The sequence below is a fragment of the Corvus kubaryi genome, unplaced genomic scaffold (genome assembly GCF_017639235.1).
Source record: "Corvus kubaryi isolate FWS band 111438036 unplaced genomic scaffold, C.kubaryi_AGA036_p1.0 78, whole genome shotgun sequence".
NCBI classification, from domain to species: Eukaryota; Metazoa; Chordata; class Aves; order Passeriformes; family Corvidae; genus Corvus; species Corvus kubaryi.
The window spans coordinates 3,628,009-3,700,097 of record NW_024582065.1 but is presented as its reverse complement, the minus strand read 5'-3'; the positions used below and the strand labels follow the sequence as shown (position 1 = coordinate 3,700,097).

Genomic DNA, 72,089 nt, shown 5'->3' with positions numbered 1-72,089 from the left:
ACTCCAGCTTCCCTAGCTGCTCCCCACAGGACTTACAAGCTGGTGTAGTCCTCTGGAATCCCAGAATTTCCCAATAGGTTGTTTGCTGTAGGAGCGGAGAACTATTATCCCTACTCTTTTATCTCTGAGACAAAAATAACATCTCTTGCAGAAAAAAAAGGTGATAATTTTTGCAAAAGCAAGAAGACCTGAGCAGGTTTCAGAGTGTTTTTGTGTCTAGGTTTAGAAATAAATCAAGGCAGCTGAAGTGCACAGAGTGTGAGGAGGAAGTGAGGCACAGGAACAGTTGTGTCCATCACAGTTGAGATCAGGAAGATGAGGCATCAAAATTCTATCAAAAAGCTCCTCTCAAGCAGCTCTGTGTATGAGCATCCCCTCTGACTGCAGGGGTAGGACCTCTTCCAGATGGATGAATCCACAAGTGCTAAATTCAGTCCTGGAAATACATGAGCTGTTGCTCCTCCCTACCCCATCCAGTTCTCCAGGAATGTAGAACAGGGCTGTGGATGGTCACAGCCCTGGTCCCCTGGCCAGGAGCTGATAGCAAGGTTGATAAAGAGAAGTTTTAAAAAAAAAAGTGCACTAACTGAAAAAGAAGGTCTTTTAAGGAAGTGCAGAATGAAAAAGGAGGAGAAGGAAGAGAAGACCAGGCTTACAAGGCATGGAGATCTCCACAGAGAGAAGATAAATCGGCTGAAAGCCTTTGGCAAACAGCTGAGAAGTTGATTTTGCTGGGACACAACCTTTGAACTGAAAATTGCTGATGGCAAGGAAGGTGAAGAGGTCATTTCAGTTCACCAGTAGATGAACAACAACTGTTATAGACCAGTCTGGGTACTTTAAATCAAAATCAAGAGAGTTTGGAAGAGATCTAACCCATAAATACAAACAAAAGTCATAAATAATGTGGGAGTTACAGGTAACAGGATGGTCTGATAAAAATGTGACATTAAAAATAAAACTCACTATATGGGATTACAAATTACTTTGGATTGCTAATTTATCCTGACATAAATGCAGTGAAAATAATGGAAGAGCTAATAGAGATACCAATTAATAAAGAATTAAGGGATAGGAATAGAATTAATGACTGTCAACATGATTTTATGGAAAATAGGTTTTATCAAATAAGCCTTATTTAATTATTTGGGGAGATTCCAAGTTGGACTGATAATCACGTTGATGGGCTTGGCTTCAGCAAAGCCTCTGACTCAATATCATAAAATGTTTTGATTCTAAAAGTTAGAGCTACACTAATAGAAAATAGACTAAACAGATTAAAAACAGACTAAACTTGGTGAGTTCAGCAAGAACTAATTAATGGGGCTTTATCACAAGCATTTTCTCCTTGGGAAATTTCGATGTATAAACATATTTGCAGTGGGCACTATGAAATACCTCTAGCAAAGACACTCAAATTAATAACATTATACACTTACTCCTGCCAAAACATGTCAAAGCAGCAAAGTTTGAGGAAGTGGCACGAGAGGATACTTCTTGGTACTTCCAGACTGTGTTGGATTTGTCTGACAGGTCCATTTAATAAAATATCCAGCCATGGTGGGGGCTGTTCTGGTGTCCACGTGCAGAGCTGAGCTGGGATGACCAGTGAGGAGATATGAAATGGGTTGGGACACAAAATCCTGACACTCCAGATCCCCTTTTCCTCTTTTTCCTGGATCCCACTGCAATGTCCTGTGTGCTGCTGGAGGCAACTGCCGGAATTCTGAATTGGCTGATGCCTGCTCTTATTTTCCAGTGCCATTTTCTACTGCCCTTAGATCCCCATGCCCCGGTTAAACCCCTGGAACCTGCAGACAGCCACATCTTTGCCAATCCTACCAAAGGCTGTGTTTAACTCAGAGCCTTATAACTTTGGTATAGGTTATTATAACTCAAAGCCTTCTCCCTGATGTTCTTCCAGATCACATCCCAAATAACTCTCCACACTCAAACAGCAGAAGCAGACCACTAACTTCTAGAATCCATACAACCAGAGACCTCACTGGGGGTGTTTTTCTACCCCTCCCTTTTGCCCTCCTGGTAGATCTCTGTCAGATTCTGTAATAAATGAACTCCCAAAGAAAAAACAAGCACTTATATTTTTCCCCTCCTCTCCAGATCCCCACCCACAAATAAGTGGAATGCTTTTAGTGCACTTAGTGTTCTCAGATTATGTTAATATATACCAAACATACACTGTTCTAGTCTTTCATGAAAACTTTAAATTGCTATTTCTGGGCTCAATTCAACCCTTGCCTCATTCTGTGATAAAAGGACTTAAAAGCACTGTTCTAGAATAGAATAGGCTTTGGGTTTTTTATAGCATTTTTCACATTCCCAGTATCCCAAAGGGCTTTACAAAGCACTGATGTAGAGACTGGAAGTACAGTAAGCGTAGGCAAATGCAGCATCCATTATGTGCTCAGGGATGGCTCATGCACCCAGCACCCAGCCTTACGTAACAGCAACAGGCTTGGAAAGGGAGTGGAGCATCACTTGGACACCAAAATCCCTTTAATGGGCCCCAGGCAGAGCGGGGAGGCTGCAGGAGTGAGTGGAGTGAAGCAGGAGAGGCAGGAAAGTGTGGCTGGGGGGTTGCAGGTGCTGTGTTTGAAGCAGTCAGTGGCACTGATGCGCTTGGGGAGATTTTGGGAGGTGCAGGATATGGAAGGTTTTCTGGGATGGAGGAGGCAATCAGCACCTGGTGTGTGTCAACATCCTTGCTGGATAAAGGGCTAGCAGGCAAAGTGTGTCCAGGATGGAATGGTGAAGGTGGGAACAGCTTGTCTATGGTTGGGGCTGGGAATCAGGTGTGGGGAAGCCACAGTGAGATGGAAATACTGATTTGCTGCGTGCTTGTGGAAGGACTCAGTGCAAAATCAGCAGGAAGGGGATGCACATCCCCTGTGGCTGAATTGTGTGCAGGTTATTTGTGCATCTGAGCAAAGGATGGGGTGAGAAATAATTCCCTCAGCATGGCAGGGAAAGGATTGCTCTGCAGACACTCATTGTCACCGAGGCACACAGAAACAGCTTCACACAGATAAACTAATTCACAACAAACCAATGGCCTGAGCTAACGAACAGTGGGGTGACCACGGTGACAGCCAGTGACATGGAAGAGTTACAGGTCTGGGGAACGTGTTGGGAATGTTGTTACCACAGGAACAAGAACCGTGTCCCAAAGCTGCACTGACCACACAGGGGAGGCCTCTCTACCCAGGGCACCCAGAAGGCCACAGCTCTTCACCCAAAGGGTAACTCAGGGATACCCAGTAGGAAAATAATCACTCACCCAGGGGTGTGAAGGCTCCCAGGTCTGGGATCCCAGGTCATAGGATCTATCCCAGTCCCCAAGTGTGGTTCCCTCACACAGAACTGCTGGTCTGAGGAAAAGCACAGAGGATAAAAAGGGGCTTCCAGCAGGGCCTGTGGACCACCAGGTCAGACTGATGGCCACCCACACTCACAGCCCAGGAAATACAAGATTCTGCTTCCCAGGGAGCACATGGCACGGAACAGTACAGGTCTGTTTGGAACTGGCTGTGGGATTTCTTGATGTTTGCATCAGACTGATTCAGAAAGAACACATATCATTTTACTTCCACTCAGTCCTTTGTTCCTTTCAAAGTCTGGCTTTTTAGGGACTTGGTATTAAAAATAAATGAGAATTTCCCGCCAAAGACTTTTTTTCAGTGCATCACAAGGCATTCATTTAAACATAGAATATTTTTAAAGATGTAAACACCTAATGGATGTTACTTACTCTGATAGAAATGGACCTTTGTTTTAATGTCACAGTTTTCACTAGAAAAGGAGTTTAAATCAAACTGGGAAAAAACAAGACCACAAAGCACTTTGTAACCTCTCCTTAAACCCAACAAAAGAATAAATTTTAAACACTCCCTCTTCTGTCTCTTTTCTGAAGAGCTGTGGACCAAGTCATGCTATGAGGTGGTGAGGACTGAGAAGTCTTGAGTCAGAAATAATAAATGATACACCCTGCAATGACATGGAGGTTTGTGCATAAGTAAGGAGAAACTGCTGCAGGAGGCAGAGACACCATCATGGCTTTTCAGGGGGGATAACAATCTTATTTCAGATGGAAGGGTAGAGGGGCTTTATATTTTAGCTCACTATAACTGAGATAGGTGGTAAAACTTTCCCATGTGGATCCAGAGGTCAGCAATGCCTCTTACATAAATGCTGTGGAAAATACCACACCATGCTTCCACGACACATCCTTGTGTTGCTCCCTCCCCACCCCCCCAAAAGAACTGGTTTTTGAGCAGAACTCTGCAATAGAAATTTGGGGTTATGAGATTTTTAAAACCTGTGCTTGTTCTTGCATGTAAAACCATCCAGATGTTCAGCTGCAGCTCCTCCATGGGGCTCCACACGGCATTTGCTTCACTCCCAGCTATCCCATGAATTATAGAGAAGTGTTTGCTGCAGGCCAGAGAGAACAAGTGTCTGTAATGCTGCAGGAGCCCTGGCTTCCCATGGAGGCTTGGGAGAGGAGCAACTCAGTCCCTGTGAGAGAGAGAGAGGACAGACAGGGAGGGTGACACAGTTCCCAGAGGGCAACTTCTGCCAGACATCCTTTCAGAGCCAGAATGTTACAACGCTCAGTCAAAGGAGATCTCAGCAACCCAGTGACACTTCAGCAGAAATATTCAGCAGACCATCCTACTGTGCTGTGATGCTACAGGCATCATTGAATGGCCTGGTTGGAAGGGACCTTAAAGCCCATCCCATTTCAACCCCTGCCATGGGCAGGGACTTCCACTATCCCAGGTTGCTCCAAGCCCCATCTAACCTGGCCTCGGACACTTCCAGGGATCCAGGGGCAGCCACAGCTTCTCTGGGTACCCTGTGCCAGGGCCTCACCACCCTCACAGGGAACAATTTTTTCTTAATCTCTAATCCAAACTTACTCTCAGTTTGAAGCAAGCCCTGCCCATCCTGCCTTTCCCAGCACAATTTTCCTTCCTTCCCGGGTTGCATCCCAGCCTTTGCTCCAACCAGCAACTCCAGAGCAGGTGGGTTGCTCGTGCTTTGCCTGTGCTTGGGGTGGGTGACAGCAAAGGCAACTTCTAAGTAGAGAAAAAGATTAAAGAGTAGGAAAACAGCAACATTCCTATCTAAAAGGCTTGGTGGACAGCAAGCAGATAAGCCATAAAAGCAAGAAAATGTCTCCAGACTAAAGTAAATAGTAAGCTCTAAAAATCTACTTCTAAGAGATTATGTAGGTGGAACTTTACAAAAGAAATCTCTGGGTTTACCCCAGTGTGAGCCATTGCTTTGAATCATTCGCCAGGCACTTGAGAGTTTAATATCAGCTTTTGATACAGTATTTTTCTAAAGTGATTTTGAAGATTATATAGAGGGAAAAGGTAAAAATAAACCTGAATGGGAGGGTTTTGTTGCAAAACCAGTTTTATAGCTTGACAGAAAAGTCATGAATGCCTTGGTTAAGAATGAAGCCCTGGAAGGATTGGATATCATTTCTTACCTTGCAAAGTTTTTAGTGAACTGTCTAAAATACCAATGTGCTGCTGCCGAGATAGGCAGATGGAAAGGAGCTGATAAGCCAGAGACAAAGGAAATATCTTCAAATAACCTTTCAGAGAGACATCATTTAATGAACAAAGCAAAGAGATGGGCTTGGAGCAAAGTACTGAACCAAATACTTGTTGGAGAACAACACAAAGGGGCTTTTTCACAAACAATTTGGAGATGTTGGAATTTGCTCAAATTTCCTTAAAAATTATCCATGACAGATTGGACAGGGCAGGAAAAAAGCATGACAAAATGAAGTTCTAACAGTGTTAGTAGCTGATGGAGATCTCATAACCGGCTTTTCTGGATGAGTGGCTCAAAAGGATCTCACCTTTTCTTCACTTCTAGAACCAAAAAGAACACTTTATAACTGACAGTTTTCAAAGCATTCTTGAAAATTTAAAGACCTTCGTTAAACAGAGATCTCACTGTGGAGATACTTTTTCCTTTTTGAGCGGTTGAAATCAGTCCCCCCTCATATTTGTGCAAACCAAGTCCTGTAGACTCTGTGTGCAGCAAGAGGGAACTAATCCAGCTCCATTCCAATGATTTTAGTGCCACTGAATTACACTGGCTAAAAATCTGCCTTTATTTCTCCACTGTCCTAAATTCATACATTTTTTCACTCTGCCCATTAAATTTTTCCTACAGTAACAACTGAAAGATGAAACTTAGGCAGAGTCGGGCTGAGACGTGGGTAAAGCATAAAATTTGTGGGATTTGCAAAGGACATAAAAGCCCTTTTACCTCCAGGTTATGCCACTGAAATGGGCTGCAATCTCTGGAAAGAGACATTTTTCTTGCAAATACTTTAGTTTGACTGCTCCAGCTAAGGAATACACTTAAATCTGAAGTAAACTCTGGTGGAATAAGCTATACCAGAACCTGTAATATACGTACAGAGGAGATCTCCATCCCCAAAACCCTCCTGTGCCCTCCCTGCCCCTTCTGTGCTTCACCAGCTGCCCCTCAAAATAAAGTAATAAAAATTCAAATGAGTATTCAGGAGAATATACCTGTGGAGGGGAGACACCTCCTGTCACTTTAATAACACACCAAGTTAATAATATTAAATCACTGGAGGCCAAGGAAACATCACTGGAAATATTTAAGGCTTCCCACTCAGGAGCGATGAGACTTTAAAGCAGCTGGGAAAGAAGCAGAACTGGGTAGGAAGGACTGGTGAGGCTGATCCTGGCCCTTAGGGAAAAGCAATTTTGCAGGGCTTGGCTTCTCATTCAAGGGCTATATAATATATTAAGAAAATAAAAGCTTATATAATGCTGGAAGTGAAATACGTGCAGATGAAAAGGGGCGGGGAGGTCTGCATCAGTCAGACTGCAGGCAGCAGTCCCCAGTTTATCCACCAAACCAGTGAAAGATGGACAAGAGTGGGGCCAAGTTTTAACCTTTTGCTGGGCCAAGAGACTTGTAAATAGTAATGAGTGTTTTGGACCAAACCACTACATCAACTAATGTCAGAAGTGAGAATTTTACTGACATGAAAATCATCATGCCCACTTGAACTGGCCATACTCTGGCTTGGGTTTGTACCATACCTTGATCCACCGGGGAATTTTATTGAGGAAATCAGTCTTAAAACAAACCCAGCAAACAAAAATACACAAATCTCTCCTAAAGACAGATGGACAGAACAAGTTTAAGGCTGGCTGGGATTGCTAGAATGACACAAAGCTTTTTGACAGAGCTGTGGGATTTGTGTCACTTAAAAAAAAAATACCATTTCAATTTTTTTTTATTGATCCACAGATATAACTGGACTGTGTGAAAGTGGCCAGATCCTTAGCTCAGGAAAAAAAACCCCTTCCCTGAAGTTGTTCTGATTTATGCCAGCTAAGGGTAAAATCCTCTTCAACTGGAGGATAATCCACATTTGTTTAGTTCTTGAGTTTGCTGGACAAATGATTCAGAAAGAAGAGGGACTGAAGCAGGTCTGTGATTTGAAGGACCCTTATATCTCCTGCTGCTCACAGTTCTGCTTCTCTTCCCATCAGAAGGAAGCCTTGAGCACAAGTATCGCTTGTTCAGACTCCAGGTTGTCAGGAAAACCTTATCCTTAAAAAGCTTCACATGATCCCAACGTGCTCAGACTCCATAAACACAACTTTTCCCTGGAGTAGTTACAAAGCTCCATATAGGGATAGGAAGGGTTGTCCCCAAAACCTAAAAATGGGGATGAAAAGAAAGATTGTGACAAATGGGAGATTTCAAAGCCTAAAATAAAGACGTTCTAGTCCATATTGATCCTTCCTTTGCTGGCATCACACAGAGTCATGTCGGCCACCTCCTGACCTCAGTGGAAAGAAATCTCCACAGCAGAAGGAAAACTGGCAAATGTAACTCCAGCCTTAAAAATCCCCCGTTCTCTGGAGCCCAAATCACCAGGTCTGATTGCTGCACCAGGCCAAATTACTGAAACTAACCCAAACAGAATTAGTGAACACATGGGCAGCACATCATTCTTTGGGAAGAGTCAAAACAGCAGTTGTAGAGTGAAATCATCTCTCACAAATCATTCCAGGCTCTTCTAAGTGATTAAGGAATATATCAATAAGGATGATTTAGTCAATGCAGTGCTCAGAAATTAAAAAACAAAACAAACCTCTCATGGTAACATCTCAAAGCTCTTAAAGCAGCCCTGAGCTCATGGGATGAGAGAAGTTTTCTTGTTAAATCACCAAAAAAGCCAGGAATAAACATATTCAATATATTCATAATTGGGCTGGAAAAGAGGGTTCATAGAAAGAAGATGAAGTTTGTGGAAGACACAAAATAACTGAGCATAGCCAAATCTGAATCTGACTGTAGAGAATCACAGAACACTCCTGAGATAAGGATTCAGTGATGACAAATTAAATTCAGTGTTTGGTAAGTGCTAAGTAATGTATACAGGGAAAATAAGCCAAACTCCACATTTCCAGTCAGGAATGGGATCTTGGAGCCATTGTGATTACTTTTATAAAATGCTAGTTTGGTGCTCAGAAATGCTCAGAAAAGGCAAATAAAATGCAGGAACTGCTGGAATATCAGAGAAAAAGACACGAGACACAGTGGTTACACATCCCCCTCTCTGGGGGTACAGCACAGGCCGTACCAGGAGAGAGGGACTACAGTCCACTGAGTTCTCCACCATACACTGCTTCCCATGAAATACAGCATCTTGCCATGATCCCAGCAATAAAGCAACTTTTGTTTATGCAACCTAAACATTAAAATAGGTTTTGTACCCACTGTACATGAGCCACAGGGTGCCACCAGCACCAACATCTCTTTTTATCATAATGGGCCAGATTCTCTGCAGGCAAAATCAAAGTCATTCCCTCTGGATCAATAGTGAGGGGCCAGTTTGCACCAGATCAGGAGGTTGCTAAATAAAAGTGATGCTGGACATTTCTTGAAATGAGGAGTTTTCCATTGCATCTGAGGACTGAAGAACAGGATCAGGTGGGTTTCATGTTCATCAAAACAGGGCAAATAAGGTTTTATTCAGTGTAATATAGACATTTCTTTCAGTGAAAGAAAAAACCTGTACTTGCTTTTGTTTATTTGATGTTTCCCCTCCCTACTCAGCCCCAGAAGAGAAAATAAGCTGATAAATTCTATAATAGCACTAACATATGTATCAACAATACTGACATGTTTTCAGTTGAATTTTCAGTTCATTCTGCTTTCCATCTCACAATGAATTCAGTTCAATTGAAAGATTCAATAGTAATTGAAAATAAGCCCTGGAAATTGCATAATCTACTTCTCAAAGACCCAGAAATTAACAAACAAACATACAGAACACACACAAACCTAAAGGACCCACATTCTGTAAAGATGTAATAAGTCAATTAAATTCATGTACAATGTGATTCTTGGCTGACGGGAGAATACAAAGAGAGAGGTCAGATCCTGTTTTCAAAAAGAAGCCTCATGAAAAGGAAAGCAAATGGAAATGTCATTATTGAACATTATGATGAGAGATGAAAGGAGTCTCATCCAAAAAAAAAAAAGCTCCAAGGGGGTGAAATGTAAATTGTTCAGAGAGGAAGCAAATGAAAGGAGATCTGATAAGGTCAGTGATGAGTAAACATGGGGGAGAGCTGCAACTCAGGTTCAGATGATAACAGTAATAAACACGAAAGGGCCTGAGTTCATAGGAGGTAGAAATCAGCACAGTTTCATCCCTTTCAGTGGGGCTGCACAGACTCACACCCACTGAGTCCTGCTCACAACAGCACTCAGTGTTCAGGCAGCTCTTTCATCTATTGATATTGTGCACAAATTATCTTCACCCACGGAGGGAGAAAGGGAGGGGGTACAAAGGCCGTGGGGATTTTCATTTTTTCTTCTAATTGTAGATGTGCATTTTGGTTCTAACAGGATTTGGGGATGTTGCTGAAAGCCAGAGCCAAGCCATATCCAAACAAAACTGAATACCTGAAACTTCTATAGCTAAGATTTGCCCCAAAACAGGTGTTTCCCAGATGCCTAAAGGAGTCAGAAGAGTTGTCCATACAGCACAAGTCAGGGCCAGAGAACACCAGTTAAGATCCCTCATTGAAATGGCTGAAATATGGATAAAAAAGTCCAGCATTAGCTCAGTCATCCCTTGGGAATGCCTAAGAGCTTTCAAGGACAGGCATTGAAAGGACACTCTTTCATAAGAAAACACACGTTTGGAAATGTTTATTACCCAGGAAAGGGTTAGATTAGATCAAAATGGCGAATTTTGAGGTATGATTGCCTAATTATAAGTTGACACACACACCTGTGATACCTGCAGGAATTCTAGACATGGGCACTGCTGAGAGGGGATTCCTAAACTGTATTTCCTGCTCTGTTACAGGGCTCCTGGTGGCAGCTACGTGTGAAATAAAATCCCTGCAGAGACATAATTTTCCTAGACAAGTTAATCATTCCATAAGGGCACTCCTTCCCCTTGCCATGAACTGGAGCACAGCTCCTCTGCCTGCTCCTAAACTGCCGAGTGACTCGGCTCCAAACTGGTTGCCACTCATTTGTGAGGAGGAAACCCCTGGGCTTGGCACAGGCAGGTTTGTTTAATATGTGGAGCTCCAAGAGATCCACTGGGATGGAAGGTTCTCAGCGGATGCTCGTCATCGTCAAATGTAGGATGATAGTTAATTAGCTGGGATGTCTCTCAGTGCCCAGGAGAGCAGCCATTCAAGCCTGACAGAGATAACTTGTCTGAGGAGCGAGTAATCCTGATAAATGGAACTCCAGAAAAGGACAGGAGAAGCTAGAGAGGCAGGAGCAGTATCTCTCCGTGTGAGATTAGGAATTTTGATCCCACTTCTACCGCTGACACTCCAGCTGGGCTGAAGAGATATTTGGTGCTCTCATCCTCACTGACTACACCATCACTGACCCTCACATCCACAGCTAACCCTGCTGGAACAAGGGACATCAAAAAAGTGCTTCTGCCCACTATGTTGCAACACACATATAAAAAATGAGACATTTTGAAAAAATACAGTTTTTAATATAAATTAGCTACAAATGGTCAATATCTGCAACAGTCTGATCCTTTCTGGGGTCCCCAGCACAGGAAGGACATGGACATGTTGGAGCGAGTCCAGAGGAGGACACAAAGTTTATCAGAGGGATGGACCAGCTCTGCTCTGAGGAAAGGCTGAGGGAACTGGGGTTGTTCAGTCTGGAGAAGAGAAGGCTCTGGGGTGACCTGACTGTGGTCTCCCAGTACCTGAAGAGAGCCTAAAGAAAGGTGGAGACTATTTACAGGGCCTGGAGTGACAGGACAAGGGCAAATGGCTTCAAAGTGACAAAGAGCAGGTTTGGATGAGATAACAGGAAAATTCTTTGCTGTGAGGGTGGGGAGACCCTGGCACAGGGTGCCCAGAGAAGCTGTGGCTGCCCCATCCCTGGAAACGTCCAAGGCCAGGGTGGATGGAGCTCTGAGCAATCTGGTCCAGCAGAAGATGTCCCTGTCCATGACAGGGGTTGGAACTTGAGGAGCTGTAAGCTCCCTTCACACCCAACTTATTCCACGATTCCCTTAGAGGTCTCTGAGTGAGTGCAAACCCTACTACAGGCACCAGCAATTAAAAATTACATCCTCTGGCTGCTACACAGCAAACCCAGAAACAACAGCCCTTTAATTGTACCAGTAATGCAACATTCAGATATCCTACAGGGATTTGTTTACCACTGATGATGAAACTCCACAAAAAACTCCTTAAAAGCCGACATGTGTGTCCCAGTCCAGCCGTGAATAAAGATGCTTTTCAAATCTAGACTGCAATTTGTGAAACCTGCTGAGCAGAAAGGTGTTCTGTAAGATATTATTATTAGGAATTTTATAAAACTTTGAAGGTTATTATTGCTCCAGATTAGGTTGAAATGTTTAATTATGAAGAGAGAGAAGGTTTCTGGCCTTTTCAAAGGATAGGAGCCTTTATTGATTTTATTAGTCAAAGAAGGTGATAATTTTTACATTAATAACCGGAGAGCAATTTCTCCCTTAAACAGTGATTATAAAATACTAACAGAAATACCATTGGAAAAGTCTGAGTAAGGTCACTCTTTTTTCTTATTTCTTGTAATCAATCTTAGTCTGTCAAAGGCTGCAGAAATACAGCAATAATCTAAGTGGAATTGTGGACACTTTTGAACTTGTGGGCAGATGTGGCAATGCCTTCCCTGCTAATTGAGGCTGGATCAAATGAAAGCCTTTGGTTGGATGAGCTATAATTGCTCAGGAGCCACAAACATGGTCAGCTACCTGAGGTGTTTGTTAAATGGCTGCAGGACTCCTGTGAAGGTGTCTGTGGAAGGCCCTGGATAAGGAGGCAGGCGGAGACTGGACAGGAATGACTTCAAACCAACTGAGCAAGCAGGTGTGATTCACCTTTGAGGGTTTTAGTTGTGGGGTTTTTGTGGGGTTACACAGTGGGAAGATGGGATAGAGTGCTAGAACTTGTCCCAAGGTGCCTGTGACAACCCCCTGCACTGGGAGCTTGTGGTGCCCCTGAGACCTCTCCACACAGCTGGAAAGTCAGGAACAGTTGGAAGCAATGCCAAGAATCTCAGTTCCACTGTGCCATGGGCTACCAGACCATGACGGCTCATCCATAGCTGGGTTTTATTTCTATTGTTACCTTTAGGCAGGAGCTGCCTCACTGGAGGAGGGCAGAGGTTCAGGCAGCCCAGCAACCACTTCAGCAGCCCAGCAACCACTTCAGCAGCCCAGCTTTGCTGTCCTGCCCAAGAAACCCTGTGGAAAACCATCCCAGGGTGTCCCGTGCACGTCTCTGTCCTCAATTAACAGCTGCTTTATAACCCCAAAGCATGACGTCCTCCATCCTTCATACATTTTTTATTTTCTCTAATAGAATTTCCCATTATTCATATGAATCTCTAATCCTTTTGTGAATCCTCCAAGGCTCTCGGCTTCAATAATGTCTGTGGCATTGAGTGCCACGTGTTAATTATGTGCTGTGTAGGAAAAGTATTTCTTACTATCAGTTTTAAATCATTTGCTTTAAAAAAATAATTTAATGGGTATACCAAGCATAATGGAATATAGAACTGCATAGATAGGGCATATCTTACCTTAAAAATTAATTACGGTTTTCTGAACACTGGGAAACTGAGGCATGAAAGGACACAACTTAAAATTGGTCTTTTGCTGCTAAAGATAGAGCCTAGGAGTTCTGCTTCTTATATCCTTTCTACAAATAAATAATAAATATGTTTTGCCATATAAAGCTGATTTAGACATCTCAAGTTTTCTTGTTCATTTTAAGGAACAATCCCCTTACTTTGCACTCATAAGGAGAAAAAGATGGGATTCCTAGCTGATAGAGAGACTGTGTTAGAAGAAATGTCAGGGATCAGATTCCACCAAATCAAGTTTGCTGTGATCCACAGGGAACCCAAGGTAAACTTCTGGAAAACAAAAGACTAACATTGAAACTACTGGGAATTCTCTGTTCTGGACAGGATTAAAGTCGTTCTGCCTCTTCTATTGCCAATAATTCCTGAGAGAAGATTTGATTCTCACTCACCACAAATAACTTTATATATTTTACTTGCTAATATTACTGGGGTGGCGTGAGGAACAAACTTGTGCAAAATGTACCCTATTTACCAACGTGTAGAGAAAAGGCTCAGGGATAAAATAACCATTCCCCTCCAAAAATAGACCTCATCCACATGTAGAAAATAGCTGAGGACAGGGAATTACTCTCCTGCTGCTCCTCGTTCATGGGTTGTATATAATGGTTTCTGGAAACATTTTTATCATGCAGGGATAAAGGAGATGGAAAATAATCATCCTTACTTACCTAAGTGTGGTATTTAGATGACCCTCATTACCCCTGCACTGACTGCCTCCACACTTTTGGAGTATTTATACTCTGAAAATCCCATTACGCAAGAGAGTGTTGACAGACCCCAGTTACAGGAAAAAAACAGGAGAGAAGAGGTGACTTATTCAAGATTAGAGAGATCTGTAGCAGTGCAGAATCCTGAACCCAGGTCACCCAAGATTTAACTCACTGCTCTGTGTACTTCTGTAGCTTCCCTTATTGACCCAGGCTTATAACCTGTCTCATCTATCTATAAAGCAGGGATTTATTAGGACAGGGAAATGTCTCAGCAAATGCCACACTCTACCCAAGAAACCTTTTGTATTGGAAGTGATATAAGGTAAGATCATGAAAACAGGCAGTTGTATTTTTTTTTCAGCCCCAAATGGTTTGATTTTAATCACAGTAAGAATTACATAGGGTGGAAGTGCCATCACATCCCAGCTCGGGTGGTCAAATGTCCCAGGCAGATGAGATGTTTGATGGAGAAAATTGTTGACAGAGGTTTCTGAAGATTCAGTTACCACTGATTATCGTCTCCTCTTAGTAGAGAAGAAAGACTTCAAGAAGAGCTAGAAAATAGGGCCTGACATGGTTGTGACTCTCCTGATTTAGAAATGCACACATCCCATATGGATATAGGCACAATATCACTCCAGTCAAATGTTCTCTGCAGGGCCTTCTCAATCCTTACTCACACAACATCTTTCCCTTGTTTACAGTTTAATTTAAATTAATGTTTTAATTTTTCAAACGAGCAGTGACATTGTTTATGAATGCATTACCATTGAATAATAACTCTTGAATATCAATTAACTTCAGCAATTTTAAACTACAAAGCCCTTGCAGTCAAAAGCCTGTGCTTGCAGAATCAGATTTGTTTAAAACCACCAAATTCCATCAAGTTTTCAGCTGTCAACAGCAATCAGCATTTGCAAGGAGCTATATTCCAGAGGAGGATCCTGATGGGATAGGGAGTCTGCAGAGCAGTAGGTCAGTAAAGAAATAGGAAACTTACACCCACTCCAAACGTGACCCCAATGACAATCAGATGCCTCTAGTGTCATATTGCCCTGTGGTGAGGTGGGACAGGCTGTGGAGGCAGTTACAAGGTGGGGAAGGAGAAATTGGAATTAATTCTAATTTCCAATTAGAAATTGGAAGTAGAATTACAGGAAAACAGCAAGAAATAGGGTCTGACTTGGCACCACACAGGATCTGCCTGGTAGAAACCAAAATGAGTGTACCATCTTCCCTGTGCGAGGAGAAATGATCAGGGGTGACAGCTCAAAAATCATGAGTCCCAGGCTGGGGGTGCAACAGTGCAGCTGAACTTTAACTTATCCTGAGAAAAGGGAGCTGTGGAATTCAACGAAGCTCTCGGCTGAGGGATCTTGGTAGGCCTGACCCAGCCTCAGGGAAGAAGTATGACCTCTGATGAAGCTCTCTGGTGGTTTGGGATTTTCGGGGTTTTTTGGTGGTTGTTGTTGGCTTTGGTTTTTTTTTTTTTTTTCCCCACCTAGATGGAAGGAAGACTTGATTTCCACAGAGTTCCTACTGAATGGATCGTGCTCTACGTGGAGCTGAGCAGGGACACAGCTGGGGTGGCTCTGGGGACACATGTGCCACACAGCTCCTGCCCTTAAGGTTTCTTCTTGCTCTCAGCTTCACCGGCAGCTGTGGCAGCAGGAACTGGGACAGGCCCTGGAGAGGGTTTTGCCTCTGGTCTGAGGAAAGTCTGAGGGGGCCTTTCCTTTGTACTTCTCAGCATGCAAACACAATAGAACAATTTCAGCTGCCAGGCAGCTCGCCAGAGCACCAAGAACTCAGCCACAGAAGAGCCTAAGCCAAGGAGATCACAAGTTGCATTCTGTGGCCACCATTTCCACAATCCCAAATTAGTTCAGTTCCTCACATCCTGCTCCTGAGGAAGACATGAGCTGTGAGTGCCTCAGCCTGCCTCGCAGGGGCCCAGCTAACAAATGGAGGCTGCAATATTTCAATCAATAGGGAAAAAGAAAAAGAAGAAATGAAGTAGTCAGGGAAGACAGGGACATTATTGATGCTTCTATTACTGCCTGAAATTGGTCACTGTGGAGAAAAACAAGTAGCCACAAAGTGGACTTGGCCTGACCTTTTGCTCCTCATCAGGCAGCAGATTGGTCATTCTGGTCACTGCCAGTGAAAAACGAGGCTGAAATCTTATTTTAGTGGATGAGGGACCAGTGCTCAGTCCCCACAGCAGGAGCGAATTCGCAGGTCAAGGGGGAAGCTGTAACCCTCACTGTGGGCTCCAGAGAGATTCCCACATGACACATTAGGACAGGGAATGCAGGACTGATTTGCTGCTTAACGTGAGTGGTGTGTGTTCAAATGCAAGCAGGCAGACTCCTCTGACAGGGAGAGGAGTTTCAGAGTGATGGACAAACCAGAGCAGGGAAAGCTGAGGGACCAGCAGTGCAGCGAGGCAGGGAAGCTTCGAGCCAGGCAGGAAAATGGTGAAGAACAGGATGGAAGAAAGCACAGAGAGGAACTTTGACTACACAGTACTGAGATGTGACAAAGTGAACTGAGGCAACTCAGACCAAGGCAGGAACCTGTACAAATTCAAAAGGAAGGACAAATTTAGGACTGAGCCACAGAGTACCAATTCTGTACAAACTCTTCTACCAACTTCCATATGGCCTTTCTCAATTCCACAGTAGCCACAAAAATGCTTTCCTTGCCCCCTGGGATGCTACAGTCCCTGAGGCATATCCAGAGGAAGGACTTAATACCTTCTGGACACAAGTCAGAAAGGGGAAAGAGAAGATTTTCCAGCAGCACAGCAAAATCTGTAAGGCCAGATGGAATTGGGCAGGCAGCTGCAGGAGGTCCCACCCTGGTGTGGAGGAGAGCTGTGGGGAATAAAAATAAACTACTGTGGTGTACAAGAAGCTTCACCAAGTGGGGAGCTGCTGGCCTGGAGAAAGGGACACCTCTTCTGGCAGACCAGAGTGGTCCAAGGAGAAAGAGGATGATTTGTGTATCCCAAGGAATCCACTGGCATATGACAAACTGGCAGAGAATAAATAAACAAACAAATAGCAACACTTTGCCCTAAAAGAGGGCAAAAGCTCATGAAGTAGCACATACAATTTCTTGGTACAGAGACAGAAATTCCACATGGAGAAATTTTTTTTCCAATGTATTTTGTTTTTATCATACATGCAATCTTCTACAGCCTCAATGCACACCTGGATGGCTTAGCTCCCACGATAAACTCAAGAAACAGCACTTACCTTCCTATTAGCACTGTGAACTGACTTGGGTGGTGAACTCTGATGAAGAACAGACATCAGAGAAGTGCTTTAAAAGAACAGGTCACAAACACTCATAATAAACCTGTTTGGATGCACTTTGGGGAATGTAAATCACTTAAATTATTCAAGTGTCAAGCTGTTGGGACTTGGGCAGGTTGAGAGCTGGTGCACTGAAAGCCAAGGCAGCCCAAAGTGAGCAGGGCAAGGAAGGAAACACACATTTTAAATTCAAGCTGCTTCACGCGTGCTGAAGCTTGTAACCATCAACTGCAGCTGTTTGCCTTTACTTAATGAAGGACAGGGCTGCAAGGGTTTGGGCTGCAAGGTGAAGGAAGAGGATGAAATAAGGATTGGGCTGTGATAGAAGTGAGAGAAGGCAGCAAACTCTGAGCATAGAGCAAAGAGTGGGACAGAAGGAAGATATCTATGACACAGTGGTGATGTGTTGCTACCTCCTCTATTTAAATCTGCTATGATATGTGTAGGAAGGTACTTTGAAGAAAGGAGATTATCTTCTGCATTTTCCAGGAAATGTAGCAAACTGAAGGAAAAACTGTGAAATACTTAAAGCAATTTACTTGCTTGAGCATCAGAAAGGGATGGGGTTGGTTTCAGGTCCACTCCCCTGCCCAGCTTATAGCTGGTGGGCTCCTTACCTGCCCATGCCTGCTGGCTAAAATCCAGCTCTTCTGATATTTAAATGCATTCTCCTAATTAATGTGTGAATTTATTAAAGGCCTGTTTATTTTACCCATTTGTTCTTTCAGCATTGTCCTTTGGATTTAATAGCTCTTTTCCTTCCCTGCTGCTACACCCTGATCTACTTATATACAACAATCCCTCCTCTCTTTCACCCTTCGGTTTTGCTAAGCTCCTTAGTCAGCTCTTATAAGAAAAGATCTTCCTTCCCAGACCATGATTTAGTATTCCATTGTTTGAAAAACACCCGTCAAACGTTCGTAATTTCCTCCTCCTTTTTCCTTGGCAAAAATTCAGAATTCTGAGCAAAACCCACTGTAGCACTTTTTTTTCTGTCTCCTGCTACCAGCAGCAGCACAAAGACTGACTCAAGTTACTGTGAGGAGCAGCACAGGTAAACTGTGCAAGCAATTCAATCATCAGGGGAGTTTAATTCTCCCAGCCCACCTGAAACCTTTTTAATTTGCTTTTCAACCACATTCTTAAGCAGCAAATCCTGCCCGTGACAAAAACATGCAGGTAGTATTTGCAAGAAATAGTGTTTATTCATCAAAGTCAATGGGAATTTTTGGGGTTTATACAGCTCAGGTTCTATTCCTTTACAGCTGGTGCAGTTCAGGGAATATCCAGGCACAGATAAACGCTGGACTTTGTTGATATGATATCTTGTGTCTCTCTGTACTTAAGGGCTTTAGAAATTGATTAACTGAAACCCTTATCAGGAAGGTAACTATTATAATACTCATTTTACTGATGAGGAAAATAGAGCACAGAAAAGCTCAGCGCCAGCACAAGGTTACACAGTGAATTAGTGGCAGGAATACTGATTCCATCTCCCTGGCCTGACCATTAGACACACTCCCTTAATCAGAATCTTCCCCCAAGCCCTCTGCCTAATTTTATGTGCTTTTTAAAAAAAAAAAAAAAACAAAACATTTTGCCCTGCCTTTCTACATTTCCTAGTCTGGCTGGGAGCTATGGGAGAAACATTGCCTAGAACAAAAAGTTGGGCTCAGCAATATTTTAAGTATGACAAGGAAAAAAAAACCTCCCTGAATGAACACATTCTCCTAAGATTTTCAGCCTGAATTTGCAGCTTCAGAGAATTGAGCTAAGCCACCGAATAGCTGGGTGCTTTATATGAAGCAAACTTCTTTAGGCTTTGCATTCATGCATTATTAGTAGCTTCATTTTATATCTAAGTTACTTATATGGCTCCTAATTACCACAGAACCTTAATGCCTCGCCTTAATGTGTTTATCCTTGATGCAGCTCAGTGGTGCAAGAGTGTTGAGCCTCCTGCTCCATGGGCTAATTTTGTGGTGCAGAAGACTCCAGAAAATTCAGTCTTCAGAGGGATTTATAAGACGAGTCTTCCTCTACTTCCTCTGCCAAAAGCAGACTTCAGGTCCCACTTGGGAATGCCTCCATGAGCTTGGCCTTGTGGGACCTGCAGGCTCTGGGCACAGGGAGATCAGCCAGCCTAGTGTGGAGAGCTCCTTAGATAAAATAGAAAATTAGATATTTCAAGATGTCTGCTTATTTTTTTGAGAGGCTTTAATGAGTTGCCTGATTTCACTCAAGAAGGGTGTGGCAGAGGGAATTTCAGTTGGAATCATTAAGGTTAGGAAAGACCTCCAAGATCATCGAGTCCAGCCTGTGGCTGATCCCCACGTTGTCACCCGGCCCAGAGCACTGAGTGCCACCTCCAGGGATGGGGACTCCACCACCTCCCTGGACAGCCCCTTCCAGTATTTCACAACCCCTTACGTGAAGAAATTTCACCTTCCTTGTTTAGCAACAAATCCTGACTGAAATTAGAATGAAATATGCAAGAAGAGGTGAAAACACCAGCAACAGGACTCCTTTTCCTGAAATGCAGGAAAACTTAAAAACAAAAGTTGTAAGACAACAACCTGTGATTTTTCATGAGTCTGAGAAAAGTTTCTTCTTGCTCTCATCTCCTAGCTCCAGTTTAATCACTAAAACGGATTTATGAGCAGTAGTTGCTCTGGATTGATGACCTGTACAAGGAGCCCATTTCATTGTAAGTTTAGAGATTGCAGCCCTGTGCCAAGAAGTGTCCTGCAGGGCTTTTGGATACCTAAAACATTGCTAAAATCCTAATCTAGTCCTTTTGCCCAGGAGCAAATTCCACCTGTAATTATTAGGAATGCTCACCTAGTCCAGGAGTCTGACTACTTGAACATTTGTCTCCATAAGCTTTACACTTTAATAAATAATTTACCCCCAAAATGCACTTAAATTAGATCTATAATTCTACCATGAGGCTCTGGTGGTGTGAGGAGACCTCCTGACTTTGCTCTGATCATTTATAATGCCACCATAAGTCATCAGTGGAATTGCAGCATTCTTATTTATAGCAGTGCTTATATTGTTCCTTATATCATTTATTATCCTCATTTGGAATGGCCCCAGCTCATCAGGAGGAAAAGATGCTGCACAGCCACCAGTTTAGGCTATTTCTTAGCACAGAAATGGTGCCTTCCTGAGGAAGCAGAGATGTTATCAGGGAGAGGATGGATATAAATTGCCTGGACATCCTGTCCTCATTTCTGCCGGTCCTTCCATTCAATTTGGGGAGGATTAAGGGGATGGCACAGAGCCTGAAGCTTTTGGTGATCTTTTTGCTTCTACTTTCCATCTTGGGGAGGGCATACTACATCCCTGTCACTGCTCTGACCTGTGAGAAACCTGCACAGGAAAGGGGACCAGAACTGATCACATGAAACCACACCCTCCTCTCCCACTCTCCCATGCTATTGAGGTTAGAGCCAAACCTCTGCAAATACAAATCATACAAATCACGTCCTCTTTCCTGCTAGAAGCAGGTTACAATTAATAAATCAGGGATTTAAAAAAAAAAAAAAAAGTTAGATTTAAGATCACCCAGGTATCCCCAATGGTTTTTCTTTCCAGATGCATTATGATAATTTTTAATGACATCATCTCACACTATTTTTACCAGAGCTCTTTCTTTTAATGGGTAGAAGATGAGCATGATCTCCAAGGTGGAGGTGGGGGGGAGCTGAACCCTGCTTCACTTTATCTCAAACTGTTCATGCAGAATCTAACTCGCAGCAGCTGTTCAGCACGACACACCAAAGTCCAGATAACTAAAAGCACTTAAAAGCAGAGTATTTCAATGGGAAAAGTTGCAAGCACGGCCCCTAAAGAAGCCATTGCACTGCCACTGTCCTGCCTTGCCAAGGGCAGTCCTTAATAGGGGGGTAGGACTGGGTGACCAGTAACAGTCCCAACCCAAATTTTTCTATGCTTCTAAATATGTAGGATAAATTCTCTTAAAAGCTTAGGAAAATTCTGCCTTTCTGGTTATTTCCCCATTGTAACCTTGCCTGAACTTGTTCTTGTGACTCATTGGTTTCTCTACATCTCTAGCTTGGTGCTGGCAGGTTTCTCACTCCCCAGTTCAGCCATTAACCATAGGATTTGGCCTGGACAATTTATTCCCATAAAATACAGGATTGACAGCGATGAGGGCACGGAGCTGCCTCTGCAGACACCCTGGACACATGCCTGGCTCTCAGGATGTGGATTTTGGAGGCTGCTGTGCTGCAGCCCCCAGAGACAACCTGCCAGAGGGAGCAACCTCACTGCCCTGGGGTTCTAAATGGACCTGTCCCACCCCTGGTGCTCTCTGACTCTGTGTGACAGGCACCCACCCACTGCTCTCCCATCTTTTCAATCAAAAACAACCCAGAAAGGAGCAGAGAGTGAAGGTGGAAAACAATCAGAGCAGCTAAAAATGGAAAAAAAGAAAATGAAAAGGAAGATTTCATGTTCCTGTATTTACACTCCTGCACAGCCCAGCAAGGCAATGATAATGCAGCACAGAGTTAGTGAATATGTCATGAACATTAGTCTGGATTTTGGGACATAGCAGAATCCCACCAGGAGAGAGGGTTTAAATCTTGCAGCAGGAACACAGAAAATATAGTCCTTTTATAACCCTCTCTCTTCAGAAAATGTATCCACACTTGGAATCAGAAGGCCTTTCCAGGTTAATTTAATTACACTTTTTCTCTGGAGTTTGAGAACATCAGAGTTGAATTCAGCAGAGCAGCCACCCACTCCCTGAAAGCGGCAGCAGTCAGGCAGACTTTGGAGATTTCATTCTCCTTGCAGAAAAGAAAAAGCCCAGGAAGCAGGGGGATATGTCTGTGTTGCCATGTGGAATCATTCATTTTCACTGATCCCCATCAGCCAGATGAAGCTTTGCTTAAATAAACAGAGACTGAGGCTTCCAGAGGCAGTTCCCACTCGTCTTCCCATGTGGGCAGACCCCACAGCAGGACACAGCAGGACACAGGGAGTGTAGGACAGGCTTGGAACAGGAGAATTATCCCCCTTGTTTCTCAGGTTCTCTTGTTAATTGGCTCTTTCGGGTTTTTCCTGTGTATTTTTTGAAAATTAGAAGTCAAACAAGGAAGTGAGGTAATGAACCAGCTCTCACAGAGGGGCTCTGCATTTGGCTGTGGGGACAACAGGGTGTGAATAGCTGAAAAAATCAGTGCAGAGAGAGCTACAAATGTTGGGGGCTTAGGGAGAAGGCTTTTTTTTTTACATCTTGCTGAATATTGCAAATTTGGTGAACTGAGCAAGTGACCATCTGGGATTTTCATGTAAAGACATACGTCAGTGAAGAGCTATTCAAATCAGCCCCAAAGCTGGCTGTGTCACACTTTTGATGTCTTTTCTTCTATCACTAAAAAGTAGTTATACTAAGGACAAACTATCTTGAAAATGTTAAAAAAAAGGTAATTGAAATAGTAAAAAAATGATCCCTTTCAGCCTCCTGTATATCAAAGGGTTTGTTTTGGCCACTTAGCTTGGCTTTCTGTCGCTGTCATTAGCTGTGTCTGGGCTGGAGCACGGCAGACAGAGAGGGACGTGTGAGTTCCACTCTAAGCCATTAAAGCCTGTGAAATTGGACAATTGGCTATGCAGACAGCCCTTAGAAGTACTTCGAGCACTTTTGGTTCTTGGCTGAGGACTGAAAATGGGGATGGAAGCAAGAAAATATCTCTATAAATGTATTGGAGCTTTGAAAAAAAAAAGGAAAAAAAAAAAGCACTGAATGTAGGGCATGGAAACATGAAACTTCCAGACTCTGCTAAGTCTTTATCCCTTCAGAAGTATTTTTCCAGGTATGTCTCACACCACACCCCTCAACACTTAATCAAATTCCTGATGAAATTTCACATTATGCGGGCATCAGGTATAAGAACTTTCTTTACACAGAATTGCAAACCCAGTGTTTCCATCCATCCGTCCATCCATCCATCCATCCTTCCTCCAAACTGAGAAAGCTGATTCTAAAAAGTCCCTTTTTAGAAAGACAAGCAAGGAAGAACAGTTATTACTTTGCTCTGTTGCTGTCACTGAACCTTCCATGGATTTCAGTCTTTCTCTCCTGTGATCCATTGCTCCTCTCATGGTTTCAGCCCAGCCTGGGAAGGGACTGCTTGTGCCATCTGTATCCTCAATATATTAAAGGAATGGACTAAATTCATCAGCACTTTATGCTTTTACCCCATAGCCCTGCTCACTTCAGTGTTTTTTGGATTATACTGTGGGTGTTTAGACTCTGCCCTCGCTTTGCAGGTGAACTTTGCTGTCGGGTACATAGAAATGATTGAAAAGCTCTGGTTTTTCTCCAGAATTGCAGGAACTTTTTGTCTATTCATCTGTCAATAGGTGCATTTTCTCTCTTGCTAACATGGAATATCCAGACAGGATGACATTTTCTTTCTCTGAAACATTACCCAGCCAAATCCTGCAATAAATAGCTGTATCTTCAGAAGATTTTGAGATACTGATTGTAGGACTCTTGAAAAATCTCTCTGCAAGGAGCAAAGGGTTTGAAATCACGACTGTGATTAAGCAACTGACATCCTGTTCTCTGGTTTGGGGCACAAAAGTGCATGGGAAAAGTGCCATACCTTGTTATAAGAGCTGTTCAGTGATCAGACCTCCACAGTCTTTTTAAAATGACCTAAATTTATATTTAAAACCATTAAATTTCCCTTACAAGATCAGACAGTACAGGGGTGTGTGAAGCACAGGGAGGGCTACAATGGGTATAGACTCAAATACAGCTGCAGGATGTGCCCATCAAGCCACCAGGAGGAATTTGGGGCAGAAGCCTACAGCCCAGAGCGTGTGATTTCTGGTGGAATCATGATCAAAGGGCTTGGAAGGTTTCCCTGTGAGTGTTGAGCCATCTCATCCTGCCCAGCAACAGAAGCCTGACAGCAAACTTCTCTGGATGAGAAAGGTACTTCCAGCCTCACTTTCTCATTCTCTAAACCTTGAAAATAGCATTCACCACCTCCTCTCTCCCCAAGTTTTTGTTTTACAAATCTCCCTGGGTTGAAGTGGGGTCTGATTTCACTCAAACTCTTGCTTGTTCTGGAGTGAAATTTGAGGTGACAAGAGGGTACGTTTTCCTTAGAACATCTGTGTTACCCTCTAGTCAGCAGGAATGAAATTGTCTGACGATGCCCTCCCCTTGGGGACCTCTCTGAAAATGAGATGTATCTCTCATGAGGACCTCTCAGCAAGCACAATTGAAATAGCTTTGTGACTGCAGTAGCTCTGTAATGAATGAATTAATTGATTTCACCCTCAGCTGCTTCCTCATCGACCCCGCTGGCCCCACAGTGGGGAAGGAACTTTGTTCCAGTTCCAGTTTCCCTCAAAGCCCCGTTCTATTTAAAGGTAGAAGAAAAGGCTTCAGGGCTCAGAATGGGAATCCCAAAACCTCCATTCTGGATGGCAGCCAGATGGGTCATCAAGCTGCACACTGAGTTTGGATAGAGGGATGGGAACTCCATCTTTCGGCCACTCTCAGGGGCTCTGTTACAGGTGGAAAGTGGGTCTAAGAAATTTGATGTCTTGACAGTGCATCTACCTCAGTCTGTGACTGTCTGCATTGTTCAAGGTGCTTGTGTGGACATCTCTGGGTCTCTAGGCAGCCCCAGTTCTTCCCTTCCTTCTTAATCCAAATTCTCTTCAGGGAAACCTGTCAAGGACTCATGGATCTATTAGACTCCTTTCCATCTTTGAAATCTTGGTGTGTCCAGCTCTTCCAATCTCCATGAACAGCAGAATGATCATAGGATGGGGCAGAACTCAGCGTCTAACCTGGTAAATGGCAGACTGGGCACAACAATTTGAAAAATTCAGGTGAAATGAGCGGCCAGGGCCTGACAAGGGTGGGTCCCGTTCCCATTCCCAGGCAAACAGCTCCCCCTCCCCGAGTCAGCGCCTGAGGGTCTCATCCCAGCGCACTGGTACAAGCTGCTGGGGCTGGGGGAACGGAGCTAGATGGGACAGACAAACCTGTGGGACTCGGGTCACTGCAGAGCTGCTAAAATCCAGAGGTTATTCCCACAGCCTGGAACACAAGTCACGCCCTGCATCAGATGCAACAGCTTCTCCTTGGCATGTTCCAGTCAACAGAGAGCAGCTCCAGGAGTTATGTCCTCATGAATTTGAGCTGTGGCTCTAAAGTGACTCCTCTGGTTTTTTGACAAATTGTGTGGCTTCTGCTGTGCCTCAGTTTCCCTGTTGTGTTCACTTCTACTCTCTTGGTCCACTGCAAAGTGCATGACCACAAATATTGCCCTTCTTCTGGAAAGCATTGCTCCTATTATGTCTGTTTTAAAATTTAACAGTGGAATACTTTAATTAGTTTTTCAAAGGAATATTTGAATGTTCAAAATGCTGTTGTTCCACCTTATTTAAATAAAAATAAAATAATTTTAATAAATTAAATAAAATTTAATTTATTTAATAATAAATAAAAATAAAATAAAATAAAATAAAATTTAAATAAAAATAAAGATTTTAAAGTAAAAGTTTTAAAATTAAATTCTTTAACAAAAGTACTGAGTTTCTTGATTTTGTCAAGTGGACATGGACATTTTGCAGTTTCATCTTTGGTAGAAGTGAAAATATTTCTTCTCAGTTCTGGACACAGAAGAGGAAACAAGTCCAAACTCCTTTGCTGAGGGAGGAATGGAAGAATCTTGGGGAGAACATTGTAAAGAAGCTTCAGATATCTTTGGACAGCTGCTTTCCATGTCTCAGGCCTGTCTTAACTCCTGGTTTTCCCTTGTCCTATTCCTTTCCTAAGCCACCTGGACACTGCAAGCCTTGTCACTAGAGCTGCTGTAGAGGACGGACTTTGTACCAGTGTCACACAGGAACTGTGCAAACAGTAAATGGGATGTCCTGGTAAGGAGGGAGGGGGAATGCCAGAACTATCAGCAGCCTAGCTACATCCATTCTGAACTCTGGCTCCTGATCCTTTTCCAGTTATGCCATCGCCAGTGGGGGCTCAGATTCAGCATCCAGAGCTGAGCAGCCGGGCCCAGCTCAGCTTCCAGAGCTGCCCCAAGCAGATATCGGCTCAAAATAGCAAAAAGCTGCAACTCAGCCTCACTGAAAAACTGCCCAGCCTCTGCTCACTCCTTCTCCTCACTTCTTTTTCTGCTGTGTTTCACTTTGGAGGAAGAGAATTGTTTTGACTGTATCTTCCTTGTAGACATTAAATACCTTTCAAAGCAAGGTCATAGTCCCTGGAGCTCTGACAGCACATGAAGATAACAGTTCCAGCTGGGTTTGCTGCCCTTGGTGCAGGCAGGGAGCTGCTACTCCCTGGCACAGGGAGTCTCTCAGCTCAGCATTCTCAGCTTCCACAGCAAGAACAGAGCTTGGAGCCCCCTTTCCCTTCCATGTGCACACCTGTGGTGCTGGATGGGCCAGATCTCACATGAGCTGGACATCTGCATGGCTCTTTGGGTTTCAAATGCACCCACAGGTTATTGTTTCTAAGCAGAAATAAGGCATCCATAGCATGGAGAGGCACAGCCTGGGAACAGGAAGAGCCAAGGATCTGTGGCAGACAGGCATGGCCCGGACAAACCACTGCAGAGTACCTCACGTAGCAAGAGGGTTCCTGGCAGCTGGTTCATCTCCCCACATCACACTGGATGTTGGAAAAGAGGAAGAATAACGCAGTTCTGTGCTTGAGGCAGGAGCTCTGGTGTGCCCTCGGTCAGAGAGAGTCCAGCTGCGTTCTTCTGTGCGTTGCAGAAGTGACTTCGGCATCAGGAAAGGTGCTGCTGGCTGAGCTCACTGGCTTCTTTGCAGAGGGAAACACGGCAGGAGCCGATGGTATCGGCTCACGTTAGCTTGGAGATAAAGGAAGAGAGAGGCTGTTCTGGTCTGGCTTCTAACAGGTTTATTGTCAGAAGTTCAGCAACCAGAACATGGCAATGATCTTAATCTGGGATCCCACCAAGAGGCTTTTCCCTCAGTTTTATGGGGGTTTGAAAACCCGGGCAAAGGGGGAAACAACCAATGAGTTACAAGCCAGGGGAGGATACAATTCAACAAGAACCACCGGGGAAACCGAGAGGTGGGCGTTATAACAGAGAACCAGCGAACAACCAAGGAACAGAGAATTTTCCTGAACAGGAGGAGGAAGCTTGGACCCGGACACCGCCCAGGGGGTGCAGCTTAGGCTTCTGAGCCGCCCCTCGACCCACCCTCCAATTTTGTCTCTTCGGGAAACTCAAGCCAGGGGATGGGCTGGGGTTGATTGGCATCACGCTGCCCCAGCCCCGCAGTGGGCTGGGCCATAGCAACAGAAGAGTGCTTGAGTTTATTTCCAGCGCCTCTCCCTGTTAAACAGGTGACCTTTTCCGAGCTCTGGAACTCCAGGGAGAGGCAGCCTGGGAAGTGTTCAGGTGGTGCCTGACAAATGAAGGTGGTAAATGAGGGGAGGGATGGCAGTTCTGGAGAGCCAGGAATGCTCCAGCCATGGGAAGTCTGTCTCACTAGCAAGGTTTGCTTTGGCTCCCATGCTGAGGAGTGGTAGGGGGGCTAATAGTGGGGCTGGCTGGTGCAGGGGTTCAGATGGAGCACTGGGAATGGTTTATCCCAGCTGGGAAAGGAGGCCAGGCTGGCAGCTCTCCCTGTCACTGCTCATAGCTCTGTTTACAAAGCACTCAGGAGAGCACAGAGGGATTTATGTTGCTTCATGCCTCCCCTCTGCCAAGTAGGGAACAGATTTCCCCCACCAGCACCATCCTGCACACTGCAAATTCCAACCTCTGATCACCCACAGGCGACACCCACTGCAGGAACACGTGAGAGCCAGGTGCCAGAGCTAGCTCACACTGACATCGGGTGTGGAGCTCAAACAGAGACTGTGGTGATCACCAGAGCCTGCTTTGGAGTCTTCTGTCCCTTTCAGTCACTTAGAAAAGGCCACTAGCCCTGGAAGGGTGGAACAGTTCCCCTTCTGTTAATAAACCTCAGTTTTGTGCCAGAGCACACAACTCACATGTGCACCTTAAGCCATCTCCACCTCTCTCTGCACCTCCCTTGCCCAGGGCCAGCAGGAGATCCCAGCTGGCCCTTCCAGACCTTCCCCATTGGCTTCTCCCAGGCCCCAGCCCTGGCAGCCAGCTCCTGCATTGTCCCCAGTGCACCTTGTGTCTGCTGATATGGGAATCCGGGCTAGGAAAGGGCTTCCTGGAGCCATGGATAACTGTGTAACCCCTGACTAACTCCACAGGGGAACCATCTAGCTCCAGAGTCCGTCTCACCTGATCTGTCAGAAAGAGTTTGCAACCTGACTGATGCGGACTCTGCCCCCTCAGCAAGGCCTGAATGTGGTGGATGCAAACATGGCTTTCCGCTGGGTGAGCTGAAAGGGCTGGGAGCGATGCCTGCTTGGATTACACCCCACAACAGCTCTGTGATTTGTACACAATGACAAAATTGGACTGGCTTTGGATTTGCAGCTCTAGGTGGCTCAGCTCCTTCTGCATCACTCGCTTCTGGGAATGGTCAAACAAAATGAGTTTTGGTCGAGCAGCTCATGTTTTTGAAAAGTCCTCACAATGGAAAATGCGATTCATGGGTTGTGGATTTTCTGATGAGATAAAAAGTTTGCAAACAGATCTGTTCGGCTCAAAATCTCTTCCTGGATTGCAGTTGTTCTAAAATAAAATCAGTCTATAAAATGTTCAACTCAAACTTCAAGGCACTTTTTCAGCAGAACCCCCTCTGCCCCCTCCCCTCAAGAGTTCTCGATGACATATCTGGGAATTTTTTTTTCTTTAAACTAGAAAAAGCCACCACCAGTTTCTATGTTGCTTTTCCATTGAAGATGGGAAACCAACGAGTTTTTCTCGCTGGCTCTAAATAAGATTCCCCCCAGTTTCCACAAGTGACCGAGGTGTGTAGGTATCATCCCTTTCCCACATGCCCCATACTGGATCCCAGCTTGAGGGCCCACAGATCCTTTTCTGAGCACTGAGAAGATGCAGCTGATTCCTTCCTCCTTTCCCTTTCATTGTCTCTGCCTTTTGGGGTGTAGCCAGCACCAGAAGAAGAATGAAATAGAGTGAAAAAAGCTATTTTGTCCCTTGCCAGCTCAGTTGGAATCAGGAAGCACTGGAAGTCTCCCAACTAAGCCCAGCTTTGGAAGCCCTCCAGCCCACTTTGTTGGGGCCTGAGGCTCCAGAGGTTCTACAGAGTGGCTGAACTTCTGGGAAATGCCACATACAACTCAAAGACTTCAGCTGTGTGAGCAAAGCAGGGTTGATGGGAACTGGAGGAGTGTACACCTGACTGGAAAAATAAAAAAGTCCAGAAGGTCTGAATTTATATATTCTTGTAGGTTCATGCTCAAGTTCATTTATCTGAATGCTGATAAACTCGATTATAAATGATTTTAGGAAAGTCTGAATTTGCTGGTGAAGCTGTGGAGAACAGAGAGCAGGAGCACTGACAGACTGACCTCCACACCAGCACATTGTACTGGACATTTATGCACCCTCAGTCTGGATACCCACAAATCTTCAGACACAGATCTCCAACTAGATCAAGACATGAGACCGTGAAGGCTCTAATGGACCCCAGGCTCCAAGTGTACTCCTGCCGTTCCAAATAGCAAAGTCCTTTGTGTCCCAAAGCTCTCAGGAGCCATGGAGGCTGTGCTGGTGCCAAGTACAGACACAGAGCACACACAGACCCCCGAGAGGGACTGAAGAGCTGCAGAGAGTTTTTACTCTCCCAGCAGCCAGTTTTTATTCCCTGGCACTATTGCTACATTGGGGAGTTAATAGGAGTTTGGGGTTTTGGCATTTTTAACTGCTGACAGCTCCCATTGTCTTTCTAATCATGGTTTGAATCCTTGCCCAGCCCAGCCCAGCCCAGCCCAGCCAGGAAGGCTCTGGAGCTGCCTCCAGTGAGCAGTCAGACAGGACTTGAGCACACAAGGGCCTGGAGGTGACAAGGAATGGACAACATGGGCACCTGACGGGAGTTTTCCATCCTGTTTTGCCTGGCTTTCCTGCCCCCAGGAAGACAGGTCACACTCCCACCTCCAGCCCCCGCAGCTGAATTGTCCTTTATTGCCAGGATAACTTGCAGGTAGCACTGATTGCACCTGGAATTGCCTCCACATGGCAGAGACAGGCCACGTGTGCAGGTCCCTGCTGCCCTGGGAGCAGTTACTGTGTTGGTGCAACGAGGATAAGCCTGGGCCAAGGTTGCCTCAGCAGAAACGTGTGGATCCAAGTTCCTGCCCTCCACACCCATTGGAGACTTGCTCCCAGTCCCTTCCTGTGGCCATGGTAACAAACAAAAGTCCTGCTCACCAGGCACTCTCCATCCTATTGATTCCTTGGGAGATTTATGGCAGAGACCTGATCTCAGTGAAGGAGCTAAATCCAATTCACTAAGGAATTACAAGCCTGTCCGATCAATAATCTATTTATCTCCTTCACTTTGCCATCTTTAAACACTCCAGCCCTGTCAAAAGAAATTGAAAGCTTTTTAAAAATAAAATTATTAGACTCTGGAATGGCTCTGCTAAGGCTTCTGGAAAGCATCTTAAATCCAGGATGGATCCAGTTCAGATCCAGCACTTAGGAGAGATTTGTCAAAGCTCCAGTGACTCGACAGCAATCCAGCAAAGCAGGCAGAGATGGCAGGGGATCCTGGCACTCAACAGAGGAAGAATCCAGCCCAGGAGACGACAGGTAACACGGACACACAGTGTGCAGGAGACACTGCTGTGACATCAGTTCCAGGAAGGAATGTGGGGGTCACACAGCAAGGTGACTTCCACTTCATTTCCTCTGGCCAGGCTGAAGCACAAGAAAAGATCACACAGACTCTGCTGCACTGGAAGAGCCTAGAAGAGGCTCCTATACAGATGTGAGCAGCTCAGAGTAAAGTATGAAGTATCAGCCCCACCTGGAAATGCCTTACAGAGACCCCTGGAGCTGCAGACTGCATTTGTTAATGACTTGAACGCACCATGAAGTTGAATTTAATCAGCACATGGCTTCAGAAGCAGCCATTGAGTCTCCCAAGGGCAGAGGTGGGCTCCATCCCACAAATAATGTTGGTTTTCAGCTAGCTCCCATGCAGCACTTCTAATTAATAAATCATAAAGCAGTTTGCATGGAAGCAAACCCAGGCAGAGAGGAGATGGGATGAGCTGGGAGCCAGTGTCAGAAGCAGGAGCAGGACCAGAGCCTCTTTGAAGAAGAGGAGTTTCCATGCATTTCTAATCTTCCCAGCTAATTTATCTGACAGATGCAGGCCCTTACAGACACAGGGGGAACTGCAGGATCAGCTCATACACATGAACTGCCTTCACAGCATGGGTTCCTTGCCAAAGCAATATTTGTGCACATAATTAAGCCTTTCTTCAGACCAACTCTTAAAGAGAATATGATTTGCAGTCCCAGTGGGACTGATCCATATATTCTGCTGGCCAAAAGATGGGATTTTCTTTTTGGTAGAGTACAACTGGGGAATCACAAGCACAGTTGCTGGAGAGCAAGCCTGATGTTCACACCTGGAGTCAGAAGTGTTTGGGGAAGGCAGAAGTTCTGCTGACATTAATAGTGTTGCATTGGTGCCTGTGGGGGATTTCAGCCCTGTGTGTGCTCTTGCCTGTGGGATATTTGCTCCCCAGATTGCCCCATTTTTAACAGGTTCATGTACCTATATTTCTGAAATGGGACTCCAGTGCTGAAGCTGGGAGGGGCTAAAATTCTCCGGAGTGGGAGACCAGTTCCTCTCACTTCAGAGGTTAATGAATGGAGTCATTAGGATAATTAACGTTTTACTGGTGAATTAGTCCCTCTCTGAAGCAGTTCTGCCTTTCCCTGTGCAGGGAGGCAGGGCCCTCTGGAGCTGTGACACATCCCTTGCTAAGGTGGCTGCCTTGTCCTGACAGCGCCTGCTCTTGGAACAGGTTCCTGCGCATCTGCCTCTGCAGCAGGGGACTTGTGTTCCTGCGGGAGGGAACCTCAAAGCCAAGAGCTGTGCTGGAGTTTGAGACACTCCAGGCTGCCAGCTGCTAGGATTAAGCTTTCCTCCAAACAGAATTAACACTTCCAGTTCTGACTTGGAGCACTTTGGCTGTCCCCGTCCTGAGCCTTTTTCATCACCACCCACCTACCAGCTCTGCCAAAAGGCCTCACTTTTCTTCTGAAGAACCATCTGTCCTTGTCCTTGAATCCCTTCTCCTTGAGATTTTCCTGCCTTCTCCATCCCCCAGTTTTACTCCAGCCCTGACCCTAAGTCTGTTTATTGATCCTAAGCCTGACTTGAATCGCACTCCTTTTTTCAGGCCCTCTTTCTAAAGAGTATGACTGCAGCACTTCACTAAAGAGCGAATGCCCTTGTTGTTCTCTTGTTATTGGAAGTGTGAGAAAGTGTGTGGTGACCATGCCAAAAAAATCAGTAACCTTTCAGTGGCAGTTTGTAGAGCACAGTGAAACATTGCAAAAAGCTGCCGTCACACAAGGACTTTCTCCCTTGGCTGCAGGCACATTTGAACTGTGATATCCAGGGGGTGGAAAGCTGAGAGTGATTTCTCAACATTGTTCCTGAAATAATCCTGCTAAAGTCAAGAGGGCTCCTTGAACAGAGCCCCTGGAGTCCTACAGTGCTCAGAGTCACGGCAACATCTCTGTGCCCCACACAGAGGCTGAGGTGAAGAAAAGGCCCCTCTCCCCTTTGGGGTGAATTTGGCACCTCTCAAGATCACAGACTGTCATCCTGGTTTGGCACAAGGTATGAACCTCATCACTGAGAGTTTGTGGCAGAGTATTTTAGAGAAAGAATTTTGTATCAACACCTCAGATAGGATGAAGATATCCTGTAAAAGTATGTAAGCCTTGGGTTTTTCTGGTCAGCTCTTGTCAGAAGGAGAAAGCAGAATCGAAAATTTGACCTTTTTAGTGAAAAATGAATACTACAACATCTTGCTGTTTCACAGGTGGGAAAAACATAGAGGTAATTTAGAAATCTTGAAGTGTGGCAAAACAGGACTGCCATCCCTCAGCCTGTACTTCTGAAAAGCCATGGGACTGGGGGTCAGCTTCTCCCCTGCCTCACCCTGCCAGCATTCACCTCTGCCCTCAGCGCTCAGCCTTCAGTCCTCAAATCCCCTTTCCCCCTCCTGCCCCGGCTGCCTCGTCTCCTGACGTGTTTACGGCTGCCCCTCAGCCAGTCCTCTCCTCGGACACCCATCCATCTCCATGTGGCCTTTCCTCCTGTCTGTTTAAATGCCGCCTGTGATTTATGGCCCAGCAGCTCCCAAACACATCCCGGGTGTGTTATATGGCACTGGCGTAATGCAGACTCCCCTCAGCCATGGAGGAAGCAAATTTATTTATTTGCTAATTTATGCCTGGCTTTTGGTGTTTTTTTTTTTTTATTCCTCGGCATAATTCTGATTTTAATGTTCCATCTACACCACATCAATATCCTTTCACCGCCAGCAAGAGAAAACAAAAAGTAAATATTTCATTTCCCATTCCCTCCCCTCCTAAAAGGTTTAGCCAGAGCCGGCTCACCCGGCATGGCCCGGGGTGAGACAAATGGGAAGCGACTGTGGGCTGCCACAGGGGTGCTTTATGGGGAGGGCAGTGCCCACAAGTGTCAGGTTTCCAGCATAGTTGCTATCTATTGGTGCATGAGCAGAACAAATGCAAACATCTCCTGTATCAGGTTAAATTACTGGCCTGAGCTAATCTGAGGCTCCAATCCATTGCTAATTTATCAGTCTGCTGATGCCATTTGCTGCATGGAGCTCTATTCAGAGAGCACATCAAGGTGCTCCAGGAAAAGAGAATAAAAAAAAGAGAAAGGAGACAGAGAGAGGAAGAAGGGGAACGAAACGTTATGCAGAAAGTATTAAAAGGCTGAAAGAAATCTTTGGCCAGGGGCATTGACAAAATCTCTTGGCAGCTGGAGGGATTTATGTCCTGCTGGATCCAGGACATCTGCCACGAGTCTTTGCCTGACTGAGGAGCATCGAGATTCTCACAGAGCCTCATCGTGCTCCCCATGCTGAGATACAAACCCTGTAGTCCTGGGTGCTCTTCGCATATCCCTAAAACTGTGGGTCAGGGACAACTCAGTTCACTATCCCTGCATTTTTTGGAGAGAGGATAGAAAAACAGTGATTTTGCTAAAATCCCAGTGGAGTCCAGGTCTCCCAGAGTGCTGGAAACACAGAATAATGTTCCACTGATCCAACTGCCCCAGCACCTTTTCTTAGTCTGGAAAGAGATTTCTGGTCACTGGGCAGACCCTCAGCAGAGGAGACCTCTATGCACACACAGCCTGTGGATTATAAAACTCCAGCGACTCAAAAATGTCACTGCACTGGGATTATACCTTGGCCAGAGGCTTCCTGCACCCCTGTGTGTGCCACTGTGGTGCTGAGCAGTGCTGAAGCGGGGATCACAAACCATAACCCTTGATTCCTCCCTTCCCTGCTGAACACAGAGCAAAAGCCAGAGTCTCCTCTGGAAACCAGGTTCCTGCTCTGGAGCTACTCAAGATCATAGTTTGTTTTCCTCCAAAAAGAACTGTTGCAAGACAAATACCTCTCTGCAGACCATTGAAGTAGGTCACATTAGGCAGGGCTCTGGAGAGTCTGACACTTCCCCATCAGCAGCAAGCACTGCTCTGCTCACTTCTTTCCCTTTTCTCCCTCTCTCCCCCATCCCTCCTCTCCTTCCATTGCTCTAACTCTGCAAAAAGGGGACTCTGTGAAAGGGAAACATCTCAAGGAAAGCCCGTGCTCTGCTTTGGCAGCTGGAAGAATCAATGTTAACACGGCCCCTGACTGCAGACAGCGACTTGCTCTGGCACAGCATCATCAGCCGGGCAAAATCCTGACGGGCTTGAGCAGAGCAAGTCAGAGCTGGACAGGGATGGAGCCCTGTGGGCCCCAGGGAGCAGGACTGGGGTATAAGGACTGTAGTATAAGGTCAAACATTATTTAAGAGACAGTCATCGGGCACTGGAGCATCCCAAGGGATTCTATTCACTGTTCTCCAGAGCTGCTGGACAGACACAAAGAGTCCTGCTGCCCGTGCCAAGGGGGGTGACCAGGGACATCCCAGCTGGGCTGCTGCCTTTCCTCAGACTTAAAGGATGATCCCATCTCCTCCATGAGGGCACTCCCAGCTCCAGCATCACCTCCAGCACTGCTGTCTGCCCCTTCTCCCTCCCAGTGCCATCTAATGGGATGCCTGAGCCAGGACTCCCAGTTTGTTTTCCAGTTGGGAGTGATCAGCACAGTGGCACCCTCAGGCAGCTGAAGGCTGTAATGCTGCAGGGAATGTTACACCCCCCCAGCTGCCCCAGACAGACACAATGAGCATTAGTTAAACACAGGTACTTGTTTCAGTTCATAGATTAGCACCAGCCTCCCCTCAGCCCACAGGACGGGCAGATAAAGCAAAGTTTGTGTGATTAAATGATAAAATCTGAACATCACAGACTAAGATGGCCCAGGCAAGGAGTTATAACTGACCAGAAAAAGGCAACAGGAGATTTTCTTTTTTTTTCTTCTCTTCCTTGGGCACTCTGCAGAGTTCAGGCAATAAACCCACTCTCCTCTCCCTGTAAGGGCTGTAACACAGTGGAGCCCCACTGCCTCCCTGCACCCAGCATTCCCATGGCGTTCCTGATAAACAGAGGGTAATAGCAGGAATATCTAAGGGCTTTGAGCAATAGGAGAGAGTGATCCCGGAGCCAGCAGCTCTCAGGCTCTCCGGTGGGACAGAGACAAAAACCTCAGGACCTCCTGCCTGCAGGAGGGACCACAGCCCCAGCACTGTGTCCCGCTCCCAGCAATCATCCAAAATCTATTTTGGGACTGTCTGGTCCTGAGCAGGGCTCTGCAGCTCCAGCCCTCGAGGAAATGCAACCAGGATTATACTAACAAAGAGCAAAATTAATTCACTGGCTTGATGCTGTCTGAATTTTGAAAGAATTTCATTCTGGATGTTTAGGAAGCTTCTGTCTCTTGCAGATGAGCTGCATGGATTGCCAAATGTATGTCCTCTCAGAGGGAAAAATGAGGTTTATTTCTGTTACAAACCTACAGGACTTATTTCAGTTTTACATACTTCCTTTCTAAATGGAAGCATTTTAGAGGAAAAGAAAATACTTCAAAAATCCTTCCCAAAAAAGTGATTCTGAAAATGTTTTGATCTGATTGATCTATCAAGCAGTGGCTGAGGGAAAGGAAAAGATGACAGCTGCTCCTTTTGTTGCATGCTGTTCTGATTAGCCTCAAATAAGATGCTCCCTGTCACCCCTGGCCCTCCACGCAGGGAATGCACAGAGCTCTGTAGGCTCCACTGAGGACAGCCCATGTGGGAGCAGTTCTCTCTCCTTCTGCTGGAGGGAAGAGATTTCTTTTTGCCCAGGACTGTTTGGAAAACCATGGTTGGATTTAAATTCAGAATAAAAATAATAAAAGTTTAGAGAAGGTTTAAGGGGTGTGGATATAAATATGCTGCTAGCAATAACTTTTCTTGCTTCTTTCCAGTGCTGTGAGATGCTTTTCTCTCTCACGAAGATGTAGCAGAGTTCTATAAACTATGAACACCTGCAACCTTGTAGAACTATGTTTATGGTACAGTAGGAAAATATTTTGACAATGGATGTTTTAGGATTTTAGCCAATAACCCCAAGGGGTGCCTGATCCTTTGACCAATTAGACTATGAAGAAAAAAAGTTTATAAAAGTTGGAAAATAATTAAATAGATCAATCTTGCTGCACAATTCCTGCCTGCTGGATCTCTCTTCTCCTCCCTACCACTGCAGGATACAGCAACAAAGGGGTCTTTCCAAGGGCTCAAAGGTAGCTTTAGTTGTGATCAGCATTGTCTGTCTGGGAGCAGAATCAGGAGCATTCACACAGGGAAGAACTGTGGAGTTTCACAGAATCCCAGAATGGTTTGGGTTGGAAGGAACCTTAAAGCTCATCCCATTCCATCCCCTGCCACAGGCAGGGACACCTTCCGCTATCCCAGGCTGCTCCAAGCCCCATCCAACCTGGCCTTGGACATTTCCAGGGATCCAGGGGCAGCCATAGCTGCTCTGGGCACCCTGTGCCAGGGCCTCCCCACCCTCACAGGGAAGGATTTTTTTCCTAATATCCGACCTAATTCTGCCCTCCTTCAGTTTGAAGTCCTTCCCTCTTGTCCCATCTCTCCAGGCTCTTGTAAAGAGTCTCTCTCCATCCTTCCCATCAGCTCCCTTCCCAGCACCCATCTGCCTCTTGCCCTGTGTCTGCTTTGACATCTCTGACTAACCTGCCATTGCTTCCAAGGACATTATTGATATTCCTTTCTCATATGAAAAAGCTGTGCCACAGCAGAGAGCCAAACCACCAAAGTCAGCAGGGTCCTCACCTGACTTAATGATGCAGAGCAGGCTCTCTGTGAGAGGCAAGAAGGATTTCTCCAAGGCTGTGGCTAAGCATAAGCCTGCACACACCTTTGATGGTGCTGCCTGATAGGGACTTCACATTCCCCTGCATCTTTGGGATCCTTACTATGTGTTTGAAAGAATTTTTCTGTCACTGGAAGAACACAAAATCCTCTCCTAGATATTTCCAGGCAGTGAAGACTTCCTTTCCAAGCTCTCTTTTATAGGCAGATGATCCAACTGCTGGGAGTTACAGATTATTTTTTGGTGCCAGAGGAGCTGAACAAAGGCCAGAATGGAAGAACTCAGCCACATTCCCCAGTGAGAAACAAGTTTGGCTCCAGCTCAAAACTCTGCTGCTCAGGTCCATCCATGGCGCTGAGGATAATCAGACAAGGAACTTGTTGGAATCTTAATTCAGAAAAAACCTGAGAGCCAGAGCTAATGGCTAAGTAATCCCCACATTACACCTTTGACAAAGCTGAATGGGAGAACTGAGCTGCCAAACATTTCCAATTAAATGCAACAGTCAGGTCAGCATCTGGGGTGAGGGCAGGGATGGGACAGAGGGCTGGGGGTCTCTGAGGGCAGCTGGGACAAGCAGCACTTCCAAGGCTGTGTTAAACACGGCCACAGCACAGTGAAATACGGTCCTTAGTGCTTCATCTTCACCTCTGTGCATCTCTTTTCCTGAGGACGGGGGTAGCTATTCCATATCAACCCTGGTTGCATGGAAAGGACTTTTCTTTGCTTCTTTTCCTTCTTTGTGCCTCCTCTATCCCCAGCCCCTCTGCTCCCACCCAGGAGCAGAGGGTGATTTGTTTGTTGGCTGGAATGAAACCCACTTAATGATGAAGTCCATGGCTAAAGCCTGTGGACATCAGGGCAGCCTTAATGAAATTTCTGTGCCTGAAACACATTAGTAGGCACGAGCTGAGACTGGAAAAAGATTAGACTGCTGAAGAGCTGGCAGAGCTGGAGCTTTCAGAGTGAAAATCAGCAGAGAGAGCAAGGCAGAAAAAGGAGCCAGACACACAAGGGGCTGCTGTGGCTGTGCTAATATCTTGTCTGCCTGAGCCACCAACCTTCCCCCATGCTCATGCCTGTCCTTTTCCCAAATCCCTTCTGATCTCTGGCTCTCCCTGTGGGCCTGCACAGCCCTTACACGCTCCAATGGGTCCCCTCCATCCTCACTGGCCTGCACCAGAGCTGGCAGAGGGGATGAGATCCTGTGATGATAAAGGCAATAACCTGCTGGTTGTTTTGTCAGACAGAGGAGCCAAGGCTCTGGGAGCTCTGTAGAGATTCCCTTGAAGGGAAGGTTTTCGTGCTTTTGCTTGATTTCCATTCCAATTCTGTCCTGGATTTTAGTCCATTTTACACTTGGGCAGCAGAGATGCCCAAGGGCCATGTTTCTGTGCAGAGAGGAGAAGGGAGGTCAGATACAGGGAAGCCCTCAGGCTGTGTTAATGTCTCCCTGAAGACAGGGAGCTGAGCAGATGGCATCTCAGAGCCCAGCAATGTGCTCACACCAGCAGCTTTTATGACCCTTCAGCTGATGACATCATGCAAGTCACCTCCCAAATTTACACCGGGCAGCCTGGGGACAGGGGAAGAGAACATGGCTGGGAAGTCCCTGCAGTGCAAGAACAACTTCACTGCTTCGAGAGGAGCTGGCAGCTCCTCTCAGTCACTCAAAGCTTCAGAGCAAAGGCTGTGCACACTGGAACCAGGGAGCCAGCTGGGATTAGGAATGGGGCACCTTCCCTCCTGGACACCTCTGTCCAAGTGGCTCCAGAAATGCTTGGTGCAGTCAGACGTGGATCTGGGGGGTGATTTGCTGGGAACTGGGTGGGAGAGGACTTCTCTGTCTGGTGCCACACAAGGAGGTGCCCCCTTCAGGGCATCAAGGCCTGCTGGCACAGCTGGCTTTGCCCAAATCACCCAGGGACCCTGAACTCCTGGGATTTGACACAGCCACAGGCTTCACTCTGGTAGCAACATTAACCCTGAGTATGGAGTGACAGGACAAGGGGGAATGGCATCTGACAGAGAACAGGTTTAGATTGGATATTAGGAAGAAATTCTTCCCTGTGAGGGTGGTCAGGCCCTGGCACAAGGGGCCCAGAGAAGCTGTAACTGCTCCTGGGTCTCTGGAAATGTCCAAGGCAAGGTTGGACGGGGCTTGGAGCAGCCTGGGATAGCGGAAGGTGTCCCTCGTTATGGCAGGGGGTGGAATGGGATGAGTTTTCCAGCCCAAACCATTCTGAGATTCTGATTTGCACACTTTCTCTGTGCCTTGAAATGTGGCCATCAATCATAGCATTGAAAAACCCTTTAAGTTCTGTTGCCTTTCTTTAAAAAGCAATGAATAATTATCAAACCATTGCAGCATTGGTCCTTCAGTTGCTCTATTTTTCTTTAATTCCTGGCTCTGACTGTCTCCCAGAAGACAAACGTTTGACTTTTCTGCTGTACCCTTTCAGATGCGTTACAGACCTGTGATCTTGTCTGTGCTCTTAATGGCTTTGTCAAGAGATCATTTCTGCTCAAGCCTGGTTAGTCTTAATAAAGATTAAATAAAGGCATAAATACATTTGTGGTTTCCTTTTTGCTGGGCTGTAATTTGACTAACAAGTTAAATTAATTTGCAAGCTAATAATTATTTGGTTAGAAGTCGATGGAAGGAAGTTTAAGTTGAAAATGGACTTTTCATGGTAATAAAAGAGGAACCAGTTTTTAGAAATATAAACTGAATGTGGGAAACAGGATGAGTGACATTTCAAAAATCCTTTCTCATTAACTGGCTTTAGCTTTCAGTATATGTCATTTTTATCCCCATTTGTAAAGCTAATATTTCTTTCTGTCACAACTGTTGGGCAGACAAATCCACAAAGCCAGAAAATGTTGGTGATGGAGTTACAAAAGCAGGGAGATCATCAGGAAGATAACAGTCCATTTTCAAAGCTTGAATCCCAGAATGAGTTACTTTCCCCTGTGATCTCCAAATTCACATCCAGGAAAACAATGTTCATGCTGTGCTGCTACAGAGCATTTTGTGGTCTAAATGGAGAGAGTGTTTTGGCACTCTGTTTTCATTTGTTAATTGACTCCTCTCTTACTTAAGATAGGAATTGGAATGGTTGGTGATAAATGGATTACACAGCGCTCTTTGTTTCAGCGCAAAGCCTGTGAAATAAATGCAAATTCCTCCCCACACCACCAGCAGCACTGCAGCAGGTAAATGTGTGCAGGGATCTGGGTGTTCCAGGGACCTGAGAGTCCTTTCATCTCTATCACTGGTGTTTAACTCAATAATTACCTAAAAATGTGAATAAATAACTCATGGAGCACAGTCCAGAATCCACCACTGATTTTCCTGCATGATTTACATTAATTCAGTCTCTGTGAGGGCTCACTGAAGTCCCTCACTCTCACATATTTTGCTCATCAGGTCTGGCTTCAGCAGGAAGGATGGAGAGTCTCCAGTTTCTGCCCAGTGCCCAGGATCCTGCCTGCAAGGGAGATTTAACTGGTGGGACACATATCCATACCCAGTCTGGTGAGTGGGATTGAAGTTCTTCCTTTTCCCAGGGGAGCATTTCCACCAGGGGAGGCCTCAATAGCTTTTTCAAACAAAAAGAGGGAGCCTTGCACAACACGCTGGCCTGCACACCCAAAGATTGCCAAAGAGGCCTTTGCACTCTCTAAACTTGACCAGAAATTCCCATTCTTTGGTCCTGCTCACAGGTTTCCTGTTTTAGCACTGGTATTTTAGATCCAAGTTCCAAAACACATAGTTCAGTTCACTTCAGGTGCTTAAAAAAACACAGATCTGTGCCTAACTCTGTCCTTTATACTGGTTCTGACCGTCAGAAGCCAGAAGGTGCTGGCAAGCTCTGCTGCAGCTCCATATGGTTGCTTTGTGGCTCCCTCTGCTCTTTAGAGGGGAAGGAAGACATGTTCTTGCTCCCATCCAGGCTCCATTGCCAGGCTCTGATCTTCCAAATTATCACCCTACAAAGAGACCTTTAACAAGGGCTGGCTTGTCCCCTCTGCTGGGTCTCCAGCAAGCATTTCTTCAGTGTCAGAGCTGCAACTCTGCATTTTTCTGCCTCCTCACATAGGATCTTTCTGCTTCTTACTCACTCCTTCCCCTCACTCCCCATCCCTCTCCTCTCTTTCAACTCATTCCATCATTTTCACTGAGGAGGATCTCTCCCGTGGTTTTTATTGCCAGCCCATGTTGTCCTGACATGAAAAGCTAATTCAAAAGGAGACAACTTCTTCAGAGGGAATTGAAGACTGCAGCCATATTCTCAGCTTTATGTGGGATCAGAAATTGACAGAAAAACATAAATCATAAGAACTAGAGCTGATTTGCAACAGGCAGAGCTTACAGTTCCTGGCACAACAGCAACAAATTGGAATTTGGCTTGTACTGAGTGAGAGCCCTTCTCACTGATCCCTCTAGACACTGATCACACTGGGTAGCGAGAACCAGGCTTGGAGATGGACTGACAGATGTGAGTGGCAAGAAAAGGGCTGAGGTTGTGCCCCACTTCACCTTACAGCCTCTGCTCAGAGAAACTGTATGCTAAAGATTCAAACACATTCTGCTTTTCCATCTTACTACTCATTGTTTTAACTCCACCAAAGGCTGAGTTCATGGGAAATGAAGTTTCCCCCTTGCTGTGCGTATTTCCAACTCCAATTTACTTTCCTCAATAAGTCTTTATAAAAAACCAACAACAACAAATCCATCTCCAAATAAACTTTGCAGAACAAATAAACAAGGAAAGTCCTTGTTGCTTCCACCAGCGACTGCACAGGACTGATGGAGAGATGAGACAATGCTGTAACTCCCTGAGGGATGGCTGATGTGACAGCAGAAGCCAGGCAGAAGGAAGCAGAAGTGGTGTTGAGAAAAAAGAGAGAGGTTTCTGCAGACAGGAGGGGGCCTCATGTCGATGCTCAGACTTGCCCTTGCCAACACAAAAGGAGATGCAAGAGCCCTGGAGCTCTCAGCTCACACCAGAGCAAAACTGCAGGCAGGGCTGTGAAATCCCTGAGGACAGAAGGAAGAGACACTTGCCTGCAAAGTGCTTCACTGCACCCCTTGGAGCCTGGGTGAAGGTGGAAGAGCTTCTGAAGGTGCCATCTGGCTGACAACTGCTCTGGCACTTGAGTTGGCATTTAAATTCAGGGGAAACTTAGGCAAAGTCTCAGGCACCACGTTCTCCCTCCTCCCACATTTCATGACACCCCACAGCTGAGCCTGGGGAACGAGCCGTGCTGACCCCATCCCCTCCCTGTAGCTGATCCCAGACGCACCCAGGAAGAGGTTTGGCCCCTAAATGAATTCTGCCTGTGGTAGGCAAAGTCCTGAGAAGCTGTAATTTGTCATTCGCCACAGCTGCTGCTGCAGACACAAAGCCTGGCCCACAGGCTCAGCTGAACCTTCTCCCCTTCTCCTGGGATCTCACCATCCCTTTCCTTTCTCTAGCACCTGAAGTTAAATAAAAATGGTAGGAACAAACACTGGGAAAAAATACCTCTAGTCAGATCAATGGATTTCATTTTTACAGCAGTCTTAAAAGTTTCCTTTCTCTTTAACAGCATTTGTTTTGATTTTCTTTTGGTTTTCATCATAATAAAGTTACAACCTGAAAGAAGGGGATAAAAAACCAACTTTCAAGCAGGGTTTTTCTTGGTTTCTTTTCTCACTTAAAGCTGCCGCAATATTTAGAGTTGCTAAAATGAGGAAAAATTGCCCTTTTATTCTCACAGAAAGCCTGTTTCAAAGAATCAGCATTTTTCAATGAAAAATGGTTTGTTGAAATTTCCCAACAAGTGCTTTTCCTGAGAGCACTGAGCATAGTCCTGCTAATGCTTGCTTTCTGTGTGGAGGGTGTGGATCCCCCTCAGCCCTCACAGGAGGTGTTTGTGGGTATCAGGTCAGATAAAGGCTACTTGAGATTTGGAGCAGGATTTCTGTCTTGGACATCCCATTTTCCAGACACTTCTGCAGATGTAACCTATTATTATAATCTTTTTCACTTTTCCCCCTTTCCCAAACATTGCTTTTTACCTGCAGCAGGGGAGGCAGCCCTGTGTCCCAAATCCCAGCAGGGATGCTGTGCTCCTGCAGTGCATTTCTCCTGGAGATGCGAGCTATCCTCCTGGGTGTAGAATGGAACAGACACCCCCCCTCTTTCTTCCAGCTCTGGCAAGAGCCTCTGCATGGTCAGACTTTTCCAAAACAAAGTGCAGACCTGTCCTTGAGGCTGTGAGGGTCACTCGACCTGGTAGCTGCTGTGGGAGCTCCTAACTCAAGCTAAAATCCTCCTTTTTGGGGTTTGGATAACCATGCAAGGTTGGAGTGGCCAGGGCACATCTTCCGTGCAGGATGATCCATACCACTGTCCATTTTAAAGTGCTGGAGTGTTGAAAAGAACGGGATTGAATCCTTGGAACAGCCTGGCTCCCTGGCCCCGGCCCTGCCTCCTGCTTCCACGAGCGGCTGCTGGCAGAAGATGGAGCCGGTCTGCAAAATGAGCATCTCCATGGAGATAAGCTGGAAGCACAAGAAGGTCAGAGCCAAAGCATCAGGAGCAGCAGAGGAGTTCTTCAAACTTCATTTCCTTCCAGAGAAATCACTTGATGGAGATTTGTTGAACGTGACACCTGGCTGCCTCGCGTTGCCGGCTCGAACAAGGAGACAAAAGAGGGAGCTAATTGTTTCCAATGCATTCAAGTTTAATATGGTGCATTTTTAATTAGGGCTGGAAAGGGGAAGGGAATCAATTACCTCTCTCAGGGGCAGACACCACTGGAAGGTGATGCCGTGTGGAGAAAAGGAATTGTGGCATGATGCTGAGGCTCCCTGATGGAGAGAGACCAGGGTGCTCCTTGTGTGCCAGGTGCTCTTGGTGGCTCCAGGGAGGCTTGCCACGAAGTGGCACTGTGACACCATCCATGAGGACAAGAGCAAGGGGAAGTGCTGCTGAACCACCCTGCCTTGGGGTGCCCTTGTGCCTGGGGGAACTTTACAACCCTATGGGATCATCTGCTCTGGAGAAGGAGATAAAGACACTTCAGAGCTCTATGAACATCCTTTCCCACATCTCTGGTGGGATCTAGTCCCCTTCAAGACATCCTATTCCTTAACTGAGCAGGATTGTGGTAGCCCATTAACTGGTAGGTGCTTGGTGCCCTGTCATGGGGGAGAGGAAAACAAAGGCACTTTCATGGATGGGATGCAGATCTCTGGAGAATTCTGTGCCTGTAGATCCATGCCAGGGAGCTGGAATTGAAGGGCTGCCAGTGAACAAACACAGCAATCCCAAGGACTCTCAGAGAAGCAAATCCCCATGGCACAGTGTTGAGACAAGCACACAGAGCGAGGAGCTGCTATTGCTGAAAACTTATGTTCAGATTGCTCAGCAGAGCGAAGCTGAAGTCTCCAAGGAGCTCAATTTCATGCCTTTAATGAGAATTTTATTTCCTACAGGAAGGAGCCAAAGTCCTTCAATTCAGTGTAATATTTTGCAAGAGCAGATGGGTCTCAGGATCCTTCATTCTCAGAACCCTCAGACTCAGTCTTTGCCAGGCAGAAATCACAGCCCCTCCATGTCCTTCAGCAGGACACTTTGGGAGGGGTTGAATTTATTCTCCTTGGTTCTGAGTGACTTCGGTGCCTATTGACATCCACACCACAGAGATTTCTCTGCAAGGCCTAAGGGGACCAATTCATCTGGCTGAAAATAAGATCAGTATCACCATCTGAGGGGCCCTACAACCTCCTAATACCTGCATGGTATCCCTACAGATATCTGGAGTACCTGATGTTTCCCAAAACATACTGGACACCTCTTCTTAACCAGCTGAAAACAACCAGTGCTTGGCCAGTTTGATGCAAAAAACTTGTTCAGTTGTTATATGGGACAAGGGCTCTACAGTGCTGCAGTTTGAGGATGGAAATGATCTCCTAGAATTAATTTGGGACATTTTGCTTTTGAAGTTAGAGCTACACTAATATATGGCACTGTAAAACCAGAAAGAATAAAACATAAACAGCATCCATTAAAATAAAATGGTGAGTACAAAGTGAGTGCTAAAGAAATAGATGCAGTGGTGAAATTCACCTTACACATGTAAGATTGACCTCAGGCCTTCACTGCCAGGCAGAATTGAATTCTTTTTCACTTTGTGTCTTTCTGTTTCTCTGTGTTTTCTCAATGAATCTCTGCAAGATGCTGTTTATGGATGAAATGCAGCATGCTTCTTGAAAGATTTATTAATCAGAACTGCCAAATTCATAATTACTTTCTGGGCACTGAAATTGTTTGGCCTTATCAAATAAATGAGAATAACCACTGATTATTGTTTTTGGAGAAAGGAGTAGCTGGTAACAAGGAAAAAAACATGCACATATGAGAAAGAGAAAGATAATACAAATGGTCAGAGATGTGTTCATGGAGAAGTTTGAGTGGTCAAATGACTCATCTGTCTGAAAAAAGAAACCTAATTTTCATAATATGAGGCACTCAAGCAGTCAGTAGTGCTTTCACTCCAGCACGATGGATGGACTTCATTTGTTTCCCTGATCCTCTTCTGCCACTGCCTTTTTATGGTGCAGAGGTAGCTGGATTTTCCCTCTGTTGCTTTGAGTTCAAAAATAGGAACTTCTGTTCAACAGAAATTACTGACATTTAATGCCAGTGAGAAACTTGTAAAGACCTCGAGATTTTAAACTTTTCCACTTCTGGGGCAGAACATCCACACCTGATACACAGATGCAGCCCTACAAGTTTTTTAGGAGTGCTTAGGGGCTTTTTCCACTGGCCCTGAGATTTTTGAAAGGTATAAAACATGTGAACTTGTGATTAGAAGCTCTCACCACACCCAGAAAATCCAGCCAGCTGTTCCAGGAAACCTCATCCACAGGTATGGAACACCCAGCCTGGAGTGGAAGAAGTTTCACAGCCTTCAAAAAAGGAAGATGTTTGTGCCCACCTGCTTTTTGGACATGGGAATGGACATCTGTCTTTACTGCCATGACTTCAGTTGCTCTTCAGGAAGAGGAGTAAGAGCCAGGTGCTGTTCTGGGGGCTGCAGCCCCCAGCGCTTGGCTCTCTGTGCTCCTGCAGGACCCTGCAGTGCTCCAGGGGGAGCAGGGTTAAACTCTCTTTCAGGCTGCTGGCTTGGGGATTCCTCTCTTTCCCACTTCCCAGCTTTTGCAGATTTTTCCCCTCCTCTCTTCCTGTGATGATTCGTGGGGGAAAAGTACAATTCTAAAATGAATAATTGATATTCTTTCAAAGCTATCTCCTTTACTCTACTTGTTCTCTTAATTTACTTGGTTTATAGCAACTGATGACAGAAGCCTATTGTTTTGCTGAAACATTAACTTCACAAAGTCATTCCGCTCCCATCTGCAGCACTAAAATTAATGATTCCCTCTGCAACATCTGTTTAATTAACTATCGGCACCATAGAAGAGGCATCCAAATACCCCAGCGACTAAATCAGCCTCAAATTAGGGAAATACGATGTTAAATTGTATCAGAGAGAAGCAGAGATTATCCTTTGGAGTACTGACACTCATTAGCCACCAGCCACCCCATGTATCTTTTCCATGAAGAAGTGTCAGCAGCTCTTTGCCATAGAGTTTGCATTTAAGGACTCCTTTTCAGTAGTCACGGGGAAGGGGAGGGGTTGGAGGGATGGGGGCGAGCTGAAGCCAGTGCTCCATCCTCTGTATTGACGGATCTGCTGCTGGGATGAAAGATAAAGGTAAAACTGTGTTGCCACTGGGCATTGCCATCGTGCTCTTGGAGTCTCATGCCAGTTCCCAAATGCCTGACCATTCCCTGCAAAGACAGCAGGACTCGCTGAAAAAGCTGCCACTGAGAGCAGGAACGTCCAGGGCTACTGCTGGAGGCTCCAGACTCTTGGATACCCAGGAAGAGAGAGATGGGAGAAGGCAGCTCTAAGGGAGGAAGAGGGGAGGATAAGAGATGTGGATTTCCAGTCTCTGAAGTCCCTGGGGGTAAACAGGTTCCTGGCAGACCCCACTGCTGATGTAGCTGCATGGCCAAATTTGTATGGGCAAGGCACAAAATAAGGGGCTGATCAAAGAGTTTTTGGGGGTTTTTTTTGACTCTTTTTCCCTACTTTGAACTCCCCCTTACGTTGCTGTGGCAACAAATGCAGCGTGAAATTGCAAGTTTGCAAAACATACTCAGTCAGCAGCAGCAGCAAAGCAGGTCCAACAAAGGCAAGGGAGCAGCAGCAAGGTGGGAGATGGGCAGGGAGGGGACCTGGATCCCACCACAGAGAGAGAGGAGAGGAGAGGAGAGGAGAGGAGAGGAGAGGAGAGGAGAGGAGAGGAGAGGAGAGGAGAGGGTTGGGTGGCTGTGGAGGGACAAGGTGGGCAGGGGAGGGTGGGTGGCAGTAAAAGGGAGGTGGTGTAGTTCAGATTCCTGCTCTGTAGTTATTAAAATACACATCTCCACCCACACAGTCTGCTGCCTATCCAGAGGTGTTACCTCGGATGAACTCTCTCCAAAAAGGGAACCCTCTGGGGATTTTCACCACTTCCCAGCGAACTTGGGAAGCGTTAGGTTGTTCACTTTAAAGAATGAGCCTGAACTCCCGGAAGCACTGAAATAACTCTGAGGTTATTCTCTAATGCATGAGCTCAGGTCAGGAAAGTGCATCCACCGAGGCCTCTGGGGTGAGATTTTTCAAAAGCACACCAAGCCCGAGGCTCAGTGCCCACAAGGGCCAGATTTTCATCAGAGCTCAGTTCCCATTTAGGCAGCTAATTAATCTTTGCAAACACCTCAAAGTATCTAAACTACATCTGCAGCTGTGATGTTGCCCTGAAGAATGGCTGTGGCTAAACTAAAACTTCTCAGTTTAAAAATCCATTCACTCCCTCTTTGGAAGGGTGTCTGCTGCCTTTTTTGGCAAAACTGAAATTTCTGATTGTTGTTTTTTGGCTTAAAGAATCAATGCACATCAGAAAGTCTGGTCTGAAATCTCACCTTTACCTTGTCCTCAAATCAAACATAAACTTAAGCACCAGGGAGGAGTTGAATTTGGCTCCTTTAAACCCATATGACCAATTTAAATGTAGCGTGTTGGCACACTGGGCACATCTATAAATGATGAATAAATTTCAAGGGGAGCAAGGAAAAACAGGATAAATGAGGCTGCTGTGAGACAACAAGCAGAAATACCACTCTTGATTCAAGAGGAACTGAAGTCAATAGACATTATTTCTCCTATACAAGATCTGTGTCACCCTCAATGTTCACTGAGATAAGCAGATTTTAGCCCTTTCCTTCTCATCTTTTCCCAAACATCCTGGTTGTCTCTGTGTCTTGACATTGTCTCTCAGTGGACAGCTCAAACCTCACCAGTAACTCAGGGTTTTTGAAGGTTCCTTTCCACAGTCCTGCATTCTCTTGTCTCCCAGCAAAGATGCAGGTGTTGATTTGGCTTAGTTTAAGGACAGACAGGGGGTTTGTGTCTCCATGGAAGACAGTCCTGAACATTTCTTTTAATGAACTTTCAAAGGGGATTTGTCAAACCTTGTTCAAGTTTAAGATAAGTCTATATAATTCATGGTGAGAATGTTTAAGACCGTTGCAAGAAGTTTTGACTTGTTTGCTTTAAAAATTAATTCAAACTAACACACTCAGGCCCCCCTTTGTAGCCACGTCCTGTGGATGCTTCTTGCTCAGGACAGAATTGCAGATCAGTGACCCAGTTAATAAAACCCTGCCTTGTTGAAAGAGGCTCCTGTGTGGCTCCAGCAGGAGGAAGAGTTTCTTCCCATGTGACAAATATCTCCATTTGTGACGTCCCCACACTTCAGCACGCAGGGAAGCAGAGCCAGGAGCTGCTTTCCCAGCGCTCATGGGCTGAGGTTATTGGCAGAACTCTACTGACAGAGCATGTAGAGAATGTACCAAACCACATTTAAAAGTGTGACATGAAATTCAAAAGCAGCCAGGGGAATTACAATGCTCTGGAGCAGGATAAGATGCTAAAGGAGCATGAAACACATGTTATGCTTAATGTGATTTCTTTTTTTTTTTCTAAGACTGTTTCCTTTCCAAGCTTGCCAAGGAGTACATGGAGCTGTCAGAGTACAACCTCAGACATGAGCAGTCATGGCAGGAGTGGTGAGGTGGATCCAGAGGCAGAGCCAGGCCAGTTTATGCCTCCCCTAGATAAGGGAGTCAGGTGAGCACTGGCTGTGACACAGCACACAGAAACCACTCCACATAGAGAGAATAAGGAACAGAAGTGTTATTCCATGTGCAGAGGATCTCCAGCCCTGGATATTACTGGTAATGCAGTGAGAAGGAAGAGAGGGAGGTTGAAGGCTTCAGGTGAGAGAGTGTCCCTGGAATAACCAGTGCTGGGAAATGAGGGATCAATATTTATTTGGTAAAATGGCACATGGCTCTGAAACGCAGTAGATGGGGAAAGAGACATTGTTTGGATGATGGCCCAGAGAAGCCAGCAGGGACTGGATTGTCATTGTGATTGGATCTGCACACACACCCAGGAGAGCAAAGGCACTGCCATGTTATATTTATAATTTTAAACAGATTGGATGAAATAATAGTGGGAGAAGATATAAGGGAAAAAGGTGTCCCAGGACTACATAATAGATCAGTGCCAGAGCTGGGAATTGATTTCTGAGACTCACAGTCCTCAGCCCATTATAATAAAACCCACTGAACATGAGGAGTCTCTCTCTTTGCTATTATCCTCAAGGTTTGGATTTATGTATTTATTTATTTACCAAACACAGAGGAATGACAAACAGAATGAGAAACACAGAGCGCTCAAGAAAGCTCATAAAGTCCTTTTCATATATTTAATCAATCATGACTAGTGTGTCTCCCATCCATTTTTTTCAGTTTAAAATAGAATAAAGATGTCCCCTCACATCATAATCTGTCTCCAGGCAGCTGTGCTCCTTACATCAGCACAATGACCCAAACTACAGGGCTGTATTAACAGATACCATCTAGGCTTTAATGGAGTTCAGCCACTGGGATTAGCTCCCTGGAATGGAGTTTGGGCTGCCAGGCACTGCACACAACTGCGAGCACATTACAAGTTATAGGCATCAATTCTTTCTAAGTGAGAAACCATTCCAAATTCAAAACACTTCAGACCTAATAACAGGAAATTATCTTGATGGATTCCCTTCAACAGGTAAAAAAAAGGAGATGAGGAGAGAGGGTCAGGCGTCCGATCAAAACAAAATCATATCTGTGCTTTTTTCTCTAGTTCAGAGCAAAGCAGGAGTTTGGATTTAGATGTCAGGGAGGGAACAAATTGTGGAAATGTAGGGTGGAATGAGAAAGAAAGTTTGTAAACTACACTTGCAAGGAGAAAAGGAAATTTTGCCTGCCTATTTGGGTCACCGTGTACCAGAAGTGTCAGTCTGACCCAGAAGGGACTTCTCTAAGAATCCTGAAAAGTCCCTTGCAGCTCCTTAGGGTATTTTTCCAAATGGAGTCAGGAGTTAATTTTCGTAGAATTATAGGATAATAAACTGATTTGTGTTGGAAGGAACCTTAAAGCTCATCCTATCCCACCCCCTGCCATGGGCAAGGACACCTTCCACTATCCCAGGTTGCTCCAAGCCCTGTCCAACCTGGCCTTGGACACTTCCTGGGATGAGGCAACCACAGCTTCTCTGGGCACTCTGAGCCAGACCTCACCACCTTTTTTTTCCCTTAGCTTTCATATTTCAAGGATGTCCAATGTGGGCATCCTTAATGAGACCTGACTTTTCAGATCAGAAGACACTCAATGCTTCATGAAAAGCAGGTCCTTTTTAAAAGTGTCTTTGCTCAAGTACACACTGGGAGTGCACTCTCCAAAAGTGTTCACAGTGTCTGAAAATATTGTCCATTTGCCCCTTTAATCGCTGCCAATGATCCAGGGCTAGAAAACCCTGGAGGAGAAGAGGAAGGGTCAGAGTTCCAGTGATGAACGCTGGCAAGCTGAGTCACTGATGAGTTGCGTCCTATAATCCATCATTTTTAAACCTTGCTTGTCCAAGAGCTTTCTGTGATGTCAAGCTGAGTCATTTCTGCCCATGAAACACGGAGGAAGGGAGAACCTTATTTCATCTCCTGGCACTGTGGCCATGCACCAATCCTGCTGCTGCCCCATTTTCTCCACGTCTGTCCCACTCATCCCCAGCATGTGCATTGGCCAAGCCACCATCTGACATCCTTGAGAGAACAAAGCTTCCCCAAGCCAGCAAAAGAGTCCCCTAAGGAAAAAGAACTGAAAACAAATTGAAAGCAAGACAGACAAACCAAAAGGCAGATTTTCCTTTCAGCATATTTTTGGAAGAGGAGGGGAAGGAAGTCCCTTGTGGGCAGAAACCTGCACTGCCATTGGATTTCCAGCTCAAGTCAGAAGCCCAGGGAAAAGACAGCTCTTCACCAGTGGTCAGGAGGGACTGCAAACACAACAAAGCTTCTTGTAGACAAACAGCACAGGGGAGTCACCAGGGACTAGCTCATTAGTCACACAGCGTTTGCACATGCTGATGGCTGAAGGCAAAATACGACCTTAGGTTCCATTATCACACCAAACAATGTCTGTTGTTGCAAGAGGAGAACAAGGCAGAGCAAATGTACTGCATGAGATGTGAAGGACAGGGCTTTGATGGTGACAAGATGTTACAGCAGCTGCAAAGGGGGATGTCCTTGCTTATCATCTCTGGCAGGGTGGTGGCTCAGACCTGGGACGGTGCCAGGTACTGGAGAAGGGCACTCTGGAATAAACCTGGTCTTCTCCAAAGAGCTTTAACCCTAAATATCTAAAATCTCCCAGTGGGTGAATATCAACAGACAAGACAGACCAAGGAGGAGTGTGATGATACTAATGTTGTTGGATATCAAATTCTTCATGAAAAAATCAAAGCAGAAACTATCACAGACTATGGGGAGAGAGGAGTGTTTCGCAAAGAGCAAAGCACCCAGTCCACTGAGAACTGAGAGTGTTCTCAAAGTCCCTGAAAATGCTCTCTCCCCACCCACGCAAGGTGACATTTGTCTTCACATGGCAGGTGAGCCCTGAGTACTGTTGTATCCAGAAAAGAGAGTGACTGAAGCAGTGGGAAAGGCTGGGTGCTGGAAACCTTCATAAAGATCAACTTCATGGGCAGCCCTGTTGTCTTTTTCTGGTTTCACATATCACCTGGATAAGTCTTCCAGCACTCAAAAAGAAGTTAAAGTGCTAAACATCCTATGGCTTTCCATGAGATGACCCAAACCTTCTTTTTGTCTGAGGAAAGCAAGGGCACTTTTTATACTTGAAATCAGATCTAGAGTAAGATTTCTTGAAGGGACCAAGGTTGCTATATCAGATGAATTTGGGTCTGCTGACCAGATCAGCAGGGCTCTGTTTAGGTCTCTGAGGGCTGCAGATGTGAAGTCCTCCAACACACATTCAGCCCCTCCATTTTCTTTCTTAAGAATAAATACGTCAATATAATAAAGAGAGAAGTTATAAATACAGGTTTAACCTCATGGAATGAATCCCAAAGCGCCAAGGATGGATTTGTGAAGACTTCTTGAAAGTTTTCTCATCAGTAACATTTGCATGTCTCTTCTTCTGAGTCTTGACATATTTTACATCTCTTTTGAGGGCTTGAAACATAGGAAGAACAGATTTAATGGGAAGCAGTGGCCTCCTGCTTCCAGGAAGATATTGTTAGGGTTGGCTGAAATGAAGAAGGTTCATCAGCATGTTCTCAGAGCTTCTTGCTGTGGCACTGAGGAAGATTTAGCATGTTCTGATATCCATTTCCTTCCCAGCTCTAATCTTAACACCCACCTCCTGCATGCTAAATGAACATTGCAGCACTTCATAATGGAGACAGGAAATTAATTCCTCATAAAGGGCGTTTTTTTTTCTTCCTACCCCTCTTATTAAGACTCCTCAGCCCTGTCAACAGCCAACTGAGCTTCCACAAGTCATAAAGGTGCATTTCTGCAGTCTCATTTCCTCAAGTCTCCTGCTTGATGAATTATGCCCATTAATAACCTTCCCATTGGAAGAGCAGCTGCTGGGATTCACAGGACCTTGTTGGATGGTGTAACCCCGACCTTTAGCAAGGGCACTCTGGAAAATGCAGGCACGAAGCAGAGGGGCTGATGATCTGAATCTGCTCTGCTCAGTCCCTATTAGAGGCAGCAGTTAGAGAAAAAAGACCCTCCCTGGTCTTGACCAAGGATTCCCATGGGAACTTTCAGAGCTGGACCACCCTCCTGAACAACATCTGAAACAAAGTCTTTGATCCTGGAGTCTGGTGTAACTTTTATCATTTCCACATCTTTTGCACCCACTAAGGGCATGCATCCATGTCTCCAGGGTACAGGATGTCCAGAACAAGGTTTTAAGAGGAAAAAGTTCATGGAGTTGTCTAAAAATAGCCTTTCCTTGACAAATAAATTAACCAAGAAGTGTAAAATCCCTATGTTTTTTATTACATTTTTTCTCTCCAACCCATAATCTGTTGGGAAATATTTTTTTTTTTGGTGGATGTGACTAATCTTTAATTATAAAGAATATAATTTTAATGTGATCATTAGAATGGACCGAGCTGCATCGAAGTGACAGGTCTGGTTTAGAATTGTGCTGTTTCACCCAGGTTTGAGCTCAGCAGTGTCAGACAAGTGGAGATGATGTTTAGTGAGATGGATGCTAAAACAGCAGGCAAAATTCTGTGAAATGAAAATGGATCATCTCCCTGTGATATGGATTTGGAAGAAACCAGGGTGAGAATTTGGAGCTGGTATCAGAAGCTGGAGGGCAGTGGAAAAGAAACACACAGATTGCATCCTCAATTTTGGTAGAAACCTTAAAAAAACGTAATTCATGTAGCTCTCAAAAATAAAAGCACAAGACCAATTCGATGATCTCAAAACTAGAGAAAATATCCCAGGTACACGATGTTTGGAACTTCCCTCGGTTCCCTTTGCAAAATGGTATGTAACATTTAATTTTGATTTTTCACATACCTACACCATGTAAGCTACAGAACAGCAGCATAACGTGGCTCTTCACAGGATTTTAAAGCTTTTCTAGCAGGCCTAGATGAAATGTTCTGTAGAAAAGTACAGTTACGCTGTGGTTGCCTAGCAAATGTCTCTGAGAAAGTGTATCTGTTTAAAGAGAAAAACAAATTAAGTATAAACCATCTGCAAGGCCATGCTCCCTGGGGACAGTAGATTTCTGTAAGACTCAGAGGGCAAAATTGTCAAAATCTCTTGTTAAAATAGAGGCAGCACATCACAGCCACGGACACCAGAGATATTAAAGTGAAAAACCCTGCTAGTTCTGGCTCAAAGTCAGAAATAACTGAGTGCTCCGAGATCTCTTGACCCCAGGGAGTTATTAGTAACATTTTTAAAGTCATCTTTAATGTTATGTGTCTTTTGTTTTCAGTATCTTAAGAAATTACACCCCAAAGGGGAATGGACTCCTCAGTTCTGTGCCAGTCCCTGAAATACGAGGTTGGTGTCTCTAACTCCAGAACCAAATCTGCGTGTCCATGAAGGGAAATACACTCTGTGTCTGCCTCCTAATGGCTATTAAACTGTCTTTGGCAAGGGATTAATGGACTGGTTTGGCTTTTCAAGCTCTTGCTTCTATTGCTGAAATATTTCTTTAAAATCTTCCAAATTCCCTTCTTCCTTCCAAAATCTTCTCCCACCTATTAATAAAAGAGACAAGCTGGCAACTTGGAGTCTCTGATGTCGTGGCCTCTGCTTTTCACTCAGGGGGATCAGGTGAGGGCCACAAAACTCCACTGGGGCCTGTTTTTGAAGAGAGAAACACAAAATTATTTGTAGAAGGATGTCCAAAACCGTGATCCTCAGTGCCATGGAGTGGGAGCTGGAGAAAAACACAGGACTCCTGTTAGTGTGGCTTCATTCTGCTCTGGCCCCTTCCCCTCCAGCTGTTCTGTGCTTCCATAATGATTAGGTGCAGAGTCCCTAATTAATCAGGGTTAAACCTGATTGCCCACCCAACAGCATTATGTTCCTTAAATAATGTCACCAGAAGTACAAAAAGAAAGATTTCTGGAGTTCTCAGGGAGAGCCTTTGACCTGTTAACTGCCCACAAACCCCTTCCAGTACAGATTAAATCCAAGGACTCTATCCTTTAGCAGAGGACTCATTTATCCACCTGGGGCCTAAGCTCTGAGCTCAAATCATGAAGGTTTTGTCTGTCAAGGGCTGTTGCCACTTTTCTTCATTCCTTCAGAAGCAGGGGATAATCTCTTGACCTGGGTTTTTGAGACGTTGGGACAAGAGTGAGAATAAATAGTCTCCTTTCTGATCATTCCAGGAGAGTTTTAATTTGCACATTTTACGTCTGGGAGTCTTTCCAATCCGTATTAAGTTTGCTGAAAGGAAAGAGTATCATTTAAGCCAAGGGATTCAGGATGAAACAGCTCTAAAAAAAGACTCTCTGTGTTCCTTCCCGTATGAGCTGTGAACTGCATTATTAACAAAAGTTCTAGAGTATCTCTTGGGAGAAAAATCTTGAATATGTGGATGTGAGAAAATGGCATGGACATCCCACAGGGATGCGTAGGATCTGACTGGTTTCCTCTTGCTGCAGAACAGATACAAACACAAAGTAGAGGATCACTTAGAGCAGGAGACTCTACCCCTCCACTGCAGAACCCTACTGAATAAAGACAGGACTGTGTTGTCTCTGCAGCCCCATGATTGAGGTAGTTGGCACTCACGGGCCTTTCCTAAACCCAGAGGAGGCAATTCCCAAATGGATCATTACTGGAGAATGGCCTCACTGGCTGGGTGAACATGCTGGATGCTCCTTGAATAAACAATACCTTGGCAAACAAATGAATTATCTCATTGTAAATACGTGCTCATCAGTCTTGTCTGAAGCTTCTGATCCCAATTCTTCAGCTCTCCTGGCTTCCAGTGGTGACAAGATGGGGTACGCAGCACACAGGAAAAGCTGCTCCATGTTTGTGTCCTTCTCAGCTATTTACAGAAATGTTTAGATGTAGGGGGAGTTCGATTTATGTGCCTTATCTTCCTCAAACCAGAGAGAACTCTTCCCGTCCATTACAAACACTGCTTAATGGATCTCTAACAGCCCTGCTTTCACAACATCAAATACACCAGAAAATAAGGGGAAGCAGGAGGGACCAAACAAACAACTCTTTATTGTTTCCAGGTGTCCCTGATAATGGGTGGAGGAAGAAGTGGAGAAGAAAGAGGGGAGAGAGTTAAGAAAATCGTAATTGGGTCCTTGGCACAAGCTCATCATGCATAAACATGGCAGACAAAAAATCCTGAGTGTTAAAAGAAGTTCTTACCTCCTGAAGATCCCAAGTGTTCAAAGGATGTCTGAAAGCAGACCTGCAGTTCTTTGTCAGGCCCGTTTGCCTTCTCAGGGCTCTGCAGACAAGAAGCAAATGGCCAAGGTGGTGTTTCCCCCACATGGGAGGCTGTTCTCCATCACCCAGCAAACCAGCCTGGAGACAGCACACACTGGAGGATGAGCCAGCTGGGCAAACTCCCTCCCCTTCAGCCTCAGTAGGATTAAAATCACCCAGTTTGTCTCTTTGTGGTGTAACACAGTTGTTCTCCGGTGAGAGAGGCTGCTCATTACACACATTTGCATTGATCTTTGTGCATTCCTGCACAAAGTTATGCTGAAAACGGCTACAAAGAGTTTCATTTCCTTCACTCTGGCACTGTATTTCCTATCTCCTCTGAACCAGACTGGCGCACAAACCAAAGCAATCCCAACCTCCACACACCCACCCACATATGAAATGGGTTGGCCAAAGTGAGTTGGAAACATTCATTATATTATAACAAAATCTTCTGCTGTATTTTTCCCTGCCTCCTATGCAGTCCTGTGCTTGGCTTCTGCCTTTTAAACTTTATAATAGCCTTCATTCTTATTTTTCTTTATGATTTTTTCTTCACTGACTGTAAAAACCACTCAATTTGACAGCATTCCACTTGGAAAATCAAGAAGTCCATAAATAAGGCTCAATATAGATCCAAATATAGTTGCTATCAGAAATGGTAACTTTTATGAGGCTGGACGGCAACTTTTCAATAAGACATTTTGATAGGCAAATGCCACTGAATGGGATGGGAGCACAGAGAAGGGTATTTTTAAAAATGAAAAGTTCAGGTGGTTTTGGTCAAAAGCATTGCATTTCTCCTGAAATGTAGGAGGGAAGTGGAGAGAGAAAATAGAACAAAATATGAAAAGGTGAAAATAGAGGATTTCATCTGCTTTGATCCAGATTCTTGGGTCCATTTCTCTCACACACCAATTTAATTTTGATTTTACCTGTTACCTTGATCTGGCATAGGAAAAGCTATTGACAAGTCTTATGTTGTAGAGGTGACAGTAGGGAAGATGAGAAGGCTCCAAAGCAGCTGGAGCAGTCCAGGGCCCAGTTCCCTTAGAATATAAATGAGAATTAAATGCTTAATTGCTGCTGCTGGTGCTTGAAGTCCATCGTGGTTCTTGCTGTAACGCAGAGGAGGGAGGACAGGGATGGGCCTGTGCTCACTGGTGTCTCTGGAGCCCAGAACTGGAGATTATTGGGGTGTTTCTTTAATGGGCATCCTTAGCTCTGAGCACTTCAGGGAAACCTATGGCACACAAGTACTCCCTTGTAAAGAGGTTTTTTCCTCTCTTTCCTATGGCTTCCCAGGATCTGGGCTCAGTCTCAGCCTCTCCTTCAGCAGATTGCCTCATTTATTTAGATCTCTCTCTTCTTCTCACTTGTTTCTTTTTAGAAAATGCATAAAGAAATCAATAGCTTTTAGGATTCCATCTTCCTGCCCTTTTTTGTTTTAAATGGGACTCTTTCAAACAATAATCAGGAGAAGCACATGGCCAGATGATGCTTTCAAATAAGTTTAATTTTCTTTGAGAAACAAGCTTTTAAAAGTCATATTTTATTAATTTTTTTTTCTGCAAGATAGGAATTAAAATCAGTAGATTTTGCTCATCCTGGCCACAAGCTGTTTTCAGTGAGGAGCTTAGATTACTCTGTTAGCAAAACCCAAGGTGTGGCTGCTTTGAACTCTCCCTGCCATGTCCACCTGCAGGATTCTCAATTCACACACACACAGGAGAGATCCACACACGCATTCATTTGTCCTTGATGGTTTAATTAGTACTTGAACCATTCAACACTCACCTCTTCACTTGTCCTTTTCATTCAAATGTCACCTCCCAAACCAGTCTCTCCTAAGGAGTGAGAGGAAGGGGGAGAATTTTCAAATTACGGAATCCTGCTTTTTCTTCTGGATTAACCGCCCATTTTAAATGCCATTTGCCCATCAGAGGCTGAAAGGGGAAGGAGCACTCCTACTTTGAGATATAAAAATGGTAAGAAAGAGAGGGGACACAGCTGAGGAAGAAAGTGCTTGGATGATGCACAGAGGGAAGCCAGTGCAATGTGAGACCTTGGCATCCAGGGAGATTTTTACTAATGGTCTCTGCAAGTCTTATTATTTCATACATATTCTCATCCCTCTGACAGAGATACTGCATAAATCACTTCTCCTTGTCCCAGGCTGACCCCGTAACCTCTGAGAGATAATGAGGCACTGTACCTAGCATCTCCTAATGCTGCCAAGATCTAGATCAAAGAACATTAATTCTCCATGATAACATCTCTATTTATTAATGCAAATGCCTTTAATCCTTCCCCAGCCTCTGCTCTGCTCGCCACCTTTACTTTTATTACCAAAATTTCTTCAGAATTAGGTAAATTGGCTTAGTGTCCCCAGAAGGTGGATGTCACTAAGAGCTGAAGTCTGATGTGTCCCCCCTGGCAGTGACACTCACCTCCTGGACAGATGAGCTCCTGGACTCGTTACAGTTGGCAGGGGCTACATGCTGGGGCTTCCCAGAGGTGCCAGAGTGTTTGTATTCATTCCATAGAGGTCAAGAAATAATTTGTAATTATTTTTAAAATTAATTTTCCCCCCCTTTTGCCATATTTCAGTGAGCAGACTGTGATTTCCCTCTTCCCCCTCCAATCTTCAATGTCTTGTGCTCCTCAAAGTTATTTTCCAGGGTGTTTCTGGGGAAAACACTGCAGGTCAGCTCTTCCTGCCAGCTACCACGTGTGCTGGGATGTTTACTTTTCTTAGAAACATATCAGGGAGCTCTGTGGGTTTATGCTAAATAATAATCTGTTCCAAGAATAAGTTTCCAAGGAAGTAGGAAAAAAGCCTTGACTCTCACAAACAGGCCAACAGAGAAAGAAATGAAACTCCATCTACTTAAGCAGGGCTCAGTGCAGCAGACACAAGGTGGGATTCCAGAGTGGGAGTTCTCTGCCACAGCCTCACTCACACACTTTGGTAGATGGGGTCTGGAACAAAGAACTATGGGGCTCTCACATAGGCTGGTTTGGATTGGAACAGACCTTAAAGCCCATCTCATTCCAGCCCCTGCCATGGCCAGGGACATCGCCCACTAGACCAGGCCCTGTCCAGCCTGACCTTGGACACTTCCGGGGATCCAGGGGCAGCCACAGCTTCTCTGGGCACCCTGTGCCAGGGCCTGCCCACCCTCCCAGGGAAGATATTTTTCCTAATATCCAGTCTAAACCTACTCTCTTTCAGTTTGAAGCCATTCCCCCTTGTCCTATCGCACCAGGCCCTTGTAAATAATCTCTCTCCATCTTTCCTGTGGGCTCCTTTCAGGTGCCATCCTTTCCCATTTTAGTGGAGAACCGCTCTGAGGGTAGTGCCTTGTGGTGGGAGGGTGAGAATAACCTCCTACACTATGGGAGCTGGGAAAAGGAACACGCACCCAGCAGAGCAGCAGTCTGGGGGGATGCTCAGGAGCTTCACAGGAGGCCAAAGAGACAGGCAAGAGATCAGGAAAGCCCACAGTGTGAAGAGTTTGCACACTGCTGCTTCAAAGCATGACTCTGCACAAAGAAGTGGTGAAAGAAATGACCCTGAGGAAGAAGGTGACAGGAAACTGCTGGGTCAATTATACCCCTCTTTCTCTAGTCAGTGCTGGCTGTACCCTCAGGCACAGGGGGACAGGGATTTAGGCTCCATTACTGCCACATGAAAAGCATGAAAAAGTACTTTTCCTTCCTTGCTCAGCTCCCTGCCTGTGAGGGAAGTTTATAAAACTTTCCTTCCCTTCCTTTTCCTTTGGCTGTTGTGTTTGTCAGGGCCCACACCTGCTATTAAGTTTCTGTGCAGAGAGCAGCCCTGCCCTGAGTTGTTCAGGACTCAAATTTAGTCTGTGAATGTGACATCAATATTACTACCTAATAAGCATTAGACATCAGCCTGTAAGCAGAGAAGAACAAATGCTTCCTTCATACAAACTAGGATTGTTGTCCCATAAGGCACTGACAGACAAAAGTGGAAAATCGATGTAAGAAACTGAATATCTGGACTGAACTCCAATTTGTCCTAAGGTCCAATCTGGCACCTATTCTCCTCTTCCTATTCAGGCCAAAGTCCTGTCGACATCAATGGAAGCTTTTTGCAATTATGGAAAGAGGGAAAAAACGTAACACGCTCTGTAAGGCTGCAGCTCCATCACCTTTTCCTTTCTTGGCCATCAAATGCTGAAAGAGTGACCTTGTTTTCATTAAGAGGAACACCTTGTGAATGAATACAGGATGTCAGGTGGGAACAGAGGCACACAAGGCAAAGAATTCATTAGAGAAAGTTTCAGTACTGCAGAGTGAGACATTCATTATTTTACAGCAAGTCCCTGTGAGTTTTAATTAAAGAGACCAGGCAGTTTGTATATAAACTGCCTAATATTGTGCCTTAATATCTTACTGAATATGAATCCAAAGTTTTCCTAGTTTAAACGTTTTTTTCTATCACTGCACAGTACATGGCCAATTCCACCCTGAAAGCTGGGAGAAAAAACAGTCTGGAGGGTGCAAGCCCTCAAGAAAAGCTGTTCTTGGGAGACTCCTGGCCCAGTTTTGCAGCCTCTGGAGATTTACATAATTCAGGACAGCACTGGAGATTTCAGTGTGTGGATGTGTAGAATTAAATCTGCAGACACTTCAGGCTCCCTGGCATTGCAAGTTGAGAAAATCACTTTAAAAAGGCAGCTCTCTGGAGCACTGAACTGGATTGTGACCTGCACACTCATCACACAGCTGAATTGAAAAGCTTGGAGTGATGCTGGGGCCCCACATTCAGGCAGTATCCCTCTCCCCAGAGGCCTTGGCATATCACAGAATGGGATGGGTTGGAAGAACCTTAAAACTCATCTCGTTCCACCCCTGCCATGGGCACGGACAATTTCTACTATCCCAGGCTTGCTCCAAGCCCTGTCCAGCCTGGCCTTGGGCACTGCCAGGGATCCAGGGGCAGCCACAGCTGCTCTGGGCACCCTTTGCCAGGGCCTGCCCACCCTCACAGGGAAGAATTTCTTCCCAATATCCCATCTAGTCCTGTCCTCTGGCAGTGTGTAGCCATTTCCCCTTGTCCTGGAACTCCAGGCTCTTGTAAGCAGCCTCTCTCCATCTTTCCTCTTGGCTCCCTTTGGTTGCTGGAAGGCTGCAATTATGTCACCCCCTAAGCCTTCTCTTCTCCAAGCTGAAAAATCCCAGAGCTGCTCCATCCCTCTGATCCCCCCTGGAGCCTCCTCTGGCCTCTCTCCAGCAGCTCCAGGTCCTTCCTGTGCTGGGCCCCGGGGCTGGGGCAGCTCTGCAGGTGGGGTCTCACCTGAGCACAGGGGCAAAGGGCACAATCCCCCTGCCCTGCTGCCCTTGCTGGGGCTCAGCGCAGGGCAGGGGGGTTTCTGGGCTGCTAACACACTTCCATTTGCAGAGACTTTTGGGTTTACACTGCAGGGGACAGGGATCTTCTCTGTTAAAACAGTCTCAGGCTCACACCCATCTAACCCCACACAATTAACCTCAGCAGTCACAAATCCCTGCTGCCCATGCCAGGCAGGGGAAGCTCCCCACATGCAGTGGGACAGCTGGATAAATCCTTCGCTAAAACCAGCCTCAGGACTTCTGGATTGAATAATAAGAATTCCTGCAACCTGTATTAACTGAAGAAGCATTCCATTAATCTTACACATAGGCGTCCTAACCACCAGTCACAGCTGCCTGCTTGTGATTCGTCAGGATATTTTTTGTGCTGGTAACTGAAATTCAGAGCCCCTGCAGCCCAGCCCCTCTGGGCAGTGATAACTCCTCGTGGGTGGCTGCTCAGCAAGGAATCAACACACAGGCAGGGGATTCAGGAACATTTTGTCAAAGAGATGCAAAAAGGAAAGATCATTTTAGGCTGATTCACCTCTCTGTGTGTGTGTGTGGGTGTCTCTAAATCTGTGTGTGCATATGTGTGTCTGTGTGTTTGCCTTGACTGAGTGAATCACCCTACCTGTTACAGTGTAAAACAGCAAACATTAGTAAAACCCATAATAAGCCTAGTGGTGGTGATTCAACCAAAGCTAGCACATCTGTCACTGAGCAGCAGACTGCCAGGCTTTTCATCAAGGGAAATACAATTGAATAATAATGTAGGAAAGGTAAAGCAGCTTCAACAGAGCTTTCTGCCAAATTGAATACAAGGTGTGCTAAAGAAAAGGGGGGAAAAAAAGCTACACAAACGCATAACCCTGCTTGAATACAAATCCCTCAGTAATGGGGACTCCATGGCTAAAGACACATCACATCTGTAGTGTGAGCAGCTTGTTCAGGGCTGGGGGGTGGATGTGGGTGGATGGGTGAGCAGTGAGGATGCTGACAAGCATCCAACTCTGGGAACACGACATCTTCCCTGTGCCAAGAGCCAAAAAAGGAATTGAAGGGGAGGAGGAGATGGGCTTTTTAACTAATATTTGGAGGCCTGATTCTCCAGTGCCATCTGGTCACTTGGCAGTGCACTTGGCAATGCAGAGGAGACTTAACCCCATTCAAAGTGGTCTCAGAGGGATTTCCCTGTGTTAAAAAGTCCTTTGATGGCAAGGGAGTTCTGCAGTGCTTGTAGGAGACACTAAACTGGAGAGAAAAGACAACACTGCTGGAGGCTCTCTCCCCAGACCCTGGCTCTCCCCAGCCTTGGCTCATCAGATAAAGCCAAAGGAAGGGAAGGATGGGGGGAGACACTGGCCAAATCACTGCCTTTGAGCCTGCTTGGTGAGCCAGAAAAAACCAAACAGAGCCATAGGGGGAACGAGGTCAGGATCTGTGGAGCCAGGAGAGGATGGCATTTCTCCCTCTCCTGGGCATGGGGACCTGAAGCTTGTTCAAATCCATAAATCTCAAGGACTGCAATGGCAGCAGCACCGGCTCGCAGGAAGGAGCCACCAAAGAGGCCTTCCAGACACTTTAGGGGTGTTTTATGGTGGCAGTGCCACGTCTCAAACCAGCCTTCTGTACCCCCACATCCTTTTGGTACTGCTGTGGCTGTACAAAAGCCTTTGATGGGGGTAACATTGTGAGTGACCCTGATTTGTTTCTGCCAGAGTGTAAATAAAGATAATGGACCATCAATCCATCAGCTACAAATGAAACACCTCTGTAATGACAAAAAGAAAGGAAAAAAAGAGGCTTGTGGTGTAGACATTTTCCTGTCTGCAGAGGCATTCTTTTGGGGCATTTCATTTTAAACACCCATTTTCTTTACATTTTCTCTTTCCCTTGTACACAGAGCATTTTCTTCTATTCTGTTTTATTTTTTCCATTTACTTCTTTCTTTTTTAACCAGAGGGGCATTAAAAATCCCAACACCTTTTAAGCACTTGTGTTTACCTTTTGCTCAGCTTTTAAAACCGCTGCAGGGCTGGAGATAAAACCACACACATGCACACACAAATATCCAGACCCCTTCTGGCTGGAGCGGGAAGCGAAATAAACCCTTTGGACTATTTCAAGATGAGACAGATTTGCAAAAGCTCCGACACAAAACCCACGACAATCAGCACAGCCACAGGTCTCCCAGGCTGAAAGGAAGCCCTCCTGCAAATTTCATTGGAAAATGTGCCTTGCAATCGCCTCTCCCGAGCTCGTGAACAGCCCTGCCAAGCAGTTCCAGCTGAGTCACTACTGCAGGCCAGTCCATGCCTCTTCCTCTCCTGCTTCTCCCCCTTTTCCACTGCCTGGCAGCAGAAAGATCAATGCACTCTGCCCAGGCTACCAAACACGCTGCAAAAATTCAGGCTAATGAGCAGCGTTAGATGAGGTAGGAGACAACAAAGCCCCCGGCGTTCGAGCAGGGCTGGCTTGGTTTTCCTCATTCCCTTCAGAAGCTGCATGAGGACGAGCAAGCAGCCACAGAGAGGCACTGAAAAGTGCCATGGCAATTTCCTCAGGATGGGCAGGACGGCGAAGGACCCCTGGAACAGACCAAGGAATGGAGCAAACTCACGGGAAAGCGAGAGAAAGGACAATAAAAAGAGCACCAATATTTTTGAGTGAGGAGCTCGCCAGTCGTATTTACTTATTATTGCATCCATATGCACATGAATTGCACTTCACTGCAGTGCTGAATTCCCCCACAGACAACACCTCTGTGAAGGGGCTGTGTCACCCCCTGCAGACCCCTGCCTGTCCTCCTTCCCCAGCTGCTGCCACAGATTTATGGCTCCACAGCACCCGGTCCTAACACACCTCCCTGCTGTCCATCTAAAAGCAATAATAATAAAGGAGAGGGTTTGGAGCAATTCAATTCCACTCCTGAGCCAGGGAACAGCCACAGGATCTCACTGCTGGGCAGCTTGGGGTGGGTTTGTGCTGTGGGCAGCACCTGACACTTATAGGGGAAGGGAAAATAAACCTGGAGTGCACTTCAGTCAGCTGGGCTTGAACTGGGAGATTTGTCTGGTTTTGTCCCTGTGAGAGCTGCAGCTGGAGGAAAGTAAACCTCAGTAAAGGCAGTCAGTGCCATCTTTCTGGGTCTGCACATCAAAATGCATTGTCCACCTGCACGAGTCACTGAGGAGCCCATCAGCAGAATTTGGCAGTTTGACCTTTTTTCCCTCTACCACCAAAAATTATTTAAGCAATTGTTTTTGTTTTGTTTTAGTCTTTAAATTTAAAACAAAAATAGAGGAAAATGTAATTGCTAATGATTTTTATCCTTCCAGTTCTTTAGAGGTTGATAATTTTCAAAAGGGATTATCTCAAAATCAAATGGATTATTGAAGAGAAATAAAAAAAACCTATAGATGTTTTCAGAAGCTGCTGAAACAATTATTTTGTATTTCATATTTGAAAGAAAGGAGAAAGAAGGAAAGAAAGGAGAACCAGTTATGATATTTGCGGTTTCCCTGCCCATCCCAAATGTCACTGTTCTTGGGATCTTCTTAGCTGGAAAATATTGGACTGTCTTCATCCCATGCCATCCAATTGCTTGGCTCTTCTCACAGCAGCCTGATGTCCTGTGCATCAGAGAGCTCAGTTCTGCCTTCAAACATCAGCTCTTGAGGCTGCATCTACCACCAAGAGGATGTTTGAGATCCAAACCCCCACATTTTTGCTCTCCTCTACCAGAAATGAATTTTCATCAAGCAAGGGAACTGCAGCCACCCAACTCACACTACCAAGACTAAAATCACTTTCCAAAATGAGCTCAGTACAGCCTCTAAGCCCTGGGCTGGATTTGAACCAAGTTTCTGGAAGAGAAGGGTAAAAAAAAAAAGGAGAAAACAGATGCAGCTTGGAGAAAAACAGAAGCATCTTGTCTCTCTTTTAGAGCAAGATGATTTGCCATGAAATATTACTGCTTTAAGACACACCATTGCATCATTCAATGGGGCTTTCAGACTATTGGCCTCACCAATTTATTTTCACACAGAGACCAGACTGTAAACCTCTTGGGGTAATGAAAAAAGAAAAAAGAGAAATCATCTGTTTTCCTCTCAATTCTTGCAGATAGATGATACCTCCTTATATCTCAAAAAAAAAAAAATCTACTTGGGCCAACCCTTTACTTGTACAGACTTGGGGACATCGAGGTGCAAATGTGAGCAGAAAGTTCTTCTTGTGTCACTTGTTGGGTAATAACCTGGTATTTTTAAACCAAAGCATTAAAGGATTTTCTGACTGTTTCTTTTGCAAAAATAAGAGCACAATTCTAACCCTCCTCACTTCAGTAAGAGGAAGGGGAAAGGTTTAAAAATGCAGCTCCTACATTTAACAAGGCGAGCCGTGCCAAATAAAAGCAATCTTCCATATGCTGTTATATTTTTTTTTGGTACATTTCATGAATTTGATGTTTTACACCACGATTTTTGTATGCTCAGGGTTGGCAGTGTTGCAGCAGGGATGTGTCACTGTCAGCCCAGACAAGCAGTTTTGTTTTGGACCGAATTCCATTCCTTTCCTGGCTCTTGTGGGATCCAAAAGTTCACCTTCATTCCCACCCAGACATCCCCAAGGTGACCACTGGGCAGGTACAAGAACTTGGGGAATCTGAGCTCTCCTGCTGCTGTTTCTCCACAGAGTCCTGGCACAGGAATGGAGCAGCACGAGGGTTCTGCGGCTGCATCTTACATGCCCTTAGTGCATTTTAAATATTAAGTAATAAAAATATGTATAAGTAAAGAGTACATCCATAAATAAAGCAAATGTATAACTCACTGAATTATTTCATTACTAGCCGCCACATTCTCTAGCAGAATAACTAAGAGCAGAATTTCTCCTGATTTAGCTTCTCATTATTAAAATACTACCAGCGATTACTTGCAGGACATGCATTCCAGAGCTAATCATTTGGGGATTAATTTTATGTGTGCATAAATAACTCCTGTTTTGACTCAGGGCCTTCAAGCAATGTACTTGACAAAATACACTGTGTTTGAATTCAATGTTTGAATACCACTGGCTCAGCCAGCACACACACAGAGAACTTGTGCTTTTACACAGCCATGGCAAGATTAATGTCCTTGCTCTTTCCTCTCTCACCTAAAGGAGCTGTGGAAGTGTTCCTGGAAGTGTTCAAGGCCAGGTTGGACAGGGCTTAGAGCAACCTGGAAGGTGTCCCTGCCCATGGCAGTGGGGTCAGAACAAGCTGATCTTTACGATCCCTTCTAATCCAAAGCACTCTATAATTCTTAGAAACCTCTGTATTCCACAGTGCGCTGAGGTTATTCTTTGAAAAGGGCTTAAAACTTTGTCACCATCCTGCCATAAAAATTCAGAATATTTAAAGGCAGCTTTTGAAGTCAACTCACAAACCCTGCTCCATTTAACAGAGCAGCCTCTAACCACATGTGCAGGAGAGATGTCATGGCCAGGATACACCACGAGAACTTGGATGATGTGAGGACAGCTTCTGATCTGCTGCAAAGCTGATGAGACATCAGGCCACCAGTGCTCCACACACTGCTGTCACCTAGAAGGGTCGAGCAAACTCATCCCTAGCACCTGCAATAAATTTATTTTTCAATGGCAGTGTGTTGGCTGAGCCAAAGCTTTCCTGTCTTTGCTGTTGCTACCTGTGAGAGGGAGCCTGCGTGAGCAAAGGTGTCCTAAAGCCTGTCACAAACACATCTGCACCTGGCTGGGCAGCTCCAGCTTTTCCTTGCCTCGTCTCCTGAGATTTTGAACAGTGGAAACAAGGAGCATTTAGCACAGAAGAGGTTGAGCACGATGTCAGTTACTGTAAGTGGTAATATATATATCCACTCCCATATTCACACCTACATTTGTGGCCTTACCCTACCACTTAACTTTACAGACACACAAGTTCCATCAGTTTCTAATCTGCTGAATAAATTATTTCAGAATTGTCAAGTAGGTTATTTCTCACCTCTTTCTCCGAATTGAAATTACTTGGGTGGGAGAATGAATTATACAGAAAATTGTCTGTCTTTTTATATCTGACTCAGGGAAAGAAGTTGAAATTTTTATATTTCTCATTCAATTAAAATTTTAGAGATGATTTGTTGCTTAAAATATTTTATTTCAATTGTGTTGCAACATTAAATTTTAATAGGGAAATGGTCCATTTTGGTTACATTGAAGTAGCATAATATATTATAGAACACTGGCCGTAGACATTTATATTTATTACAGTTGAACTGTCATAATAAATGCAGTTGACACTTTTTATTTTATCAAAACAGTGGAGTGGTATCAAAACAAAATATAAATGATTTGTTTCAACTATTCCCAGCTGGAACTATCATTGAAACAGACTCCTTCCAGCAAAATATTTTGGTTTTGACAAAACAACAATTTTTGGACCACATACTATTTTCTCAAGATACAGAGTGGAAGTCACCAAATATATCTCTGATATTGGCCATGATCTGAGCCCTGATTAAAAGAAAATGGAGTCAAATCCACAGCTTTAGTTAGCTTTAGTTACAGTGAGACTGCCCTAATGCAGGCTGGGAACATCCACACCTCACCTCTGTGAGATTCTGTGCTCTGGGATGGGCATTCCTGAGGAAACCCCCCATGACTTAATTCTTGCAGACCTTATTGATTTTCCCATTGGAAAATTCTGGTCCATCGAATTAAGGATGGGATTTCTACAATCCTAAGCCTGGTAGACTGATCAGTCATCTGTAACCTGTGAGATGCCACTGGGAATGCAAAGATGTTCAAAGCCCTGGCAATGAAAGGGCACAGCTCAGCCACAAACCAATTCTCCATCTTCCCACTGTATTAGAATGAAAACAAAGGTTCAAGCCTCGATATTTTGGGTGTGGAGAGAGGCAACAGAAAGCTCTTTTTTCTCCCAGAGGGAAAAACCAGAGGGATTATTCACTTCCAATCCCCTCCCATCCTCAGTCTCCGTTAAGCACAAGGACACTGACAGAATCCAAAAGCAGAAGAATAAGGAGCATCCACACACCCTAAAGGCTACAGACTGCTGCTGCTTGACTGCCCAGCAGTGTCTCCATGCCCCCAGCACTCAAAGGCTCACCTGCAACCCCAAAGCAAGAGGTAACAGCAGTGAGTTCACATATCTGTTTTGCCCGGCCCCACCGCAGAGTCAGTGGTGAGAAGGCCCCTAAAGGCACTTTTCAGCTGCTATGGACCCTCTGCTCCTGGGCGCTGCAGGGAGCGAGCCCTGCCTGGGTGCAGCTCTCACTGCTGGGACAGCCAACAGCCCTGGGCCTTTAGCTCCAGCCACCACCACACCCATCACCGAACTTCCCTCAGAGCCACTTCTGCACCTCGCCTCCCGCTTCCCTCTGGAATGCTTTGGTCCCCTTTTCCTCCCTCCTGGTCCCTGTTTGGCCCTGCGCAAGGCAGGGAACCGGCCATGAGCGGTGTGGCAGCTATTGCTCTGCAGGGCTCCCACATCTCGCACTGCTCTGAGAGCCAGCACTGTCCTCCACACCAAAGAGAAGGGCCATGGGGTATTTTATGGCTCTCCTGCAACCTTCGTCTCAGAGACGTGGCCTTTTACCTCGGGCTCTGGCAGCTCTTGGATTTAGACTGAGGGGTCTGCGAGTTCAGTCCCCGGCACTGGTGACTCACACGGCGCCGTCACATTATAAATCCTGCTGAACTTTGGAATGCAGAGCTGTTTGTAAACTGCAAAGCAGCTCAGCCGGCCTGGGGCTCTCAGCAGCAAGCCCAGGCAGCTCACCAGGAGCAGGGCAGCGCTGGAGAAGGACTGGAAAAACCCTCAGGAACTGGGGATGCACTGCCAGGATGTCTCTGCTGCAGTAATGCCAGCTGATGCTTTCCTTTCTCTTACCATGAAATTCCTTCTGCTTGCTTACTCCTACCTGCACCTTTTCCTTTGCTTCCAATGGGCTTCCAAAGCCAATTCCTTGTCTTGCTTATTCCTTACCTGCACCATTGCCCCAGAGGTGCTGCCTACAACCAATAAACAGCAAATAAGAAGGGTGACACATGAACTAGGACAGCCAGGACACCCTGGAAGAATGTGTCACATCAAAGGCTGAGGCAAAGGAGTGAAAAAAAGGAGGAGGAAGAGAGAAGTCTGGAAATGAATGTTTCTCTTGTCTCAGTGCCCCCATGGTGATGTGAAAAGTCATTAAACACCTCAACGGACTGGCACAGTGGAGTAAACAGGAGCAGCTAATAGGACAAAGGCACTGGCACTTTATCTCTTGCCTCTCCTTGGGTTCAGAGCAATGAAGGTTTCACATTCTCACAGCATCCTCCTGTGTTTTTAATATTCTCCTATCAGCAAGATAAAATGCTCCTCACTCCTTTCCTTGAAAATTTCTTATTGGAAGAAAACTGAAAAAAAAAACCCCAAAAACAAAACCAAAAACCTACCAAAAAACCACTTGGCTCTCACTGCATGGGGAATTTCAAAGCCAGTTGTTTATTTTCTCCCTGTCCCCCCGCTTGAGAAGCCTGGCTGGAAAACAAACGGTTTCACTACATGTCCTTGGCCTGGACTCCCTGCAAAAAGCCAACAGAAGAGCAGCAAGGCTCAACAGGAGAAAAACATCTCTAAAAATCTGCAAAGTGATTCCCTCTGGGGCCTTCTGTGAAGAGCAGCAGGGGGACAGAGCAGAGGAGCTGGGAGTGGGATTAGACAGAGAAAGGTTTCATCATAGGATGTTACTGCTGTAAATAATTACAATAATTATATTTTCTTTATTAGAAGTCAGTAAGAGCAATGACATGTGAATCTCCACTCTGGTACATCCCGTACAGAACTTACTCAGCATCTGAACAGAAAAAGACCCTCTTAGAAAAATAAACAAGTAAATACCCACTGGGAAGGAAGAGCCTGCCCTTGGGAACCTGGCAGAGGACTGGAAGATGTGACTGCACCAGCAGAGACTTCCAGCATCAGGGTGTGCACACTCTGTGAGACAAAATGGATGGAAACCTTCCCCCAAAACCTTGAGAAAGAGAATCAAATGTCATTTTCCCTGCAGTACTCCACAGAAGCCATACACTCAGGCAAGCTCCAGTCCACTGTGTCCTTACTTTTTGCTTACAAATATTGCATTTAAGCTACTATTCTTTTTTAATATGGATTTTTAGACAGTTCCTTCTTATATTGTCCCTTTTTACCAGTAGAAAGCCACCTCTAGCATTCTTCCTGGTGAGTGAGCCTCTGAATTACAGGGAATATCTTTGCTATACTTGGATCAAGCTGTAAAAGTCTTGAACGCAGATGATTGAGAAATCGGGCATCGCTTCTTTGCCTTGAAAGGAGGGTCCATCAAAAGTATATTTTACCCCAAAGTGCAGGTGTTAAACACTTCAGCATTCACCTCCCTGCCTGTCCTTGAACGTGGCAGTGATTGTCCAGCAGGGATGGCTGGCCAGAGAGCAGGGCCTGG

General features: G+C 45.3%; 2 long non-coding RNA genes across 2 annotated transcripts; one reads left to right on the top strand and one right to left on the bottom strand.

The window, feature by feature from the left end:
• The first annotated feature begins 32,808 nt into the window (after window positions 1-32,808).
• On the top strand, window positions 32,809-55,562 carry LOC121676333. The gene is made up of 3 exons (XR_006020429.1): window positions 32,809-33,088; window positions 41,208-41,315; window positions 55,262-55,562. It is a non-coding gene; the product is annotated as an uncharacterized LOC121676333 (long non-coding RNA).
• On the bottom strand, window positions 55,534-59,918 carry LOC121676334. The gene is made up of 3 exons (XR_006020430.1): window positions 59,685-59,918; window positions 59,032-59,081; window positions 55,534-57,256 (listed from the first exon to the last, which is right to left on the bottom strand). It is a non-coding gene; the product is annotated as an uncharacterized LOC121676334 (long non-coding RNA).
• Between the last annotated feature and the right edge of the window lie 12,171 nt (window positions 59,919-72,089).